General features: G+C 36.6%; 8 protein-coding genes across 9 annotated transcripts in view; 5 read left to right on the top strand and 3 right to left on the bottom strand.

Annotated features, from left to right (window-relative positions):
- rnf175 (ring finger protein 175) overlaps window positions 1-5,567 on the bottom strand; it is a 10,482-nt gene extending 4,915 nt beyond the window's left edge. The window contains exons 1-4 of the mRNA XM_067442088.1: window positions 5,450-5,567; window positions 3,338-3,375; window positions 2,841-2,982; window positions 839-993 (exon numbers count right to left, since the gene is read on the bottom strand). Of these exons, the coding sequence (XP_067298189.1) occupies window positions 839-993; window positions 2,841-2,982; window positions 3,338-3,375; window positions 5,450-5,470 (356 nt within the window). The 5' untranslated portion in view covers window positions 5,471-5,567. The remainder of the gene's footprint in view (window positions 1-838; window positions 994-2,840; window positions 2,983-3,337; window positions 3,376-5,449) is intronic.
- A 2,038-nt stretch (window positions 5,568-7,605) lies between these two features.
- fgb (fibrinogen beta chain) lies at window positions 7,606-12,934 on the top strand. The gene is made up of 9 exons (XM_067442087.1): window positions 7,606-7,740; window positions 7,855-7,869; window positions 8,177-8,191; window positions 8,410-8,613; window positions 8,990-9,173; window positions 9,595-9,936; window positions 11,499-11,621; window positions 12,038-12,323; window positions 12,425-12,934. The coding sequence occupies exons 1-9, from the start codon at window positions 7,666-7,668 to the stop codon at window positions 12,651-12,653; spliced, it is 1,473 nt and encodes a 490-aa protein (XP_067298188.1). The 5' UTR covers window positions 7,606-7,665; the 3' UTR covers window positions 12,654-12,934.
- Window positions 12,935-14,827: 1,893 nt separating this feature from the next.
- LOC137073502 (fibrinogen alpha chain) lies at window positions 14,828-18,359 on the bottom strand. 2 transcript variants are annotated; one of them, XM_067442082.1, is made up of 4 exons: window positions 17,573-18,359; window positions 16,947-17,130; window positions 15,910-16,055; window positions 14,828-15,540 (listed from the first exon to the last, which is right to left on the bottom strand). In XM_067442082.1, exons 2-4 carry the CDS (start codon window positions 17,002-17,004, stop codon window positions 15,244-15,246), a joined length of 501 nt encoding a protein of 166 aa, XP_067298183.1. In that variant the 5' UTR covers window positions 17,005-17,130; window positions 17,573-18,359; the 3' UTR covers window positions 14,828-15,243. The 2 variants fall into 2 exon arrangements, with proteins under 2 accessions (XP_067298183.1, XP_067298184.1); XM_067442083.1 differs by having other exon boundaries at window positions 17,008-17,130.
- A 134-nt stretch (window positions 18,360-18,493) lies between these two features.
- On the bottom strand, window positions 18,494-22,003 carry fga (fibrinogen alpha chain). The gene is given in 7 exon segments (XM_067442081.1): window positions 18,494-19,329; window positions 19,635-19,755; window positions 19,757-20,533; window positions 20,816-20,961; window positions 21,076-21,259; window positions 21,575-21,685; window positions 21,845-22,003. Coding segments are annotated over 7 exon segments (2,094 nt in total). The 5' UTR covers window positions 21,899-22,003; the 3' UTR covers window positions 18,494-18,628.
- A 4,224-nt stretch (window positions 22,004-26,227) lies between these two features.
- On the top strand, window positions 26,228-49,735 carry LOC137073497 (uncharacterized). The gene is made up of 20 exons (XM_067442078.1): window positions 26,228-26,574; window positions 28,084-28,184; window positions 28,364-28,430; window positions 28,649-28,779; window positions 29,861-29,949; window positions 30,063-30,162; window positions 31,001-31,044; window positions 31,718-31,795; window positions 32,424-32,620; window positions 34,894-34,958; window positions 35,094-35,200; window positions 39,432-39,534; window positions 39,644-39,743; window positions 39,872-39,911; window positions 39,997-40,048; window positions 40,657-40,777; window positions 44,470-44,553; window positions 46,276-46,399; window positions 46,965-47,055; window positions 47,757-49,735. The coding sequence occupies exons 1-20, from the start codon at window positions 26,325-26,327 to the stop codon at window positions 47,829-47,831; spliced, it is 2,019 nt and encodes a 672-aa protein (XP_067298179.1). The 5' UTR covers window positions 26,228-26,324; the 3' UTR covers window positions 47,832-49,735.
- Window positions 47,757-52,670, top strand: LOC137073499 (lecithin retinol acyltransferase-like). The gene is made up of 3 exons (XM_067442080.1): window positions 47,757-47,860; window positions 50,238-50,875; window positions 52,192-52,670. The coding sequence occupies exons 2-3, from the start codon at window positions 50,348-50,350 to the stop codon at window positions 52,342-52,344; spliced, it is 681 nt and encodes a 226-aa protein (XP_067298181.1). The 5' UTR covers window positions 47,757-47,860; window positions 50,238-50,347; the 3' UTR covers window positions 52,345-52,670.
- A 1,010-nt stretch (window positions 52,671-53,680) lies between these two features.
- On the top strand, window positions 53,681-57,526 carry lratb.2 (lecithin retinol acyltransferase b, tandem duplicate 2). Its single transcript, XM_067442079.1, has 2 exons — window positions 53,681-54,776; window positions 56,949-57,526. Exons 1-2 carry the CDS (start codon window positions 54,111-54,113, stop codon window positions 57,102-57,104), a joined length of 822 nt encoding a protein of 273 aa, XP_067298180.1. The 5' UTR covers window positions 53,681-54,110; the 3' UTR covers window positions 57,105-57,526.
- A 160-nt stretch (window positions 57,527-57,686) lies between these two features.
- rbm46 (RNA binding motif protein 46) lies at window positions 57,687-68,192 on the top strand. Its single transcript, XM_067442819.1, has 6 exons — window positions 57,687-57,813; window positions 58,410-58,574; window positions 59,164-59,501; window positions 59,662-59,791; window positions 66,478-67,284; window positions 67,620-68,192. Exons 2-6 carry the CDS (start codon window positions 58,430-58,432, stop codon window positions 67,811-67,813), a joined length of 1,614 nt encoding a protein of 537 aa, XP_067298920.1. The 5' UTR covers window positions 57,687-57,813; window positions 58,410-58,429; the 3' UTR covers window positions 67,814-68,192.
- Window positions 68,193-71,191: the final 2,999 nt, after the last annotated feature.

Below are 71,191 nucleotides of genomic sequence, written 5' to 3'. Positions count from 1 at the left end.
GTTTGGTTAACCACATTATTTAAAATATCTTCTTTTGTGTTCAGCACAAAAAAGAAATGAATACAGGTTTGGAACAACATGAGATTTCCTCAACAGAAGAATAAAATTCATTCAAACTCATCCCTTTAAATGTTAATACATGTATTATTATCTAGTTACATGTTCATCTGATCTGTTCATACTTAAGTATTTAATTTGACATTTTACATGTTTTTTTATATAAGATCTGTTTATCTTATGGTATTTGTAGTTGACTGTTCTGCAATTTTGCATGTTGAGGTTTTTTTTCTGCATCAGCATCGGGGCCCCGGAAAAAAAATTCTCCTTAGGGGCAGCCCTGGATTGATACAGTATATATGGTTCATTAATTTTATATTAAATTAATGAACTATGCTTCTATCCGTGATTCTAGAAGTTATGTTCTGTGTCCCAGAACTGTATCTTTATTTAAAATAATAGTTGAGGGGGAAAAAAATTCCCTAGATTTTTTTGTATGTTCTTTTAGTATTTAATTTAGAGTTAATAAATATTGAATTGTATTATTTAATGAACAAGTCATCCTGCTGCCCTTTATCTTATTTAAAGGAAACAATCATCCAGAAATGAAAATTCTAAATTCTACCCAAACAAGAAAATGAGTGTTAGAGTAACCCACTTTTTTGCTTAATTTTTTTTTTGATTACAAAACATTTTCACTGAATAGAAAAGAACAGCATGAATATTCCTAAAATCTGGGATTTGTGACTAACAGAAAGAAGCAATAAAACGGTCTGGTACAACATTTGAGAGTAAATTATGACAACTGTCATTTTTTAATTTTTTCAAACTCAAGCATTACCGTGGTGTTCTGCAGGACAGAGGTTTCCGTGTGGCTCTGAATATGACATAGCTGGTGATGACGGAGAACATGCCCCATGTGGACAGGAAACGCCACCAGTAAAGCTTAATGGTGAAGTACAGAGGAACCACCCACATCTGCAATAGCGTGACCATCTACGAGATAAACAATATTCATTAACCACTTTATTACACAGCTTTATTTGTGAACATGGACCCTAATAATCCAATTATAATCAGACTACTAGCATAGTTGCAATAAAAAAAAATTGTAAAGGGTTACCTTTTTCTAATCCAATCGAGAAAACATGTAAACACTTGATTGAAACTGAAACTGGAAAGAACTACAGTATGCGCAATGATGTAGAAATGGCACATGGATCAAGCTGTTGAATGAAGTGTCATAAATGACTGTCATGTCATTCTAAAATGTTCCTTTAAGTCATCGTCAGTGAAGTGGAGCAGGACAATGTCCCAACAAGTCCTTGTTTCGGGCTCTCATCCACAGACACCATGTTTTAGGCGTGGGAAGGGGCGTTTTTACTCCTTGATAAATTTAAGCAGCACGGCACAACAGCCGACTGCTTGTCGACTGCTAATTATGACCTGAAATAGATAAATACTAAGGCTGCATCTGAAATCGCATACTTCCCTACTATTAAGTAGGCAAAAAACAGTAAATGACAAGATGTCCGAATTCACAGTATTGATAAAAGAGCAGGGAAAAAGTACCCGGATGACATACTTCTTCCGGCGAGATTCTGAAATGTGCATACGATCGACACTTTCCCATGAGGCCACAGGAGATGATTTATGAATGGCAGTGAAGCGACATAATTAATGATGGTAGATCACATGATAATGACAACATGGCGAATGTAGTACGTCCAGATTATATTCATACTACACACACACACACGTACTATGAAGAACATACTTTTTTCGCAGTTGTTTCAGCCAAACAATTTTTTGTATGTGAATGCTGTTTTACAAGAATATTATGACACGAGCAAAGCACAATGCTTTATTTACAAAAAGAACAGCCTTGCAATTAAATGTAACCTCACAGCCATGGAAACATTCATGCTGAACGAGAGCAAACCACCCAAACATAAACCTAGCGTTCTCACAAAGCGTGCTTCGTCATTCAAATGCTCTAACGGTTACTCCATTGTTGTTCTATGTATAATGTTACACTAGTCTGACGTACAAAACTGTTTTGCTTGCTACTGCTAAGGTTTAGTCGCATACAATAGTCCATAAACCGAATCATGTCCTCATAAACTGCGAGTAAACCCACACAAATGTTGACAGGCCACTAAATACAGTACATACCACAGAGACGGACGTCCTGATGCTGCTGTTTCTTTTGTTCAATTTATTTCAGGCTCCGGATCTGATTCTGGATCATATCTGTATTACTTGAATCTGATTGATAGCCATGGTTTATTAAAGTGACGTTTTCTTCTCCACGCTTGAGGACGTCCCCTCTTTGTGTGCACTCGTCATTCTTTAGCTCCGCCCACACGATACGCCTTCAGCCGCCGTTTTGTTTTTCGGAAAGACTCGGTATAGCCTATATTTCTTTTATAAATATAATAAAACTAAAGACTTTTCTGAGATATGAAGGATGCAATACTACTCTATAGGTACTCAAGATTGACTGAAACTGAGTGTTTCACCCTCCTTTAATGTTTATACAATTTTTAAAAAATCCTGTTGTATTTATTTTGTGCATCTGTTCTGTATATTATTGTTTGTTTGTTTTTTGGATATTGGCGTTTAAAACAGCTACCACGTTGGGTCCTAAGCAAACACTATTTCACAGGGGGGCAGGATTTCTCATGATATTCAGCCAGGTGGTTAGGGCTGTGCCGATGAACATGACAACCACACCACCGCGGCCTAAATTAGAGTTCATGTAAACACTACATTCAGACTCAGAATTAATTAAATTAATTTCTATTGAAATGAAAGGTGCTCATGCAAACGCAGCTACTCACGTTGTAGGATCTGCCATGTCTTTGTTTCCACTGAACCAGGACAATCTGAGCAACAACTAGCGTTGCGATGAGAATCAGAACCATCTCTGCATGCATGGCCTCATGACCTCGATGCTTCACATGCAACCTCTCGTGCTGCATCCTGGAGTTACACACACATAAGAGTACAGACAAATCAGAATTAATCAGAGAATGTGTATGCCATGAAACCAGCTAACATAGACACATGATATAGAAGAAAATAGGCTAAAAAGTTGTGAATGTTAAAGAGATTTTGTGCGTTTTGCAGCATCATACCCAAGGTCAGACCAACTGAGGCCACCTGCACGACACTTATATAACAATGACACACATGCTCCAGAAACTATTTTTACAGAGAAGGTGACAATCATAAGGCACTAAAAAAGAGGTTGTGACAGTTTAGAAGATCGTCACACCTTTTACAACAACTTTCACTTTTAATGTCCATGATTATTCTAAGCAAGAAATCTGCTTACTTCCATGATTCTCTGTGAGACATTTTCAAAAGATCGTCCTGTGAAGAAAAACTGGAATTAAAAAAATTCAATAATTACATATTTAGGTGGCATGCTTTAAAAAAACAACACTAAAATGCATCTTTCTTCTATTTTTTTACAATTATGCTTGTAGTTTGTATGACCCTTCAAGATCGTACAAGACCCCTCATCTAGATTTATTTTGTCCTGATGTATTGATTTTGGTCATTATTAACCATGAACAAGTTTTTAGGTCATTTTCTAGAGACCCACATAATAGAGTGCAACAGTCGCTACCGATTTCCAAAATCCCATTCTATTGGTATTAAACCGTAAAAGACTACTTAGTAAACTAAAAGGTTTTTATTCAATATTATGCTTTTCTTGAAGGCATCAACCTTCATTATTTTCAACTTTTTGTATAATCATGTTTAGCAGCAGAATTGCTGGTGAAAAAAACTACATTACCCATGATCCTGAAGACAAATTAGAGAATCAAAACAAGCAAATGCCAATTTAGCACCCACCCACTCCCATGAAGCACTGTCAATGTGAATGAAACTCACTAAAAAAGTAGGCAGACACAGGTGCACTTTTGATTTAACATTTAACAGCAGAATGCAGCAAATGGCCAATCATAATCAAGTATTTAAGAGCAGGGGCAGACATAACCAATTAGCGAGGTGAGCGGACGCTTAGGGGCCCCATCTGATAGTGGCAAAACATATTTGGCAAACGCTCCAGTGCTTATTTGTGTTCTGTAGATTCTGTGACCTGCCGAATTATGTGACCGTAGAAGGTGCTGTATAGAGCTAATCCTAATCTCAATTTTAATCCTATCGTCACTACTTTATGTGTACGGTCACGTAATTCAGTAGGTCACAGAATTTGTGCCCCGGGCTGCTGGTAAATGACAAAGAATTCATTATAAATAACAAAAAATTATAAATTACAAAATGATTAAATGTTTAGTTTAAATAGTGAACGAATGTACACAGGAGTGCACCACCAAGGTCTCATTTTTTTGTAATTTCTTCTTTTCAGATACAAATAAAATAAGGTAATTATGGCTTTGGAACATCAGGTTGACTGGCTATCTATGTCAGTTGTAAAGGGGTAAATAATCTACAAACTATGATTGAGAGAGACAGCAAAATAAGGGTTACAAAAGTAAAAGAGCACATAGTTGGTGTGTTGGGGCCCCATACTTGGAATTTGCTTAATTGAAAGACTACATGGAATATTTATTTAAAATATCCCTATTTAAATGAATCACAAAATTAAACCTTAAGAAATGGTACAATTGTACCAATTCCCTTATATATTCATCCACATTTGAACCTATAACTACCAATCCATCTAGACAGAGCATAGTCTGATGCTGGCATCGTATGATGCATGTCATTGAGCCCGAGAAACATGGCCATGCTTGCCCACACATTTCCATGGCAAGTCAGCTGACTAGAAGAGAGCTTTTTAAGCTCTTACAGTTAGCTGGACTTGTTTTTTTGTTTTGTTTTTTACAAACTACTGATCAAACAACAGTGTCTTTCAAACCTCAAAGTCTTCATAACAGCCTCAACAATTAAAAAAGGGTCAGCATGCATGCATTTATATTCTTAAACCAGACGTGCCCACTTACAGGTGGCGATTGTCAAGTCCTTCTGACCAAATAGTTCACTTTTAATAAAACAGGCAGTGATAGGCAATGGATTTCTCATTACAGTAAGTATCAACGTGAATGATATTATGTTATAAATCCCATGTTTACAGTATAATCTACAAATACATGCATAACAGTTACACAAACAGATGTCCCTGCCACGTTTAAAGGCATTTTACTCACATACACCTGGTTTGCAGAACAAACTAAACCAACCTATCACAATTTCCTATTACAATCAACGGATCTATCTGCTCTATCTACACCGCACGCGAGCGTGTTGATTGAACAGCGGTGTAAACAGATTCGTTCATCACGGCACCGTACGTTACTACCTAGCCGCCGCATCGCTGACAGTGAACACGACAGTTAGCCTATATTCCAACATATTAAAGCGAAACATCAGCGGTTTTAGTTGTCCGAGGACCATATGAAATACTGAATCCAACCTGGGGTTGCAGGTCAGCCATTATTAATAGCGCTCTAGATTCCAGTCATCTATTAATGGCTCCTTGTCTACCGGCAGACATCATTCTCGTGTTCCATTGTAAATGAATCGTTCCGGTGAGTCGAATCTCTTCAATGAATCTTTTGAAACTGTTCATGAATTGGACTACAAAAGATTTGGTCCGAGTGGTATTCAAGTCATCATCATTCTTTAACTTGCTGACTCATTTGTTTGATGTAACTTACAACTCTTAACGAGCACTGTCTGAGTGAGATACTAAAAGCTTGAGAATCTTCAGTGGATATTTTCGAATTCAGACGATGTCCGCTACCAAGTATTTCTGATTTGACAGAAAGAAAGACAGAGCGAAAGCTAGTGAAAACAGAAATGTTACATCTTTTAGGCGGGTATACACAGCGATTTCAGCTAGGTTGTGCAAATACATTTTATTAGGCCTGTTTAATTTGTTATGATATTAGACAAAAATATATTTTAATGAGCTGAATATATGCCTGACATGTGTTTTGGTTTTGTTTATTTTTATTTTTTAAAATAAACAAAAAAGCGTGCCTTCAAATGCCATTTGTTATTTTAAAGTGGGATTTCTGTACCACGAGATGACGTAATTACGTCTTGACGTGAAAGAAGCACTGAATCATTTTTAACTGGATCTTTGAAGTGAACCGTTCAAAAGAACTGACGGATTTCCTGTATGTGTTCATAAATGTTTGCTGGCACAGGTCTGCGCAGGAGCAACACACGCGCACTACGGGATTGGCTCTATTCACTAGCTGATAAAATATCAGTTGTTTTAAAGTAGACTTATTTATATTTCCTAAAATATCGAATATCTTCTGAAACTGCAAAAAAGTGTTTTTTAATTATTATTATTATTATTTTATATATATATATATATATATATATATATATATATATATATATATATATATATATATATATATATATATATATATATATATATATATATATATATATATAATTTTTTTTTAATTTGGCTTTTTTTTCTGTCCCAAACAGATGCCTTATTTTCCTACCATAATGGCAAATCATTTAGCTTGTGTTAAGCAAAAACTCACTCACTCACTCACTCACTCACTTCATTTTGATTTTATTTTCCAGAAAACAAGACAACATAATAGGCTATCTTATGTCATTTTACTTATGTAGTAAAAGCATCTTGATTTAAGATTTGGCTATAAATGAAAACAAGACAAAAGTAAGAAAAGCATTTTTGCAGTGTAGGCATATGTTTTTTTTTTTATAATTAGTTTTGAGTCTATATATTTTAGCTAACCTGCAGTCAGAATGTATAATGTTTCATTTGCAATTCACTTTAATTCATTCTCATTGACACTTAAATAGCTTAATCAAAAATGATCTGTACATTTATGGTGCGAGTGATTGAGAGCCATAAAGTGTAAAAAAATAAAAATAAAAAAAACACTATACACTGAGTACAAAGTGTCTGTTTGTCATGTCTGAGTCAAAGTTAGAGATGTGGGTGGTTGAAGATATGGAACAACAAATCACACTGGCCAAACAAACAGTTGTGTAACACAGAGTAAGAATTGAGTAATAAAGATTAAACAGGACATACAGAAACATACATCAACCGATTGAGCGTGTCTCAATCAAATATCCTTTTCTGTTTAATGTTAATCACAGGTCAAGACCTTGATTGTGATTTGTGCACACTTAGTCATTTCACTAAAAAGGCTGTTTTGTTTTGTTTTTGCAGTCTAAACACTTTTATTTATTTACGTATTTACTTATTTTTGAATTCACATGTAATAAATATGTACACATGCTTTATGTTCTGGTAAATATGGTGTTAAGTAGGTAATTAATTTCAAATGTGGCCAGAAGTGAGATTTCTATTCCAAAATCTGCCATTGTAAATACGTTATTACATTCAATGTTATCAGCCACAACTGTTTGTTGCTATAGTTTGTTATATTGAAATATTAATTTGCATTTTTTATTTTGTTTACATAATTTCTTCATTTCCCAAAAATGATGCAGTCCCTGAACTGATCACGAAAAGCAGCACATCGAGAATTAAAGATTAACCAGCACTGCCGTCCCTCCTGTTCCAGTGCAGGGTGGCGTATGGTATAAATTCTGGGAGAGCAGCGCTGAATTATCTACAGCTGAACCTCACACTGTTGCTGGAACTGAAGTGTGAGCTCCACAAAAATGAAGCTTCTCTTATTACTTTCCCTGTGTGTTGTTGGAACTCTCGCACAGGGTGACTATGATGATTATGGCTTGGTAAATATTATTAGCATTCTAATAGTTTATAGAATTTTTCATATCAATTTTTTGCTTTAAAGTAATAATTATTGTCTTGTTTTTATGTGCCGTTTTTCCACTTTTTTACTTCAGGATGGGAAAAAAGAGGTATGTCCTTTTTAAAATTTAGACAAATAAAGAAAATATGATTAATAAATTAATACACACAGTCACTTTAGACATATATATAATTGTCACTTATGGTTGATTAAGATTGTATTACATTTAAAAAGCTTGTTATATACTGGGTATATGTGTATATAGAAAACATATTACATTTTGAATTAAATATCACTAGTATTACTGTTATTAATTATTAATATATAAACATATTAAATATTCAATTTTAAATGAAAGTAATTATTGTCTTCTTTTTATGTGCCGCTTTGCTTTCTATCCCCCTTTTTTTCTTCAGGAGGCAAAACCGGAGGTAAGTTCTTTTTAAAATTCACAATAACAAAACAAATATGATTAATAAATGAATACACACACAGTGACTTTGGACATACATAATTGTCAGTTAGGGTTGATTAAGATTGTATTACATTTATCGTAGGACATGCAAACTCAAATCTTATGGAATGTGCAAATAATTACATTTTTAAAAAAATGCAGTGACATTTTAAGATGGATTGCTTCTTACTTTAGCCCAAAGAAGTCTTAGATGCCAGGGGTCATCGTCCTGTCAGTAGAGGCCGTGAGACGTACTCCGCAGGCCCAGCAGCTCCACCTCCCATCAGTGGGGGAAGCCGCTACCGTGGAAGACCGACCCCAGCGCCGTTGGGGAAAGCTAAGCAGGAGAAGGAAGAGCAGCCAGAATCGGGTGGATGTACCCACATGTCTGAGCAAATGGTCAGAGTGCTAATATGCTTTGAATCTATGTGTGCAGTGTGTGTTTAGATTGGCGACATAACCCATTCAGGCACTCATTTCTGATATATAAGATGACAAAATTGTAAGTGAGGCCTAGGAGAATGATCCTAATAACAGTATAGCACTCTTTGATGTAAGATTGCCACTCTTCTAATTCCTACATTTACCTAAATTTACCATATAACTAAATGTTCAATATTGCGGAGACCAAATGTACAGCACTGATAATCTCCCACTGAAAACCCATTTGTTAAACCATTAATCTGAATACTGTTTATGGTAATTATGGCCTTAATTCAAGTAAATATCTCGCATACAAACCACAGTTCAAATTAGTTTCTCTCTCTCTTTTCAGGGAGTTTTGTGTCCCACAGGTTGTGAGCTGAAGAAGAACCTCCAGAAGCAAGAATATAACGTGAAGCCAACTGTAGATCAGCTGAAAAAAGCTGTGGATGAGTTGACCCAGAACAGCAACTTCATCCATGGCTACGTGGTGGATATGAGCACAGAAATCGCACAAAGACAAAGAGTCACCGAGAGTAATTATATTTCGTTATGAGAGCTTAGAAACTCTGGCAATCAAGATTCACTTCCCCGCAGAGTTTTGTTCCAACCCTATAATCAAACACGGCAGAACAAGATTATCAAGGTCATTATGAGAGATTACACGAGATGAGTTTGATGAAGGTTGGAGCTAAACTCTGCAGGAGAGTAGACCCCAAGGGCCAAAGTTGAGAACCTCTGTAAATCTATGTGATCCGACAAGGATGATTCTTGATTAGTGTTCCTATAGCTTAACTGTTTGATTATCTGGGAACACACATTTTGATTAAATATATACATTGTGCAAGTCAATAAGAATAATGACATCTGCCAAATGAGTAAAAAATATAAACTCATTATCGTTTTTATAAGACACTGTGAATTATTAAACATCCCCCTATTTGTGTTCTCTCACAGACAATGGTTTGCTGGTTAACCAGTACACAGACAGCCTAGAGACCCAGCATGCTTATGTTAAGGATGCTGTGGACGTCACCTTCCCCCAGAACATCAAAATCCTTCAGGGTGTGCTGGATAAGATCCGTGAGAAGATTCAGCGTTTGGAGAAAGCCATCACAACTCAGAGGACCAAGTGCCAAGCGCCTTGTAAAGTCAGTTGCCCGATTCCTGTGGTTTCCGGCAAGGAGTGCGAGGACATCATCCGCAAAGGAGGAGTGGACTCTCAGATGTACCTCATACGGCCTGATCCCCTCAGTACACCATACAAAGTCTTCTGCGATCAGACGAGTCAAAATGGAGGTATGTCGAATTCACTCAAACAATTCCATAACTTAACTCAGGATCTCTAAATCATGTTGCCTATTGAGGAAAGTCATGAGCAACACCCAACCCAATTTATTGAGAAAACTTGTCTGTGGCAACATTTCAGCAAAATCATATTGTTTCTTTGAAAGTTTTGCAACGCTTTTAAAGCAAAATGTTCAGTGAGTGGCACTGAAGGTGAGTTTAGTTTTATTTTAAACAAACTAATGTGAATTTGGCAAAGATTTAAATGTCTGGTGAGTGGGACTAAAAGGTTATCTGGCTATCACCAGACCAAGCTCAATTTTAGATTGAACATTGGTCTGGGGAGTCTGCTCTGTATTTTCTACTGCACAAGAGGCGTGATCAACGAGCATTATTCAAATGACTCTGTACGCAATTGTATAGTCCTTCAACCAATCAGACCAAAAGAGGCGTGATCAACGGGCAACGACCCATCGTTTCTCTATGTGTCATCGTGTTAAAACCGCTAATAGCACCCCAGGTGGATAAGCCGGTTTGTGATTGGTTCCCGCAAAAGTGTAACAGAAGCAGTAGAAATTAATGTACAGGTTTTCAGACTTGCAGGGCGAAATTAAAGTCTAGCTAAAAGGTTAATGCTCTAATGTATTTGAAAATAATTTTGCACCTATAAACCTCACCAAAATAATAGTAACAAAACCAAGGTAATAGAAACACATTTGCTAAAGTAACCATGCAATTTAGATCAATTCTACCAGTTTTAAAAACTTTTCTAGTGATTCATGCTTCATTGGATTCTATGGAAGCCTGTTTCCGCCACAGAAAAATAAATAAATAAGGTAATTGCGAATTTTTATCTTTTTTTAATTACGACTTATTTTTATTGTCAGTTCATATCTCGCAATTCTGGGAAAAGTTTCTCAGAGTTGCGTGATATAAACTTGCAATTGCAAGTTATAAAGTCAGAATTGCAAGATTTCATCTCAGATTTGCGAGAACATGCAGAACATGCAATTGCATGTCTTTTTTCAAACTCGCAATAGCGAGTTTAAATTTCAGAGTTGTGAGAAAGAAAAAAGTCTAAACAACGGCAGAAATGCGAGTTTATATCTCGCAATTCAGACTTTTCACAGTTTTTCGAGTTTATGCAATTCTAAGAAAAAACTATTCCAATTGTGAGAAAAAAGTCACAATTATCTTTTAAATAGTTTTATTCCATGACGGAAACAAGCTTCTATAGGATTTGTACAAGTGCAATAAAGTATCAGGCGAGTTACTGGGTGAAAAAAAGGCCAAACAAATGGAACTGGTTATGTGATGCACAATGACTAAATGTACATTTGCAAATCATGCAATATGGTAAAAAATGTTGAGGTCATTACATAGTATTGTCAAAGGAACTGCACTTAAATAAGTATTTTTTTATCCAATAATCTGCTCCTATAAACATAATTTGTTGTTAGTGTCTTACTACCACTAATGGTCATTTCTGCCAGAAACTGCAGTTAAATACCATCTATAGGTACTAGATCATCCTAAACCAACCATCATCATAAAACTTCTCTACTATTCCAAAGGTTGGGTGCTCATCCAGAACCGACTGGATGGCAGTGTTGATTTTGGCAGGCGCTGGGACGACTACCGAAGAGGCTTTGGAAACATTGCGTTTGATGTGGGCAAAGGACATTGCCAGACTCCTGGTGAGTTACGGCTAACAAATGATATGCAGAACCATGATATGAACGTAGAATTGTGGGAACTGGTTTATGTGTAGTTTTACTGATGAACAAGAAGTAACCAGCCAAGATCATACCAAATTCAGAATAGCATTGCATGAGGTTAGTCCCTGCAGAAAAGATCAAGATATGTTGTGTTTTGTGGTACTTGTTTCCCCTACCAGGCTTCTTATAGCTAAACCAGCAAGCTTGCATGGTCAACCAGTCTCCCAAAAACAAAACAAAAAATAAGCTGGTGAACAGCATATCTTTAAAAAATCAACCAGTATAAACCAGCATGTACCAGCATAGCAGTATTAAATGCTGGTCTTTCCGAGGTTCTCAATATAGTCTTTGACTCTCATTTCATTCTCTAATTAACGTCTTTTGGACTGTTTTAGGTGAATACTGGTTGGGTAACGAGCGTATTAGTCAGATTACTAAACTGGGACCCACTGAGCTTCTGGTTGAAATGGAAGATTGGTCCGGTTCAAAGGTCTACGCTCAGTACGAGCAGTTCACTGTGCAGGGCGAAGCCACCAACTACATCCTAGCAGTTGGTCGTTACTCAGGAACGGCTGGAAACACATTCTTGGATGGTGCAACAGAACTGTTTGGAGAAAACCGTACCATGACCATCCATAATGGCATGATGTTCAGCACCTATGACAGAGATAATGACAAATGGTTTGTATAGTATAAATAGTTCGCTTTAATGATGGCCAGACATGAAAAACTTCAGTATCTAATGTTCTTTCTCTCTCCCAATTGTGTCAATCGTAAAACAGGATACCTGGAGATCCTTCTAAGCAGTGTTCAAGAGAAGATGGAGGCGGATGGTGGTACAACCGATGCCACTCTTGCAATCCTAATGGCCGATACTACTGGGGCGGAGCATATACAAAATACATGGCCAAACATGGGACAGATGATGGCATTGTGTGGATGAACTGGAAGGGCTCGTGGTATTCGCTTAAATCTATCAACATGAAGATCAGACCTTTCTTCAAACAGTGATAAAAGTGAATTGAAATGAGCTAAAGTAGATGTGTGTCCATTCTTGAGTACATCCCCATTCAAAGCTATTTTTTTGAGAAAACACAGGAGGATAATAATCCCCAAACCTAAATGTTTACAAGAGCTATTATTTGTATTTGCATAAAAGATTTTCACATAAATGTAAATGTTCTGGACTTTTTTTGGAAGTGTTTATATATGGGGCAAAATGCAAAACAATGTAAAACAAGATGGATGCACAATCCACCTAATTCTCATTAAAGCTGACCTATAAAAATAAACGATGTGTCTTCAGTATTTATGTCTTTATTTTATTTTAGAGCAACAGTAGTATCACTTTAGTATGAGATGTATGAAACTGCAATAGCAATAGATGCTGGAATACATTAAAAATTACTGAATATAAACACCTACAGTTGTTTCTTTGGCACTTTATGAGAAAATTATTTAATTAATAATACCTCTTAATACTTTTGACATTGTGGAGAAAAAAATCTGTGATAAAACCTGTGGGCGAAAATGCCTTGCTGATGCTAGAGGTCAGAGGAGAATGGGCCGACTGATTCAAGCTGATAGAAGAGCAGCTTTGACTGAAATAACCACTCATTACAACCGAGGTATGCAGCAAAGCATTTGTGAAGCCACAACACAGATGCAACAGCAGCAGACCCTACCGGGTACCACTCATCTCCACTACAAATAGGAAAAAGAGGCTACAATTTGCACAAGCTCACCAAAATTGGACAGTTAAAGACTGGAAAAATGTTGCCTGGTCCGATGAGTCTCGATTTCTGTTGAGACATTCAGATGGTAGAGTCAGAGTTTGGCGTAAACAGAATGAGAACATGGATCCATCATGCCTTGTTACCACTGTGCAGGCTGGTGGTGGAGGTGTAATGGTGTGGGTTTTTTTTTTTTTTTTTTTGGCACACTTTAAGCCAAATGGGCATTGTTTAAATGCCACGGCCTACTTGAGCATTGTTTTTGACCATGTCCATTTCTTTATGACCACCGTGTACCCATCCTCTGATGGCTACTTCCAGCAGGATAATGCACCATGTCACAAAGCACGAATCATTTCAAACTGGTTTCTTGAAGATGACAGTGAGTTCACTGTACTAAAATGGCCCCCACACTCACCAGATCTTTGGGATGTGGTGGAACGGGAGCTTCGTGCCCTGGATGTGCATCCCACAAATCTCCATCAACTGCAAGATGCTATCCTAACAATATGGGCCAACATTTCTAAAGAATGCTTTCAGCACCTTGTTGAATCAATGCCACGTAGAATTAATGTAGTTCTGAAGGCGAAATGGGGTCAAACACAGTATTAGTATGGTGTTCCTAATAATCCTTTAGGTGATAAAAGTATATATATATATATATATATATATATATATATATATATATATATATATATATATATATATATATATATATATATATATATATATATATATATATATATATATATATATATATATATATATATATATATATCTCACAGGATCATGAATCATATTTCTAATTTCTATTCTGTGATAGAAATGACAATCTAGACATTTGTAAATTAATAATAAATAAATAAATAAAATAATTGTATAGTAGAAATAATAGTAGAAATAAAATTAACATGGAATAAAATAAAATCTTTAGCTGCTTTAGACTTTTGTAGCTAGCATTTACACTCTTACCTTAAAAAGATACAAAAGTTGTCACTGGAGAGTACCCTTTTAAAAGGTACTAATAAAACCTTTGAAGTAATATTTTTAATATTAATATGTATTTATGGTACTAATAAGCACCTTTTATGGGGTAAATAAGGTACAAATGTTTTGAAAAGGTGCAATTTCAGAGACATATTTTGTAAGAGTTTATGTATAGACAATTTAATAAAAAGGTCATGCTTTCTTTGACGCAATTACAGCTTGGTTGGAAATGACGCCCCCCAAATTATATTTACCTTGAATTTTTTCTTTTTTTTCTTTACACATCTCATGTTACCTCCCCAGTATGCTTATTATCCATTTTGTTGTCTCCTTGGTAAGTCTAACAAGTGTACTTTATTAGGGGCAAAATTGTTTGGGAGAAATGCATGCCATTTTAATGTGAACTTCATATTCTTAACTAAAAGGGGAAAAAAAATTTACTTGAAAAATCAGCCTACACACATATTCCATATGAAATATATTGTTTTATTGGAGCAGAAGTCATGGTACTTATAACATAGCACAAAACATTTCACACTCGTGACATTTTACTGAGGAATTTAATATATTCCGCCATTTGTGAAATTACATTTTGTCCAGTATCTCATTAACTTTGGCTTCTTAGTTGCAACTAAGGCAGAGCTGTTTTTAACATTTTGGACATAAGTTAGATAAATAAAATGAAATAAAAACAAGAAACTGTTAAGGTGACATTGACCAAATACAGTGATCTTTAAATAAATATGCAGCAAATATTTAATAAGAAATAAGTGTAGTGTTTTTCAATAGTCTACTGCCAAACCATACATCGTGTATCCATTACCAAACCATACATCGTGTCAGATAAAAACAATCCCTAATATTATTAGACATAAATATGATCAAAAATCTTCAAGGGCTTCATCTAAAACCACCTGATGTTGCTCAATGTCTTCGAACTTTGTAAGGAGCTCAGTTCGAACAATGGGAATTTTACGGTAAGTGAGGGACACTGTGGGCCGATCAGCAGACTGAAGTTTTAGTTTTTTGACTTTGAAGAATGATTTCCGCCTCTTCGAGGTTATGCTGAACTGCGCCATTTTGTTCTCCATAGCTTTGAAGGCTTCATTATCAACGGCATGGTCAAAGGTTTGCTTGCATGATCCTTTGCACGCACGGATTTTGATGTCAATGTCCACCTACACTCCAAAGAATTAAACAAAAACAAGTCTGAATCAGGGCAAAAGTTACATTTCAACTTTCAAGCAAATAGTAAAATCCCTGACTCAAACGTTTTTTGCAGAACATTTCATCATATATATTGATTATGTGAAGCTGAATTTACTCAACTGACCTTAAGTAAATTAAAGTCAAAAATAAACATTGGTGCATAAACCGAGGTGAGGGGCTTTAATATATAATCTCAATTATTATTATTTGTTCTTACCTCTCAGAGGTATTCATTCACGCTATGTTATTTGTATGTTCAAATTGTATGAATTTGACTGGACCTTGGCTTACAAGGGTTTGAAAACCACTTAAATAAAATACTTTAATAAATGCCTTACCTCAGTTCGACGGATTTCATTGATCTGATCCCAGATTATGCGATGGTGCTCCTCTAAGTCTTTTGTTAGTTCTGCAGACCTCTTGTGAAGGAATGTTAGATTTCTTTGAAGGTCTTCAGCAAACTCAACATATCTGAGCTCCTGCACTGCACAGAAAGAATACTGTTAAACTACCTCAGCCTTTTGTAAATGACTAAAAATTATAATACAACTCATTTTTCTATTTGTGTGATATTGCAGGGGCTTTCTGAGTAATAAGGCAGAAATTAATATTCTTGAAATTAATATTGTACAAAACTGTACGCCACATTGGTAGAACCCTCTGAAGAACCAATATAGGAACCCGTCCAAAAAAGTATAGTTCTCTGAGGAACATACAAGATGGAAACTATGAGTTCCAGTCAATGATGCCTTCAGTCACCTCTTCATAAAGAAAAAGAGGAACTTGAGGCACTTGAAATATATATTAAATCTGTCTTAGGCAGAGGCGGACAGTAGTGAAGTATTTTTACTTTCTCTCAAGTACATTTTTTCAAAGTTTTTCTTTGGAAAACTTTTACTTCACTACATTCCAAAACATAATATATAATGTCATACTGTTTACTGCACTACATTTCATAAATAAAAGTTGTTTTTTACCTTTAACTCTTACCCGTAATTACATTAAACATATAGTACTTTCTTACTATATAGCATTTCTTACTTTTGTACTCAAGTAAAATTTGTATTACTTTTACTTGAGTAGCAGTATGTTCTACATTTTTTATGTAATTAGGTATTAAATGATATTCAATATGAAACAGTGCAGTAGAGTACATATACTGGAAAAATAAAATTACTTGGAAAGTAAAAATACTCTGGTACAATCCGCCTATAGGCAAAAGGATGTCTATATAGGTTCTCTTGAGTTCAATGTGCCAATCTAAGCAACCCTAAATGGTGCTTCATGTATCTTTCTATTTTATCTTTTTACAGAACACTTGATTTGAGAATTAGATATAAAATCATATGAAAAAAAATCATAACATTTAACATACTATGTGTTTGGATGATAGTTTTTCTGTGTGACCCATAAAACTGGACACTCTTTTGCATTACTGATAAAGTGGTGTCCTGATTTTGTTGAATCCTTTCACAAATATTCCTCAGTCGTTTACAAATGCCTTTATCTGCCACATTAATAAGACCCTCCAGTTGACACCCAGATGGGCATTTATCCTCCTGCAAATAAAAAAACCCCATTAAAAAATCATTGTAAAGTTCCAGTACTGACTAATTTCAAAAATTAGATTTGGAATAACAATTTATTTTTATCTTTTCTTAGTTAATGAATGCAGTTCTTTCTTGTTGGTTTGAAAGTGCAATATATCATCTAGTTATTTCATTTATGATTTATTAATAATTTACTTACTAAAACACTTTTTTGAATAAAAGCACTATTAAAGTTCTAAACTGGGGTTTTCACAGCAATGCCATAGAAGAACTATTTTTGGTTCCCCAAAGATTCTTTCAGTGAACACTTCTTAAAAGAACAATTTTCTAAAAAATATAAAGAACCTTTTCCCACTATAACCTTTGGTGGAATGGAAATATTCCAAGGCTTTTGAACTATCAATGCCAATGAAGAACCTTTAAAAAAAAAAGATTCTCCGAAATCACTCACCGTCTCCTCATCAGAGCACAAAGGGTATGTTGGCCGTGCTGGACACTGTCCATATCTGTAGTAATCATACTGATTATGTTGTTCGCAACTGGATTTCAAGGCCGCACACACTGCAACAAACCAAACAGACTTGCATTACACAGTAATGTTTATTATTCAGATGGGTGATGGCTAATTTTGAAAATTGTATTCACATTAAAAAGGTAATATCATATATAATGGTAATGTTGTTAGCTCATTGTTTGTTGTGAAACCGCCATATAAAGTTAACACTTTACAATAAGGTCTCGTTTGTTGAACATTAACTGTCAATGAGCAATACATTTGTTACAGTATTTATTTATTCATAATCTTTGTTAACATTAGTTGATACTGTTTAATGTTTTGTAAAGTGTTACCAAATAAACTATGTGAGCTGTATCTGTAGGCACAGATGACTAGCCTTTTTTAAATATACTGAATATATTAAAGGTATGTAAATGCCTTTTAATCATTAACTTGTGGTCAAGATGATAAAATGATCTTTAGGATGATTTTTTTAAAAATGTTTGCAAAAATAGTACCTTTAAGGGTACAAGTACAACAGCTTGTGACAGGGATAACTTTGTATCTTATATTTACCCCTAAAAGGTGCATATTAGTACCATAGTAACACTCTTAATTTACTACAATTAACCTTTTAGAGGTAAATAAGGTACAAAGATGTGCTTTTAAGGGTACTGCCCAAGTGACAAATGTACAATTTTTGCTAATTTTTTTGCTGAGACTAAAATAAGCTTTATTTATTGAAAAGTTAAAGAAACCAAGATTATGTAAGCAGATTGTCCCCTTTTGTGGTTGTGACTTAGTCATAGGGTGTCTATTACCATACAATTATTCTAAAAGCAGATATATAGAAATACAATAAACACACTCCAAACCTTAAAGTGAACACATTTTTTTATTGGAAACATGAGGTATGCTGGTTGTGTAAAAATGTACATTGCAACATTTCAGCTTTACAAGCAGAATATTGATACAGATCATTCAAAACAATGGCTATCTGTCTTTTCACCCTCAAATATCAGGTCTGATCTTCATTCTCACTTCTTTGAGAGAGTAATCAGCTGGTTTGAAAAGCAGCCACACGACACCATTCTCAATCTCGTAAGGGACTTTGGTGCCGGGGTCGTACTGGCCTCCTTTATAGTAAATCCCATTGAGATTGGCTGACTGGCAGTTATTGTACCACCACCCTCCACCGTACATCTCTGCACAGTTCTCCTCCCATTTATCGTTGTCCCTATCAAAGGTGCTAAACTTCATTCCGGCATGTGAAAGGAAGGATCTGAGGTTAGGTTGCCCGCGCTCTAACGCATCACCTGCGTCTCCCGCGTAACCCGACACGGTCAGCGGGAACCCCTCGGCCTCTGAGCCAACTTTGACACTGTACTCTGCATAAACCTCGTTCCCTTGCCAGTCCTGTAGCTCCACTCTCAGAAGACTCTCTTTTTGAGTGAGAAGGTGTAGAAAGATGTTGCCGATCCAGATCTCACCCTTACCCTTTTGGTCTACCTTGCCAAATCCATTTCGATACTCCTTCCAAGTGCGATTGAAGTTAACAGACCCATCCTCCCGCTGCTGAACCAGAACCCAGCCCCCCATCCCAGTGCCCTGGTCACAGTAAACCTCTACTACCTCTTCTGACCCGGGTGGCTTTATTTTGAACAGGCCGCTCTGACCGCCGCTCGCATGCTTCTGCAGGATTTCAACGCAATCTGAAAGAAGATTACACACTTGCTGATTAGAGCAAAGCTGCATTGCAACTTCTTTCCATTAATTTTGGAACTAATATAGAATTTACATAGCTCTGCAACATTGTTTCTGGGTGAGCATCTGAGAGCAATTAAATGTGACATGTTGTTTGTAATTTCTTGAATATTAGTTTAGTCCATTACACCACATGCTTCCAAGAAGATCTAAACAAACTCTTGCTAATATTATCAGTATTATCAAGAGAATTACATTTGCTAATGGTTCACTTGTGTATGCTGCTTGAGTTAAGAGTTTCACTCGCGTGTACCTCCTCCAACAAAGCCAGCCTTGCGCTCGTCTACCGATTTCACACTTCGTGCGTGGATGTCAGGCATATCCTCTTCCACATCACCACGCATAAACGCCCCAAGGTCATCCCCAAAAACTGGGTTCGCTAGAGAAGGTGGTCTTTGAGAAACTTTTGCTTCCATCTGACAGAACTGTTTTTGTGGAGGATGAGGATGAGGATGATGATGAGGATGAGGATGAGGATAACCTTTGGGTGTCGGTGCCAAGCCCCTTGAAGAAGTCTCCACCGAAGCCACCTAGATCGTCAGTGCCGTGAGTGAGAGAAGTAATGGACTTTTCACCCCCACCAGTCACCGTTATTTTCTTGCCATCACGGCTCAGATCTTTCCCTTCTTTGGCTGCTGACAAATATTCAGAATCAGAAATTCCTAGTTTTCCTAAATCTTCACAGCCGGGCCCACTAGACGTCACCTCAATCTTCTCCACGGGTCCGTCTTTGGTGTGTGTCACCACTTTGCGCACTGACTTGGTGCACTGCTTGATGGTGGAGGTGGAAGAAGAGGTAGAGGAAGTTGAGTCCATACCTGATGTGGGGAACTTGCTAACAGTTGCGGCAGATTCGGCAGTGGAACCCAGCGCTTCCAGAGTAAGCTGCATCTGACCCACGTCTCCGAAGAGGAGCTGCTTCTGCTCGGCTTTACCCGTTCCGCTTTTGTATATGGAGGGTAACACCACGTCCTTCAACGGCCTGCTCTTCATGATTCCCAGGGAACTGACTGTCTCCACACTCTGTACGCGGATAGCGTTCAGATGGTCCATTTGCTTGTCCAGAGTCACGTAGCTGTCCCTGTCCACCATGAACTCACTGTAGCTGGCGCAAGAGCCCTTGCATGTGCGTAGTTTGATGTCAATGTCGACCTGTGCCAAGAGATCATATTGGGAGAATATGCTTTAATAGGAAGTTATGTCAAGAAATCAGTGTAGTGATAGATAGAAATATCGCTTTCTACGGAAGGCTGTTTACTACAGTTTTTCTTTCAAAGTAAAACAAGTAAATTAAAAGGTAATAGTAACTTTATTTTCATGACTTTGACTTTTGCTATTAAGACTTTAATATTTTAAACTTCCTGTTTTTAACTCTTAAAATATATAAACCACTGAATTTTAATAAATGAAAGAGATTTTAAATATTTTGTTCACCTCAAGTCGCTGCATTACAATAACTTGATCTTTGACCTGCGACTTCAGAGCGTCCAGTAACCGGAGTTGACGGTCAATTTTAATCTTGATATCAGTAATTCTCTGTCTCAGCTGTTCAGCCAGTGAGGCATACCTGTTATCATTACCTGAGTGAAAGTAGAAAACATTATCTGAAGTGTCTTCAAAAAATACTGACGAAAATGAAGCATTAATGATGAAAATTTCCAAAAATCAAAGACTGAATCAAAGGGAATCCTTACCGGAGGAAGAGGTCAGTCGCTCTCTTAGGTAACTGTAAGTGTTTTTGGACACTTGATCAGTGGAGCGATAAAGTTTCCGGCCCTCGTCCAGGAGACTACGAATCTTCTCAATCTTCTTATTGATATCGTGGTCAGCTTTATCCATGAGGCCTTGAACTCGGCAGCCAGATGGGCATTTGCTTCCCTGAAGAAATGGGCATTTGCTATCTTTAGTCAAACTTGTTGTTTGGCCTTATTGCACTTTTCTGTGCTTGGTGAAACTGTCAATCAATATTTATGACAATCCTTACAAAAATGAACCATTTTACTACATATAAACTACAAAACCATGGTTATTATAGTTAAAACATGGTAATCACAAATGAGCCATGGTTTTACTACTCTAACCATAATCAATTAGCCAAAAAAACATGGTCACTACACTTTTACTATAATAAAACCATGGTTAATTTTCATAAGAGAAATAATAAATAAATATAAAATAAATAATAGTACATACCCAGTCATCATCTGTACACATAGGCCATTCTTTTGTCTGACAGGTGTCTTGTGCCTTGTAGCCGTGTTCGATAGGACGAGCACCTCTAGGGTTCACGACTGTGTCCTCTGACTAGAGTCAGAGAGAGAAAACAACTACTTTAAGTGTGCAAATACACTGTGATCAATGCAAAAATAAATAGTGGAATTTATTTGAACCCATATGGGTTCAGATAAAGATTGGATAAAGGAATATATTACATGCCCAGAGCATGAAAGAAAAGTAACTTACCAAGGCAGAGGACACGACCACGAACAGGCAGAAGAGCGAATGTGTGAGCTTCATCTCTGGCCTCTCTGTGCAGAATACAGACTCTCACTGCACACACAGCCCATTTGAACCCTTCTGATTGATCAACAGATTGACTCATTATTGACCATCGTCACTGAGTCCCCAGCCCCCGCAGTCTGCCTTTCCAGAGAGAGAGAGAGAGAGAGAGAGAGAGAGAGAGAGAGAGAAGGAGAGAGAGAGAGAGAGAGAGAGAGAGAGAGAGAGAGAGAGAGAGATAGAGAGAGAGAGAGAGAGAGAGAGAGAGAGAGAGAGAGAGAGAGAGAGAGAGAATTACACAATTTCAGCAAATTACACAATTTCGATCATTATCAACTGCCTTACGGGAATGATAACATTTCAACTGACACTGCAATGGGACATACAACATTACTCATGGTCATGGAGCATTCATGGAATATATTTATTGTTTTGTTCATTGTTGTATCATTTTTTTAAAAAAATCTATTTGGGGAATGATTTAATTATATGTGAAATAAATGCTGTTCAGATGATTTACCCTATTTGCAAACATGAACTCTAGGGTCAGTAAGATGTTTTGGAAACAAGTTAACAGTAAAAACTGTAATATTGTGATATATATATATATATAACTTGTTTCCAAAACATCTAACTGACCCTAGAGTTCATGTTTGCAAATAGGGTGAATCATCATTTGAGTCTGTGATTTGCGCATTCAACGAATGTACGGTCAGCAATGAGGATGCACTGTGAAGATCATTTCCAGGACTGTCCTTTTCAGTTACACAACTAATGTTTGTTTTAAGTTGGTTTGATGTGTGCTTAACCTTCATTGCACAAATACAAATCACATCTCTTGTGTTGATGAAAGACAGCACAGATTTAATGTTCTTCTTCATCACTGCTTTGTGAACATTTCAAAAACAACATTACAATAACAATAGCCTAGATGAAGGAGAGGCGGGAAATGATGATTTTGGAAGGATAACAATTTTGACTAGCATACTATCACCCAAACCACCAGAAACAGACTCTATAACAATTTTCAAATTCATTTTTTTAGGAGAGAAACATTTAGAAATTAAACAATACGAATATTCAGTAGACTTTATCCTTTTTTTGCTTTTTAAAGGGGGGGACCCCTTAGAACCTTTTGGAGGACCCCTGGGGTCCCCGGACCCCAGATTAAAAATACCTGGACTAGAAATCTAGACGCACCCTAGCGGCAGCAAATCTAATCTGCCGCGAGTGTCTAGCAACTCTCAACACCCTTCTGAGCTGTAAACGCCAAACTCTTGTCGGGCCAATCACATCGTGTATACGATGTGCACTGAAGTCATTCTTAAAAAGGGAAGATGTGTTCGGAGTTTTATCAACCGGACAGCGAATGTTTAATCTATCAACGAGCTCCGTTTCACCTTCGTTGCTCTGGTTGGTTGTAGCCATAGACAGTAAAAGAAATGGACAGAGCTATCCCATTGATTTCAATGGCGGAAAAATTAGGCCAATCAGAGGCACTCACTTCCTGTGACTGTGACCTATGGCTGAGCGAACTACGCAGGCTCAGACTGAGCTTGACGACGTAGATGTGACGTGAGCAACCTGTCTGACAGCTGTAGGTCTTCTAGTAGTTGTGGAAAGTGAAATCTGAATCACGTTGTTTAAATATTTTCTCCCGTTGCTTTTGGCTCACTATGGGCTTCTCCCCATTCTTCCCCCTTGACTTTATCAGACTTTATGTCTCCACGTCCCCCCGACTGTCTCATAGAGAGTAAAAGATTGTTTCTGAGCGTCTCCTCCTGTCTCTACGGTAATTTCTCAACTGTCCGACAGAGTCGCGTTGGTTATGACGCAATCGTTAGCCTATTTTTACAAAAAAAGCTTCTGCGGGGCGATAGTATAAGATACAAGGTAATGGAGCCTTTTATGCATTGTCGTGTTTCTTTAGAAATAAACAATGGACGAATGGAGTCTTTAAAGGCCTCAGATGTAAAGTTATTCTCTGTCAAAGTGACTCAAAAATGAATGGGAGTCAATGGGATGCTAACAGCAGGTGATGGCTTAGTTAGCAATGGCCGCCCCTATGGGTGGAGCGCTTTCCGAGTGCTAGATTACCCCCTTGGTTGTAGCAATATTCTATCGCGTGCAGAGGGAGTTTGAAAGACAACCGTTTATCCCGCCCCTCGGATTGAGCTGTCAATGGTGAGTTTCCAGACCAAACATCTTGATGTGGGTCTGGCTTGTCAGGCTAAGTTCCAGACCCATAGGCTATTAAAACGTAAAGATTTTGCATCTGACATTATATTACAAATCACATATTTAATTGTTAAATTTGGTGTCCACAAGATACCACCAAAATACACACCCAAAAAACAAGCTCAATTTATTAAAATGACCCCTGTTAAAAAATTTATGATCTAGATGGCTTTTTTTCTTTTTTTATTCTGTTGTCTGAGGTCAACTAATGATGTTCGTGTGATTTTTACATTCAAAAACATCATAACTAATAAGTTGTAAGCTATTTTCTACATTGGTTCTGAGGCTCTCTCCAGAACCCTGGGTTTTGGTGGGAGTGCCGCACTGGAGACTTGGAAGTAAACGCCCAACGCTAGGATTGGATAAGATTTGCATATTTAATGAGCTTCAGCTCCGCTGTCATATCTAGCCTCTGTAAGTTCAGTTCACATGAGGGAGAGATTATTTTGAAAGCGGCAACTGCAACTTATCTTTATCAAACCAACATAATGATTTATTTCTCATCCACCCGTGATTGTATTTCATGGCCCGCACCCGCACGATTGGTTGATATAAGCACGAACCACGCTCTCTCACACACACACACACATGCCCAAATCAAGAAAGAATTTCTGCCGACGGGCGTATGTTTTGGTAACCCTTCTAGAAAACACACAGCCACCGGACTACTATTACATATAAAAAAGGCGTTTACTCACATAAGTTTGTTGCAGCATTCCTGTTCGGATCCAATATAGAAGGCACAACATTGTGTCTGCAAATCCAGCACTTGAGACTTGTTAACAAACGATTCCGCAGTGAAATGAAGCGAACACATGTATAATTGCCTTCCCCACGTGAGCTGAAGTATCACACATTCCTCATATTATGATCCGAAAGAAGCTTATGACTGTCTTCCACAATATCTTGCTATCTTCTTCCGCATGTTTATTGCTGCTGGCTAGTGTGATCCAATGAGTTGGTGCGGTGGGCGGGGCTACTGAATTAGAAATGTTTATTATTTTGTAGCCTAGAGGCGACGTTTCACCATTAGATTTTCTGGGCCTGGTGTCTATAAAAGCTTTCCTTTGACTAAAAAGGAAGTTTTCAGCTCTGAAACTAAGATAATCTTATATCACCATGACCTTTTATATATCAAAAGCTCAAGGGAAAGTTGATTTCTCAATTCATCACCTCTTTAATACTGTCTGGGGATGACCCACAGCTATTTTTTGTTTTGTTTTGTGATGGTTCTTTGTCCCGAACAGTTAAACTGCCCAAAGATCTTCAGAAAAATCCTTCAGGTTCAGTTTTCCAGCATTTAAAAAAAAATATATATATATTTAAACCCTTTCCAGCAGGGACTGTATGGTTTGGAGATCCATCTTTAGATACTTGAGGACAATGGGACTCAATTACAACTATTAAAAAAAAGTTCAAACATTCCCTGATGCTCCAGAAGGAAACACGATGCATTAAGAGCTGGGGGTGAAAACTTTTTGAATTTGAAGATCAAGGTCAATTGTTTGTCTTCTTGGAAACATGTGAGTATCTTCCGTTGCTTCTGAAAGACAGTACTAAATGAAAAAATAATACTAATAATAATATATAATTATATAGGTCTACACTTAAAAAAAAAAAAAAAAGATTATTATTTTTAAATGGGACTCCTGTTTTCACCCTCAGCTCTTAATGTGTCTTGTTTCCTTCTGGAGCATCAGTTAATTGCTCAAGCAGTTTGTATTTGAGTCCTGAAGGATTTTTCTGAAGAACATTTGTCAGTTTAACTGCTCAAGACAAACAAGAACTCAAAGAACAACCATCAATTAACAACACAGTATTAATAATCAAAATAATAAACTTTTGAATAGGATATTTTTTAATAAATTTAGCTATTATTTTGTCTAATGGACTAATATTGTAAACATGTTTAAAGTAAAATATCTTATTCAGGACTGCACTTAATATTTTCACAGATTCTGCAAGCGGTTCACATACCGTAGCATACTTTTTCTTGCAAATGTAAAGTGCATGAATTGCTGGGATGGGTATGTCCTGGAATAGTAGGAACCACGACAACATGATTTTGTCCTACACGGATGTGATTGTGTGTAGTACGAGAATGAACTTTTGACAGTCCAGTCTTGTAGTAGGTGTACAGCCGTCTGTCCGCAGAAAAAATAAAAATAAAATAAATAATAATTAAAAACAAACGCGTTTGTTAAGCATGACGAATCTCACGCGCATATCCGGGAGTTTACATCGGTTGACAGTGAGAGTTTGTTCAACCTCACCACTGCATTACTGCGGGAATAATGTTTTATATCCACACAATATCACTTTATCTGCAACTTCTGTCAGATGTTTTACGAGAGAATCACGTTACAGAAGCAGTAGCAGACATTACGCCTCATCAGCACACAGAACTGTACGTGTTGGATGCGCGTCTGGGTTTTGGGGTGATACTGCAACGTCAGGTATTTCAATTAAATTATTATACTTTATATAACTTGACATTGAGTATACGTTATTTATCCCTCTCTGAAGTTATTTATTCTTCTCTGATTAGTTTTTAAAAAGAACGTACACACAGAACATGCGAACTAATAACCTTTCCCTGTGTATACTTTCCTTAACTGGCCAATAGATGTCACCAAAGCCCTGAAAACAAATCATAAGGCTTGTTCTCTAGCACATTTTAATGGATTTATGTTCATAAAACACGTTTGCTAACGTTTAATAACCCCAAATGTCCAGATATTTTTGTCTTCTTTAAACGTCTGTGTGTTAACATTTTAAAGCTAAAAAAGCTACCTTTTTTGTAATTTTCTTGTACATTACAAGTATGTTTGTTAAATTATGCTACTACAATAATTGCCACATGGTTTGATATTTATATTGATATTTGGTAGTTCACCCAAAAATGTAAATTAAGTCATCAATTGGTCATCCTTATGTAGTTCCAAACACATTAGTTCAGTCATCTTCTGAAAAAAAATTAATTAGATCTTTTTGTTGAAATCAGTTTTCTGTTCCTCCATTGACAGCTACGCAAATGACACTTTGACGCTTCAAAAAGAGATGGTAAAACCATGAATTGAGCAGTTTAGTCCAATTTTTCTGCAGAGACATTATCACTTTACATGATAAACAGATTTAATTTGGGCTTTTATTCACATATAAACATTCATCACCTCGCACATAAGGGGCCTATTGCACAAAACTAGGATAAGGGATTAAGCCGGGATGTCTTGGACTCTATAACAGTCCAGTATCTTGTCATCTGTATGCAAAATTTAGTACACTGCTGTCATGTAAACGTACCCTGAAGGCACACTCACACAAAAGAAAGATAACGAAAAATAACATTAGCGGATAAATTGAGCCAGGATCACCAAGATATCCCGGCTTATTCCCTTATCCTAGTTTTGTGCAATAGGCCCCAGTTGTGGTAAACGGAAGCTCAAGCATGTTTGCTTGACATGCAAGAACCAATGAGGTTCTTTCTCGTGTTACGCATCACGTTTGAGCTTCCGGAAGAACCAATGAGGCTTGTTCTTGCAGCACGTCAAGCAGGTCCAGTTGAGCTTCTGTTTATGTTTGTTGATCAATGTTTATATGTGAATAAAATCCTAAATTAAATCTATTCATCATATAAACTGATTGGCGCTCTTCAGAAAATGTGTATTAAAGCTCTCAATTCATCTGGATTAGTTTTACAATGTCTTTATGAACTTTTTGAGACGTCAAATTTGCAGTGGCATAGCTTTCAATGGAGGGACAGAAAGGTCTCAGATTTCATACAAAAGATCTTTATTTGTGTGGTAAACAAAAATCTTACAGGTTTGGAACAACATGAGGGTGAGTAATTAATTAATGACAGAATTTAAATGTTAAGATGACCCCAAAAAGTGTGGTGTAAATGTCCAAGTACTGTTTGGTCCAGTTTTGTCTTGATTAATTGTGTCTAAATCTTTTCCATGCAGTTCCTCAGCTCATATACAGTGGGAAATTGGACTTCCTTGTGTTTGATTATCTGTCTGAAATCACCATGTCACTGCTATCATCAGCCAAAGCTAAAGCACCTGTAAGTTATTCCTTCCTCATACACTTTACCTTATATTTATACCTCATGTGACCCATAAAACTGCTTTTGGTAGTGTAAGATAATACAGTCAGCGTGATTCTGTGATATTTAATCATATTTCTGCATTCATTTAATAATTATGATATATATACTGGACTAACAATGCTCTTTTCTTTAAGAATATGGGGTACGCTCCCGATTTTGTCCTTTCCCTTACTCCATTTATAAAAGACATCAGCAAAAGAGGTAAAATTGTGATAAGAATGGTACTCTTTTTTTCCAGACACCTTTATTAGATTAATAATGTTCACATAGGTTGTATTATGTTATATTTCTTTTATAATGTTATTTAATATGCATGTATATAATGGTATGTTATATAATAACATGATATAGTTTTATTCATAATGTTGTATGGAAATACATTTTATACTGAATCTTTTGTTGTTGTTTCTGCCCTGTAGGCATCCGTGTGGTGAGTAATGCTGGAGGTGTCAATCCTCTTGCCTGTGGAACAGCTTTACAGCAAGCAGTTCAAAAGGCGGGACTTGACCTAAAGGTAGCTGTGGTTACCGGCGATGACCTGATGTCACAGGTAATTTAACTTTATTTATGCTTATGTAATGCATGGGCATTTACTCGCCTTATGGGAGCAGACATGTTGACACATATCCAGACATATACTACCCCTTTTATCTCAATAACCCCCCTTTAACTGGACACTTTCACTTAATAAAACCATGGCTGACTTCAAATACCCACAAATCCACAAAAGTTTAGCTTTTTCCTGATGCTGCAGCCACATCACTAGGTGTCAGTATACTCCAACATGAAAACCATATCCTATAGCCTTATGATATAACATAACAAACAATACATTTTTGAGTGCATCTTAGATTCTGTACTAAGTGTGTATTAGCATCTAGCATTCAGAACATATGGACAAATTATTATATATAATGACTAGACTTATACAAAATTTGAATACTACAGGCATTTAAATGTTTGTGGTCAGTAAAAATGTAATAATTTTATTCAGCAAGGATACATTAGATAAAAAGTGCCAGTAAAAATATTTATAATGTTAAAAAAGATTTTAATTTCAGACTTTTCCACATTTCTATTTATCAAAGTATCACAGTTTTCACAAAAATGAAGCCGTACAACTGTTTTCATCATTGATCATAATAATAAATGTTTTCTGAGCATCAAATCATCATATTAGAATGATTTCTGAAGGATCATGTGACACTGAAAACTGGAGCATTCATCTTTGCATCACAGGAATAAATTACATTTTAAAGAACATTAAAATAGAAAATAGTTATTTGAAATTGTTAACATATTTCACAATATCACTGTATCACTATTTGATTAAATAAATGCAGCCTTTGTAAGCATTAAAGACTTCTTACCCTAACCTTCAAACTTTAGTGTATAGTTTAACACTACGTATGTGTGTAGGTGTGTATTGCCCTTGTCAAGCACCACCTGTAAAACGTTACCATTCTTCTTGCCCCATTTCATTGCAATAATGTTGTGGATTTGTTCATATTCCTAAACTAAGTATTACTATACAGTCATAGCACTAATAATACTATATCCTCTACCATTACTAGTAATTTCTAGACTGTTGAAATCTTCCCTGTGATTTTTTACTTTGTTGTGGATCCTAGAAAGACTCTTTGACTGAACTTAGGATGACTGATTCAGAGGGAAAGAAACCACTTCCAAAAACCGTCCACAGCATGAATGCGTATTTGGGGTAGGAACTACAAGTTAATTACAGCGTGTCATTGATTCTGTCTGTTATTCATTCTTGGAGCCGTCTAGTGGTTTGAGCATATGAGATTCAGCTTTCTCGTGTCTGTCACACAGCGCACTCCCCATTAAACGGTGCCTGGACCTCGGGGCTGATATTGTAGTGACGGGACGCTGTGTGGACAGTGCTGTGGTTCTTGGACCGCTCATGCATTCGGTACGGTTTGTCATGCAAGAGCGTTCCTCAGATTTCTTGCACAACAGATATTGTGGTTCATTTCTCCTCAGTAAAGACGTGTTGGTAATTTGAACCTCCTTCATAGGCACAGAACAAACACAGAAACAGGAGTCACACCAGCAGTGTATCTTTTCAGAAAGAGCTAAGATTAATTTACCTTCTGCAGGGAGAGGTCCAGACATTCAACTACAAAAAAATTATATTGACATTAAAATTCAAAACCTTTCCTCTGTTTTCTTATTAAGCAGTTATTGTTGTGGTGGTTTTAACAGTATTTCTGTACATATATTTGTCATTTAAAAAATATATATATATATTTAAAAAAGGTGCATATTTGGCATCCACAGAAACTCTTCTCAGTCTAGCATTTTTCAAGACAAACATAAAGATATATTGACTTTAACAATTTTTTTTTAAATGTATTAATTATTATTATTATTATTTTTAAAAAAGTCCCTTATAAATATGTGTACACAATTTATGTAGCACACTGTCTTTACAAATTTGTATTACTGTAATTTGATGAGGTGTCTGATTTTTATTTTTTGTTTTTCATGCATTAAATTGTAAAATTGTAATTTATTGCAAAATACATATAATATATAAATATACAATATATAAATACATTTTATATATATTGATATTGATATTGATATTGATGTTGATACACATATATCAAAAACGAGATTTATTATTTATTTATTTATTTTTTAACAAAATAATTTATATAACCTTATTTAGTGTGGGGAATTGTTTTTAATATTTTATAACTATATAGTAATATAACAAAATATTATACATTTGTCTTTTTTGACAGTTTGCATGGGACTCCAATAACTATGACCTGTTGGCTGCTGGAAGGTATTATTAAATCTGTGAGCTCTTTAAACACATACACACACACACACACACACACACACACACACACACACACATACACAATTGTGGGGACAGTCCATAGGTGTAATGGTTTTTATACTGTACAAACTGTATTTTCTATCCCCCTACACTGCCCCTGCCCCTAAACCTACCCATCACAGGAAACATTCTGCATTTTTACTTTCTCAAAAAAACTCAACATGTATGATTTATAAGCCTTTTTAAAACTGGGGACATGGGTATTCATATTTCAACCTCTCCTTGTAATACCCATATCATACACATATTTCACGAAAACAAGCACACACACACACACACACACACACACACACACACACACACACACACACACACACACACACACACACACACACACACACACACACACACACAAACATTGGTGCATTATATCAAAAGTTTGTCTGTTTACAAGACAAATCTGCTTAGAGGCAGGACATAAATGTGTACATTGCTGTCATAGGGAAATATCAGGGCAGACAGCCACATGAATCATTGTTTTTGTTGCGTGTTGTGTAGGACCATTCAGTGTAAGAATATGTGTGGTTAACCACATTTACATCATTAGTCAAGCTCTGTTCCTGTTTTGGTTGCCATGAAATTTCATGAGAACATTCTAAATGTTCTTCTGTTGTAGCCTTGCTGGTCATCTGATTGAGTGCGGTGCACAGGCCACAGGGGGAATTTTCACAGACTGGCATACAGTTCCTGACTGGTAACAGCTCAAAATCTCATTCATGACACATTTTACTATTTTCATGACAGCACTTTTTCTCCAGAAATTCTATATAAATCTTAGTGTTAAACAGTGCAAAAATGTATTAGTATTGTCACTTTTTAAATGTTTGAAATATTCTTTTATTAAATCAATACATGTATAGCACTGATCAAGCATAAAATTATGGCCACTGCAGGTGAAGTGAATAAGACTGATTATCTCTTCATCTAGGCACATGTTAGTGGCCTCAAAGTTGATGTGTTAGGAGGTGTAAAATTGGCAAGCATAAGGATTTAGAGCGAGTTTGACAAGGGCCAAATTGTGATGGCTACATGACTCCAAAACTGCAGTTCTTGTGGGAGTTCCCGGTCTGCAGCGATCAGTGTCTATCAAAAGTGCTCCAAGGAAGGAACAGTTACTTAAATATAATATCTTTGCTTAAATAATTTGTTAATTGTTTTGATTTAGGTGTGAAATATGATGCACACATATTCTTGACTCCTTGATGCTACATGCTTGAGAACTTGTAACTTTGACTTCAGTGATTTCAAATACTAAAACGTACCTCCTTCTTTGTTTACACTGACAATGGGAAGTATTATGTGCGTTCTCATTTGATTTGCAGGGATAACATGGGCTTCCCAGTGGTGGAATGTTCTTCTGATGGTTCATTTACACTGTCCAAACCTCCAAAAACTGGTGGACTGGTTTCATTTGGTACAGTGGCAGAGCAATTAGTGTATGAGATTGGAGACCCACAGCATTACCTACTACCAGATGTAACATGTGACTTCTCCAATGTCACCATTACTGAGATCCCAGGTAATTTTTTTAAATAGGCTTTTACTAGATCTTACGTGCATGGTTGTTTCTGATATTCAGGCAGTGGTATTACGTTAATTATACCTTTATGTATTGTTGTGGGTCTATTTGAGCCGTTTTGATTTTTGAGTTGTTGGGAATATCAGGTAACCTATCAGGTATCAGGTAATGTTTTTTTCTTAAAATTTTGTCATGAACATATATGCACAATTTGAACACGCCTATACACACAAAATGACTGGGACCAACTTTATATTAGGTGGCCTTAAATACTTTGTACTAACATTTTAATGAATCATTTGATACAATGCACTTATTGTGTACATACATGTTTTTTACATTGCACTTACATTTTTAAAATTATCTGCATGTAATTACATCTGTAAATCATTTCTGTAGTTACATTTACACTGTTGACACTTCCCTTACACCACATCTGTCCCTAATTTTACCTGTATCCCACCTCAATATCAGCAAACGTGTTTTGCAATACAATATGAACACAATAAGAACATTGTACTTATACTAAGTTCATAGTTCATTAAGGCCGCCTAATACAAAGTAGGGCCAATTATGGACACATTAGTGGTGTTCCCAGGTCAATATGACCCACATATTTTAATGTTCTATGTCTATGGCAACTTTACAGAGCCAAAATAATAACATTCCTTGGTAATATTTTGTTATTTTAGTTTTCTACTACCCTAATTAAGCTAAAAAATGAGCTTTCCCCCCACTTTAAATACAGAAAAATATTTTGTCAGCTACATATGTTAAAAATTAGCAATCATTTCTTGTTTTTCAATCTATCTAAAATACAATTAAACCTATGTGGTTTTTCTTGAAATGTTGTGACTTTTTCTCATTTAAGGTCATGAACATGCATGCAAAGTTTTAAAACAATTATGTGTTTTGAGATGTGCATATAGAAATGTTATGTTCATGGTTACATTTCAACCATATAGGCAGCTATTCAACAACAAGCTCTTCAACTCTTCAACTAGTGTCTTGCTGAGTTCAACAACTTGCAGTTTTCAAAGTTTGTCAAAATAAAAAGTTGTTTTACCTGTTAACTGTCTGTCCCACTTTTTGAGCATATACATAGAAATGACTTTTCAGACTTAAATTGTTACTTAAATCTTGAATACTTAAGGGCAGACTTAAGTTTAGTATATTTTTAAAGGGAACACTTCCCAGATTATTGTAGAAGTATACAGCTGCAAAAGTAAAGTTTAAAAAAGTTATAGAAGTTTAAGTTTAGTTAACATTTTAAGTTTTAGTTTTTTTTTAAATATATATATTTTTTGTGCCAAATTTTTGGTTGATAACTCAAAAAAGAGTAATACAAATAGTGGTTAAAAACATTTTTAGAAATTAATGAATTCAGATATTTATTCTTTGTAATATGTGAAAAGTATTGATATTAAAAGTTAATTAATTGTACCTGGTTGTATGTTTTTTTTTTCATAACATGATTTTTGAGGAATTGCATTAAATCCAATTGGGGTCAATTTTACCTGGACCACAGGCTGTAACCAGAAATCAAACATGAGGGATAAACAAGTCAAAGCTGTTTGGTGACAGTACCTATCTCCAGTAGAAAGTCCTCACTGTGATTAGATGGTTGTTGTTTATCATCTCTAAATATCTGACTCAGAGACGCAGACCATTGATTTTAAACAAGTTGTCTAGACTAGCTACCTAAGAGCCGGTTCCAGCTATATCTAATATAACCTTTAAAACCTCTGTCATTTAAGTGTTATTTTCTTTGTCACAAAACTCTAAACTTCCATCTCATTGTCCATGTAATCATTAAGCTAATATCGCAGTATGTACACTAGCTTGATTTAATCTTTTGTGGAAACATTAAAAAATGCTGAGATCAATAAGTTACAGTTTTTTTAAAGGACTGATGAGACCAATGTGGCCAAGTGCTGCTATAAATAAAAAATGCACAATCTTGATTAATTAATTAAAACATTTATTTTATTTTTTACTCTAAACCAAAACTACCATATACTTTAAAGTTTCATTGTTACAGTGTAATTATATATTTATGTACTGAGTAATATTAAATTACAATATGCACTATATGGTTAGGGTAGGATACGGGTTTGGTTGAAGGTTTGTTGCATGTAATTGTGCATAATTTGCTCTTATAACTATGGTAAGTACATGTAACTTATATAACAAGTACACTGTAAAATAAAAACTGTTACCAAAAATTACTTTACTAATGCCATTTCACTATGACTTGCCCTTCTGATTTCTAGATGTGGATGGTGGAGCAGTGAAAGTACGTGGTGCCAAGGGATCACCTCCATCAGGTGACTACAAGGTGGGTTAACCTTTCCACCATAGATGGTTTAAGTCTGTCATTTTAATTAAAATTAAAATGGTCTTTTTTATGCAATTATCAAGAATTAATCAATTAGCTCATTTTTAAATTGGTTATGTATTTTGTCATCTCAAGGTTTGTGCCACATATATGGATGGGTTCAGGGCGACGGCGGTTTGTCCTGTTGGTGGTCCGAGAGCTGTGGAAAAAGCCAGAAGAACAGCAGAGAGCATTATCAAAAGGTTAAGGCTTTATTCTTGGTGATTTTATAGGTCTAATACTTGATGTTTACTTTAAAAATTAAAAAACAAAACACATTTTACCATTGAAATCTGCAATACAAGTTGGTACAAGGAAGATTAAAGGGGGGGGTGAAACACTCAGTTTCAGTCAATCTCATGTCAATCTTGAGTACCTATAGAGTAGTATTGCATCCTTCATATCTCCGAAAAGTCTTTAGTTTTATTATATAAATGTAAAAGAAATATAGGCTGTACCGAGTCTTTCCGGAAAAAAACGAGCGCCTGGAGGAGTATCGTGTGGGCGGAGCTAAAGAATGATGATCGCGCACAAAGCAGTGACGTCCTCAAGCGTGGAGAAGAAAACGCTACCCTAAATCAGATTCAAGTAATACATATATGATCCAGAATCAGATCCGGAGGCTGAAATAAATTGAACAGGAGAAGCAACAACAGCAGGACGTCCGTCTCTGTGGTATGTACTGTATTTAGCAAGGGGGTAATCTAGCGCTCGGAAAGCGTTCCACCCCTAGGGGCTGCCATTGCTAACCAAGCCATCACCTGCTGTTAGAATCCCATTGACTCCCATTCATTTTTGAGTCACTTTGACAGTGAATAACTTTACATCTGAGGCGTTTAAAGACTCCATTTGTCCATTATTTATTTCTAGAGAAACACGACAATGTATAAAAGGCTCCATTACCTTGTATCTTACACTATCGCCCCGTAGAAGCTGTTTTTGTAAAAATAGGCTAACGGTTGCGTCATAACCAACGCGACCCTGTCGCACAGTTGAGAAATTACCGTATAGACCTGAGGAGACGCTCGCAGGCAATCTTTTACTGTCTATCAGACAGTCGGGGGGACGTGGAGACATAAAGTCTGATAAAGTCAAGGGAGAAGAATGGAGAGAAGCCCATAGTGAGCCAAAAGCAACGGGAGAAAATATTTAAACAACGCGATTCAGATTTCACTTTCCACATCTACTAGAAGACTCACAGCTGTCAGTCAGGAGGCTCACGTCACATCTACGTCGTCAAGCTCAGTCTGAGCCTGCGCAGTTCTCTCAGCCATCAGGAAGTGAGTGCCCCTAGGTTGACTTCATTCTTTCGCCGTAGACGTCAATGGGGTCGCTCTGTCCATTTCTTTTACTGTCTATGGTATTTAGTGGCCTGTGTGTGTTTACTCGCAGTTTATGAGGACATGATTCGGTTTATGGACTATTGTATGCGACTAAACCTTAGCAGTAGCAAGCAAAACAGTTTTGCACGTCAGAGTAGTGTAACGTTATAAATAGAACAACAATGGAGTAACCGTTAGTGCATTTGAATGACGAAGCACGCTTTGTGAGAACGCTAGGTTTATGTTTGGGTGGTTTTACAATAAACAAACTGACACCTATAGTGGTCAGCTAAACAAATGTATTTAAACACACACCATCGATCGCATGCTCCATTGATAAATGACCTAACGTTATACACGGTCGTGTCGTTTACTGATGTTTTACGCGACGGTAGCCAACAGTATAGACATCTGAAGCAGTTTTACTCACCGTCTGCTTCCAAAGCAGGACCGAACCTTTAACGTTGGGACCGCTCCATCAAAAACACACTTCTTTGGTATGATTTGGTGAAGTCCTGTGACAGCAGTGACCGTGGAGATCCACTTTTGCGACGCGACTGAAGCGTGATGTTGTGAAGCTTCCCGTCATTTGTGCGTTCAAATCGGTTCAAATGCAGCGCTGCCTTTCCGGAATGCTGTGCTGAAGCGTTGAAGTCGTTTGACGTCACCCATAGGAATAAAGTGGAGCGCGCCGCCACAGAAGTGTTGCACGGACGACTGGATCTGCAACTGAGAGCAGTGTTTATGGGGTGTGCATTTCCTCTCTCTTGCTCTAGTCACGCGCACGCGCACCCTACCGGTAGAAGAGCCCGTACGGTCCATACAAGGACCTTCCGTTCTGTCGACGTCAAGCGGACCCATACTCGAAAAAAACTCTCTGAAACGTGTGAGAAACCGGTATTTTTAAAACAGAAATACACCATCAAACGTACAACTTAGTTTTTGAAACTTTGTCTATGTTTAGGATGGGAATCCAAGTCTTTAACAGTGTAAAAAGCTCAGTATGCATGAAACAGCATTTCACGCCCCCTTTAAGGACAATTCACAGCACTGACAAATGGCAACCAATGCATGCAATCACCCGTCATTTCTCAGGATTCCACGACCTGACAAATGCAGAATAAACCTGTTCAGTCGGTGAAAAACGAGTGTCGACCAACGGCAACAGACGCCAGCAGGGATTGCACACTGATCCGACAAACCCAGACGAAGTGCCTGTTGCCGTTGGTCAGCATCTAGAGTAAATATTCTAGATAATTACATATATATAACCTTAAAATAATATAAATATATAAAAATATATAGATATATAGATAAATAATATATATACCAGTGTAATTATAAAAGTAACTACAGAAATTAATTACAGATGTAATTACATGCAGATAATTTTAAAAATGTAAGTACAATGTAAAAACATGTACTTGCACTGTATCAAATGATTAATTTAAAAATTAATACATATAGTAGTTAAGGCTACCTAATATAAAGTGAGTCCGAATGAATTCTTAACTGCTGAAACGAGTCGTCAGCAATTCAAGTCTCATCCTGTTATATACCTAAGTAACAATGTAAAAAATGTGCATAATCCCAATCTATGGTCTTCAATGGCTGCCCGAGAGCAGCATCTGCTTTGAACACTGTAGTTGTGGCTGAGGCATGGAAGAGTTTGGTTCGTGTTGTCGACATGTCAAGAAGACAGTTTTCTGCACTATGAATCCATTTACCATGCATTTCAAAATGATGAGGACTCACGCTGGAATTGATATGCCATCTTTAGTATCACTATGTATCAAGCGCTAAGGAGAAACTCTGGAGCTAAAAATAAGATATGGTAATAGGTGTTGTAAACCAAACACCAACCGGCTGGGCCTTCTGGCCAATCAGAACAGAGCAGGCTCAGGGAGAGGAGGGATTCAGAGAGATTTCATCTTTAAACAAACCGTTTTCAGACAGAAATTAATTGATGTGGAATGTATATTATGATAAATGTTTTCAGACCTTGGATTTATTAACCCCTTAACTGTCACCCCCCTTTTTGAGAATAGTCATGAAAATGCACTATCCAAACTTAAAGGGCTATAATTCATGAATGCTTTGGAATATAGACTTACGTTTGGTCTTGATTTAAAGATGACAATTAGCAGATTATTGCTGAAGTGAAATTTTCAAAATATTACATTGTAGAAAAGTTATGGACGTTTAAATTTGTTGAAAATGAAAAATACAGTACTAAATATTAGTTATTTTATATAAAATAAATATTTTACAAAAAATGTTTTACTCTAAAATTACTATGAAATCAAAGCCATATGTCTAACCAAATTGGGTTCCAAATTTGAAGTTGATATCACAAAAATTGAAGTCCCCATGAGATTTTGTTTAGGCACTATACCTAAATTAGCCACAGGGTGTCAGTCAATTTCCATTGATTGTTTATTTGATGTATTTTCCTGTACATTTCTGTCCAAATATCACTTCCATCATAAAACAGTCACCAAATATGGAACATTGAAACTCAGACCTTTCAAATGATATGTGTTTTGTCAAGAAATTATGTGTTTTGTCAAAATAAGAAAAGATTTTCATTACAAAGTAGTTAAAGGTTACAACTGCTGTTATGATGTAGATTTTTTTTTTTTTTTTTTTTGAGGGGCACTCTCGTCATAAATGACTATTTTTCTGTCATCATGTAATTTGTATCATAAAACAATGGACACATATCTCTTCAGGAGTGTTAGACCTTTCCAAAAATATATAGTTCGTCATGATTACATTAGGATTTAAGTGAAATATAGTGAAGTAAACGTAGGTGTCCTGTATACGGGATTGTGACAGTTGTTGAAGACCTCCAAAACAAACAAAAAAACTAAAGCATAATAGGGGCACTTTATCTAAAATGTATGCATTAAACAGCTTGTAAACCTACTTTATCACTAGAAACAAATCGAATTAACCCATTAAACATGAAAGTATTATGCATTTAAGGCATTTCTCCATATGTAGAACTGTTTTGAAATAAAATAGAGTCAAGAACCCTATTGTGTTATAGGATCCCACTGAACCTTTTTTTCTAAGACTGTAGTACTTCATCATGAAACATCATCTATAGGACCCAGCGAATTTTCAGACAGTTGGGTTTGGAGGATTACGCTGAAGTCAACATTCAAGTTCTTGGCGCTGAGGACACATATGGACCACATGCGGTCAATAAAGTAGGCAGTCTGTTTTTGTCTTCTGTTGAAAATTGTGTTTAACATCACAGTCTGTTTACAATTAGAAAAAATAACCTACCATTTTTGAAGGCTGTTCTTTATTGTACAGGGTCCTCGTGAGGCTGTGGTTTGGATGGCCGTCCATCACAAGCAGAAGAAAGCGCTAGAGTTTTTCTCCAGAGAGGTGGCACCAGCGGGAACAGGCATGGGTGAGTTAAAACCTCAACTCAGCCTCTGTTTCCAAACCACTATGGTTAAGCTCACTGTTCATTTAAAGCTGAAGAACATTTGAACAGCTTCGGTCAGTATCTTACGTATTTCTCTCTCCCGTCTACAGCTCCAGGACTCACAGCTATTGTAGGAGGGCGACCAAAAATGTGAGTGTTAGTTAGTAATTCCTAAAAGTACAAAAAACTGTTCATAACAAAATGTTGTTTATGTATGCCTTATTTCTCTTTCTAGATCACCAGTTCTGAAACCTTTCTTTTTTCTGCATCCCAAAGCAGATCTGGAGGTATTAACATTCTTCCGTGATACACTGTCGAAAGTGATCAGTTGACTTAAAAAAAGTGAGGAACCCTTTTGCCTTAAAATTAAGTAAATAATTAAAAAATAAAGGTATGTGCAATTGTCAAGTTTACATAACTTGATTTTTTTAGGTAAACTTAAAAGTTTAACGTAATAATTTTAAGGCAGCAGGTTTCCTCACCTTTTTTAAGTTAAGTCAACAGATCACTTTTTACAGTGTATCGTGTTTTTGTTTTTGTTTTAAATATACAACAAATATTTTATTCTATTTATTTTTATTATTTTTAAGAATAATTCAAATACCATGTTTCATTAATATGTTAATACTTACATAGTATAGGGTGAATACAGCAAACTGGCTCACATTTCTTATTGAGATGGAGGGAAAAAAGTGTCCAGTTCAACCTGAATTCACGCTACATTTAAGTATCTGATACCATCACTGTATGCTTTTTTTAGAAGGGAAATGAGGCAAACAAATTAAAACCAATTACAGGGTCATTCAAAATGGATTGGACAGATATGGAAATGGGTCATTTAAAGTATACATATGGATGATTGTGTAAATGAATGGCTCTTAATTGGTGATTTCAGGTGCACATTCATGTGAATGGGGAGCTTGTGGAGACACAGAGAGAGCTGGTATCAGACCCTTCATTTGCAGAAAGACATGATCCCTCCATCCACTCAAAGGAATACGCGGGAAAACTCACAGGTAGCTTTCTGATTGTATGTGGACTACAAAATGTAAAGTGATCATGGAATAGTTCACACAGATATGAAACTTACACTACCTGAAACTTACTTTAAGAGTCAGCACTTTCTTTTTCTTTTCTTTTCGTTTAAAGAAATGAATATTTTATTCAATAATGTGTATTGATACAATATATTGTATGTATTGAGACAATAATAATAATATTTTATTCAAAAGTGACCGTAAAAACATTTATAATGTTAAATTTTTTTATTTAAAATAAATGCTGTTCTTTTGAATTTCTGACTGACTATTCCTTACGATTATTTTTTTTAAATTAAAAAAATTACAGCACAACACGTGAATTACAGTACATTAAAATTATTTCTTAAGGATCACATGACACTGAAGACTAATAATAGTTCACAATATTGCTGTTTTTATTGTTTTTGATCAAATAAATGCAGCCTTGGTGAGACTTCTATCAAAAATATAAAAAAATAATACAGACCACAAACGTTTAAAAATTAGTCTACAACAGTAGTTCTCAAACCTATTATGCGATCCCCCAACCAGTGCACATTTAGCATGTCTCCCACATCTAACACCGGATTCAAATCATCAGCTCATTAGTAGAGACTGCAAAACTTGAAATCAAGTTTCAGTTCTGCCTGGTCACATTAATCAAGCTGACTGTCAGCTGATCACATCTACCTATAGGAATTCGACATCTATCACAGCATACATAAGGTCAGTACTATCAGCTATCGCGTTCTCCAGAGCTCATTTTCCCCAGCTCCTCTCATCCAGTCAGGATTTGGTATTCTGACTCCCCTTGAATCAGACTAAATTCCCGAACTATTTTGTACATTTACTATCTGCAATACATCATGTTGGTTCTGTTCTATTTGCCTTAGGGGGGGGTTATTGCTGCTCTCCCTGCTCTTATCCATGCTAAGCTGTGTAAGCAAAATGTGCAGTAGTGAGGGGTACCTTGGACAGGTTTGAGAACCACTGGCTCTAGAGTTCATCTGTTGAAAGTTGAAAAAGGAGTTATTAATCAAGATTTAAGCTGCTCTTTTTTCCATACATCGAAATAAGGTTGTAACCACAACTGTCAAGCTCCACTCCACACCACTTCTAAAGGTCATACAATATACTTTAAATAAAAACGGCATAATGTTTCATTTAAGGACAATAGATATTCAAACAGTCCCCTTGTAAACACATTCATTTACTTTGCAGTTTCTATACTAAATTTAGAATATAGATTTTTAATTATATAGTAATTTGTTTAAAGCAATTCTGAACATGTTATTGATAATATGACACTGCATTCCTTGCATAGACAAATTATTCTCAGAGAAAATGCTTTGTACACTTTCCAGCAAAAGGTTTTTTTTTCTTATAAATTCTTCCCAAATCATTACATTGTGACTAATCTTATTAATGACAGACTGTCTTGTGTATCTAAACAGTTTTCTTCACAAGGAGATAAGCATGCAGTGTTTGATATGACCTACTTCAAGGTGAAAGTGGGTGGAATGTTTGAGCAACAAACTCAACTGAAAGAAATGGGTCTAAGCCTGGTTTTAAGGGCCAATGTGATTGTTCCACCAAGAGAAGGTTTTATAAGATCCTTTGCACCGGAATCCAGTGCTGCTTGTTTTCCCAGAGTTCTTTGCTTTAGGTTCTCTGAAAGGCACAACCTTTGTAGTTTTCTGGCAGTGTTTTCTTGAGTCTCTTTCTCTATCTGCCACTTCTTAGTTGCACTAAACAAGCAGCTAAACCCTTTAAATAATCAGAAACACCCCTTTCATTGGATCTAGTGTTTGAGCATACGCAAGCGCAGACCGTTACGCACACACTCGCATTTATTCACAAATACACACGGGCCATGCACACAAACACAGAAGGTCTTAAATACAAATGAACACAATATAAAGCAACATGGCCTCAGTGCTTATTTTTCTTTTCACTTTGTGTTGCTCTCCTTCCCACTCAAATGGTCAGACAGACGAACCTGGAGCCACGGTGATTAGAGCATCACAGAGGGCTGATTGTAAGAGAGGCTTCTAACGTTACCACAGCCCAAGGGCATTTTTTTCCTGGACAGAAAAACGAATTAATGGGGATGTAGCCAATGATAACTGGCAATGAGCTGTGTTGAACCAAATATCACTATTACTAGCTAGTTCATACAAAAATGAAATCTATATTTCTTTTTTTTGTGGAATATAGATGTTTTGAAGAATGTTCATGCTGCTCTTTTCTATTATAATAAAAAGGTGCATAATTCCAAAAAGTACCACAAAAAAAAAACATAATTAATTCAGTCATACACTGTGTTCTCAAAGCATCAAATAGCTTTGAATGAGAAACAGTTGGAATTTTTGTTGTTATTCTTGGAAAATCTTAAGCATTTTGGGAATTCTGCATTTAAACCTCTACGTTTGTGTTTTGAAACTAGTGAGAAAATGATGACACAAAAAAATCTTGTCTTTGGACATAGATGCTTAACTTTGGGCTTTTTAGACTTGGGAAATTAAGCAACTACTCACAACATCTTAAAGGAAGTGTAAAGATTGTGGCCAAAACTTGTACTGCAGGTGTATCTCCTCTCCCCCTACCCCTGACTTGAGGGCTGGCCAGACTACTGTTGTCAGTGATATAAGTATTTGAAATTAAAATGATTTCTTAATGTCTAGTGAAATATCAGGGCCATTTTATGATTAATTGAAATACATTTCTTACATACAGTTCCTTTAAGAATCACATTGCAACATCCTGGCAACCACCCAAAACACACTAGCATCACACTGGCCTCTTATATTTTCTTCAGTAAAACATAAACTACTTCTTAAAAGTTTGGGGTCAGGTCAATGGTAATAGCCTCATGGGCAGCATGCCGAGAGAGTCATACAGAGCCATTGCGCTTTGGGCGACCCAAGTTCGAGTCCCAGCTCGCAAACCTTTCCCGATCCCATCCCCCTCTCTGTCTCTTGCACTTTGCTTTCTGCCTACATACTGTTCTATTGTAATAAAAGGCAAAACAAGTTTTTAAAGTGTGTGGTCAGTAAAATTTGTTCATGTTTATGAAAGAAGTCCCTTATCCTTACCAGGACTGCATTTATTTGATCAGAAATACAGTAAAACCTGAATTATTATATGAAACATTACAATTGAATTTTTTTTTTCCTGTCATGCCAAAACCAATATTTTTAGCAGTCATTGCTACAGTCTTTAGTGTCACGTGATCCTTCAGAAATCATTTTAATATGCTGATTTGTTGCTCAAGAAATATCTTTTGAAATTTTCAATGTTGAAAATAGTTAGTAATAAGTGATATTTTTGTGTAATCTGTGATCAATCTTGTCAGAATTCTGTGATGAACAGAAAGTTCACTAGAACCGCATTTATTTGAAATAAAAAACGTTTGTAAATAATTAGAAATGTAATTTTTTGATCATTTTAAGGCATCATTGTTTATTTGAAAAGAAAAACTCTTACTGACCTCAAAGTTTTTAACAATAGTGTAAATTATTAATTTTTATTTGCTTCCTAATTCCTATTTAAATAATCAATCAGATCAAGGAATCTGGGAGCTGACTGGGAGCAAAATGATTTTTGAATGGGCTCAGATGCTCGTTGTTAGTTCAACCTGCCAACTGCTGAATTTAATTACGCTGAGAACAAAATTGTCTCTCTTTCAGATCTGCCCTCTGGCCCGCATACCTTCAGACTGGAGGAGTTAGCATACACGCGTAGTGGAGACAAAGGGGACTCCGCAAACATTGGTAAGTGTCCCTCCATGTGCTTTCACATGCATTGAATAATATTTCCACGATGAGACAATTTGCTTACTGCGTGTCAGTTACACTAAAAAAGCCATTCTGGCAATAAATGCTGGGAAAATGCTGGGTCAGACCATGTTCTCTGACCACAAACAACAAATCACAGCTCACTGTCTGCAGCCCAAAAGGCAACACTCTCTTGTCATGTGGCAATTTGCCCTAGTCTTAACTTCATCTTCGATGTGACGGATGGTTATGTGTCATTCATAGTAGACTGTGAGTCTGTGGGTTTTTTTTTTGGGGGGGGGGGGGGGCATACAGTGGGGCAAAAAAGTATTTAGTTAGCCACCAATTGTGTAAGTTCTCCTGCTTAAAAAGATGAGAGAGGCCTGTAAGTTTCATCATAGGTACACTTTAACTATAAGAGACAGAATGAGAAAAAAAATCCAGAAAATCACACTGTTGCTGGTAGTTTGGCCCATTCCTCCATGCAGATCTCCTCTAGAGCAGTGATGTTTTGGGGATGTCGCTGGGCAACACGTATTTTCAACTCCCTCCAAATATTTTCTATGGGGTTGAGATCTGGAGACTGGCTAGGCCACTCCAGGACCTTGAAATGCTTCTCACAAAGCCACTCTGTTGCCCGGGCGGTGTGTTTGGAATCATTGTCATGCTGAAAGACCCAGCCATGTTTCATCCTCAATGCCCTTGCTGATGGAAGGAGGTTTTTACTCAAAATCTTTACACGGATCAGTCATCCTGGTCCCTTTGCAGAAAAACAGCCCCAAAGCATAATGTTTCCACCCCCAAGCTTCACAGCAGGTATGGTGCATTTCATCAATTCCTTCTCCTCTAAACATGGTCCCGGACATGTACTGGCTTTAGCAGGGGGACACGTCTGGCACTGCAGGATTTGAGTCCCTGTAGGCGTAGTGTGTTACTGATAGTAGCCTTTGTTACTTTGGTCCCAGCTCTCTGCAGGTCATTCACTAGGTCCCGCCTGTGTGGTTCTGGGATTTTTGATTTTTGCTTGTGATCATTTTGACCCCACGGGTGAGATCTTGCATAGAGCCCCAGATCGAGGGAGATTATCAGTGGTTTTGTATGTCTTCCATTTTCTAATAATTGCTCCCACAGTTGATTTCTTCACACCAAGCTGCTTACCTATTGCAGATTCAGTCTTCCCAGCCTGGTGCAGGTCTACAATTTTGTTTCTGGTGTCCTTTGACAGCTATTTGGTCTTGGCCATAGTGGAGTTTGGAGTCTGACTGTTTGAGGTTGTAAACAGGCATCTTTTATACTGATAACAAGTTTAAAGGTATTTCTTGTAAAATGAGTTTAAAGGGTTTCCTGTAAAATGACACCAACATTTTGAACTTAGACCACTGTATGTGTGTATGGGAAGCTTTTCAATTTGGGTAGGCCAATCCAGGTGGAAATCCCCAAAAATGGTCTTGGAGTTTAAGTAGATAAATCAATAAATAAAATAAAAAATGCATATGCTAATTTAGAGAAATTAGGGTAATCTGGGATTTTTTGCATGTGTGAATTCTGCTGTAAACTTAAGTAAATACACTGTCATGTTTTTGAGCAAAGAACCAGACTTTTTTTAATGGTACATGAATATATTATTCAGCATGATTAAATATTTAAATATTAAGGTTACATCTCACTAATTTCTATTCCAAATATAAATAACTCTGTGTGTATAACTTCTGTGTTTAGGTGTTATTGCACGGGACCCGCTATATTTCCCCTACCTGAAAAAGTTTTTAACCGCTGATGTTGTGGAGCAGTTTTTCCAACATTTGATCAGAAAGGATAAGACTGATGTGCCCTCCGTCATACGGTAAGAAGAAATAAATAAATGTGCTAGCAGACCATTTCCATTGGTTAAAGATTCAAATGTAATGGTTTGTTGAGGGAAAAAGCACAATATAATGCTTCGTTAGTTGTCTATTTTTAAGGAAAGCATTACCAGTTTATGTCTGAAGCTCTAAAGAAGTTAAAGTCACACAAAATAAACATTGTAACACCTTTATACCAAGCTACTCAACATCTGCAGCCTGTACAGCTTTTTAAAGACCTGTTTTTGTGTGTGTGTGTGTGTGTGTGTGTGTGTGTGTTTGTGTGTTTGTGTGTGTGTGTGTGTAAGAGAGAGCGAGAGAGAGAGAGAGAGAGAGAGAGAGAGAGAGAGAGAGAGAGAGAGAGAGTGCATGCAAGCAAGCCTCTCGTTTTATTGGTTGGGGAACACTCCTTTGGTGCCGCTAATTAGGACCACCTCATGCTGAGGACTGACATGTCTAGGTGCCTGTCTGTATGAGTGTGTGGTGTGAGCTAATGCACAGATGTGTGAAAACCAGGAGGTGATCTCAATTAAAATAATGTATTTCACATGTTTGCGGTGGCTTTAGGTACGAACTGCCTGGCATTCACGGTCTGAACTTCATTCTTCCAAACTCACTCGGAGGGGGAGGGGTGGCGTCACTGCGCAGCGACCCTCAGGTAACACACACATTCATTCATTCATTCATTCATTCATTCATACATACATACAAACTCACAAAATGGACACAGGCACAGTGACGTCAGCCTTTAGGTCTTTTTGAAGTTTCACAATAAGGTTAGCTTAAAAAACGATAATGAAATTCTGGGGCAGGAAAGTATTTTTAGAGAGGAAACAATTCACACTTGGTATGAGATTACTTGATCTAGCTATTTACGACCTTAAAATGTTTCTCCCCCTTGTGCCATTCCAAATATAAGTCATGATACAAAGTTTGGGGTCAGTCAGAAATTAATACCTTTTTATTCACATTTGATTAATCTAAAGGATCAAAAGGGACAGTAAAGATATTTTGCTGTTCTTTTGAACTTTATTCATCAAAAAAAAATCCACAATGAATCCACAAAATATAAAGCAACTGTTTTCATCTGTGATAATAAGAAATGTTTCTTGAGCATCAAATCAGATCATGTGACACCAAAGACCGGAGTAATGATACTTTTTCATCACAAGATTTTGATTTTATTTTAAATCTATTTAAATAGAATGACACTTTTTACTTAAATTAATTTTTGATTAAATAAATGCTCCAGACTTTATAACAGTTATATTATAATCAGAATTTGGAAAAAGTACCTTACAACTGTCACATAGTGTAACATCATGTTTTTAGTATTACTAAAAATGTGTTATTCTGCAGGGAAAAGCCTACGGTCAAATGCTGCTTGACTACAAACTGAGAGGCCTACCTGATTTGAAAACACTGGTCGGTTAAAAAAGGACGAAGACTGAAAGATCTCAGGGGTGTGTTCAGATTTCACATTTAAAACAACTACTTCAAATGGATAATGTCAAAGAATAGTAGTTTTATAATGTTTGAAAATGTCCAGATGGATTATATTATGACGTTTGTATTATGTAAACAGTGTCTTCCGTTTTAGTTTGTCTACTAACGGTTTCCAAACTGCTTAGATGATTCAGTGGAATCAAAATGTGAACACATAACTGTGCCTTTAATCGTTTTTATTTGATGTTGTAATTATTACACATAATAGTGATTAGTAGTACAAATGACCATTAAATAAAAATATTTCTATTTTATCAGAGAAAACAAAACAAAGAGTAAACTGAAGTGTAATGTCAGTTTTTGGTGGGTCGTTGTTGAACGTGTAAGCACTTTGATATGTAGAGAATACATTAGAGAACGGCGTGCTTCACTTAGTTGTGTTGAGTTGGCCACGTCTTACAGGCGACAGCAAAACAATAAACCCTTGAAGTCCCGATATACAACGTCCTCTCATTACCTCTGACCCCTGTCGACACAGGAAGTCAGAGAGCAAAAGGCTTTCCCTCTTCTGGGGACTGAACTTGTGTTTTTACTGTTAAAGATATAAGCATGTTTTCTAAGGAAGAAGAAGAATTTGCTAAATAACAAAAAAACAAAAACCCTTTGTATCAATGTACTTATCAATGAGGTAATAATGTGATTGATTGTAGAAAATGGCCCGAACTCAAATACCTCATGCATTATTATTCACGGTGACGTTAACACATTCTTTTATTAGGTTTTATGGGAAATCGTTCAAACTGTGATGTTTTGACCCGCATTAGCATGCGCTAACAGCATGACCTCAGCAGCGAAGAGTGATCAAAAGGAAGTGGAAGGCGAGACATGAAGAGTTCATTTGTCAACGGCCGATAGACAGATCCAGCAGTTCCTCATTGTGCGCACGCAGAGCTTCTTGGCTTCATCTCAATGCAACGGGGTGTCATTCAAACGCATACACGGTCACATAAACTGAAATCACTCTCCCTCAAAACTCGTACATTTATCACAGGCGCATTCAGCTGTCACATGCAGACTTTGGGATGCTGGGGGGACAAAACAGGGAAGGAAGATAAATGGCTTGTCATTTATCACCCGCTATCTTTCAGCGCTCCGCTGCTGTTCAAACAAGCAACAGCCTCGAGAGAGCACCAAGTAATCACTAATCCTTCAACATTCAGCTTTTGCCCTCACTGGGACACCTTTGTTACCAATGACACTGATTTCTCCTCCTGTCCATCATCGCTCGCCCACTAAACTAAACCTCGGGGGGAGGGTGCATTTTGGGGCAGCTTTAATCCTTTCCTTTATCTTCGAGTTAAGACTGTTTTGCATCATTTTGCTGCAGCTCTACCACTTAATGTCCTCTTAAGCTCAATGTGGGTTTTATAAACTGCATCAAGGATTGTATGGAGCTGGACTATTTACAAGACAATTAGTTGTTTTCATTCCATTGACATACTCTTAGTTAAGACCATTAGGTGCTATTGGTATTCATTAGTAGTCCTGCTGAACACCCTTTTCTGTTTTGGAGATGTGATGGCTACATTTCTGGGGACTTTTAATAAAGTGCTGACATGTGCTCTGTCTGCACAGCCCACAAACTGGTCTATTGGTAAAAGGAGCTCTTGTTTGGTGCGGTCTGGGTGAATGTATTGAGGACTTTAATTATTGCCACATGGCATGAACCGGCTCTCAACTTCAAACCACCGTTGGCCAAACTTTCTGCTCTCACTTTTTCCACATTCATCTACCCTGCTCGTACCTACATCAGAGAAAATCCAGACGCTGCTGGAGCTCAGAGACATTCAGTTCCACTAGTTCATATGTTCATTTTCGAGCAATATCATGTGTGTGTGTGTGTGTGTGTGTGTGTGTGTGTGTGTGTGTGTGTGTGTGTGTGTGTGTGTGTGTGTGTGTGTGTGTGTGTGTGTGTGTGTGTGTGTGTGTGTGTGTGTGTGTATGTGTGTGTGTGTGTGTGTGTTAAAGTTCTGATTAGTGTGTGTGTATATACACATACACTTACTTGCACACACACACTAATCAGAACTTTAGTGTAAAAATTAAAAAGCTGTTATAAGCATTTCTGGATGCATTCTGGTGACTGCGTTTTACTACTAAAAAAAGGCCTATTTATTGTTTTACATGTCTATCTTTTACCGTGGCTGTATGACAAGGGTCAGTAAGTTACAGTTGATCATAAGAGTTATTATTATATTATTTTTCTTTTATTTTTACGTTTTCTTTCTTTAATTATGATTGCAAAAAAAAAAAAAAAAATACAGAGATGACATGGTTATGATATACAGTGTACAAAAGGCATTAAATATGTACAATGTCGTTTACATTTTCCAGCGCATCAATAACGACCAATAGACTTTCCTATGACGCCGTGACGTCACGGCGGACCGCTGCTCCTTAGAATAAAACGAAGCGGGGAAGGAAAGCCTGAGCAGCGCTGCAAAATGTTAGATTCTCTTGCTTTACTGTTGGAGAAAACCTTCCTTCTTGCACATTTCAACTTTTTCAGTACAACTTCACCTAAACAAGAACAATGCACGCAGCGTCGCGAGGACAGCACTTATTTCCAGCGCGGAGATCTTTTGGAAGTTCCTCGCACTTTGTTCACACATTTTGGCATTTATCTCGGTGACAACAAAGTCGCACACCTTATGCCTGACATACTGCCGGTTCTGACGAGCAACACAGCTCAAATCCAGAAAGTAGTGACAAACAAGAGATTGCTTCTCGGCGTGATCTACAAGCATGCATTGATACGGGTCGACACGGTGGAGGACTTTGCGTACGGATCCCCTGTTTTGCTCAACACGATGGATACTATCCTGAGAAAACAGCCGCTGGCCGCTGAGGAGGTCGCCAGAAGAGCTGAAAAACTTATCGGTCATATTCCATATAGTCTTCTTTGGAATAACTGTGAACATTTTGTAACATACTGCCGCTACGGGACAGCGGTCAGTCTGCAGACAGACAAGGTAAACGCGTTTGGCTTCCATCAGCATTTTGAATCGACGAGTGCATAGCTACTTTATATCATTGGCCTCTAGATTAAAAGTTAATTATTAAATGTTGCCAATTTCTTGACTATATTCTTTTCATGACACGCACATTTATGTATAAGCCCGTTTAAAATAGGTTTAGCATTCAATATAAAAAATGAAATGCAAAACATTTTTACAGGGTCGATTAGAAAAAGTTTAGATAACGTTACCTATTTTATACAACCTCATTTATACCCAAACTTCAATGTTAAACGGATTAGAGTGGTATTTAATGTTGTAGCCTACTCTACACTAAGGAAAAGTAGCCTACAAAAGCTGTTACGCCTATCAAAAGTTTCACCTTTTCATACCTCAAATATATATTATTGGTTCCAAAAGTGTAGCCTACATTAATGTACATATTAGAAACTTTTTAAAGGCCCTACCGTCCCAATGACAGCTTGTTTGTAGATTAGATGACCACGTGTAATTATTAAAAAACATTGTTTTTTTTAAACTAAAAAAATATATAGAGTAGCCTACATAATATAACATTTTATTATTGATTAATATAGACTTTTTTTTTTCAAATTTTTTTCCCCACATTCTTTAAGTTTTCATAATGCGAACTAATTAAAACATGACTTTTAAAACATGTTTTATTAAAAAAAAAAAAAAAAACCTGACTTGTAATGAGGATCTAAAAGAGTCACATGACAACAAAATGGCTTCCTGTATTTAGTTTTCGTCACTAACACTTTAGATTTTATTTAAAAATTACAATAATAGGCTATTTTAAAACCAAAAAGCTTCACAGTTTTTTCTCTTTTTTTTGTAATATAATACATAAAAAATTGTACAATCCCCTAAAGCCTATACCAAATTTTAACTTTAATTAAGCCCCATAAAAATATTAAAATTACTTTAATTGAAAATTACATTTAGGAGGAGGTGTGGCTATTCCGCTAATTTTCTTTGACTGAAAAAAAGTGTTAAAAGTTACCATTGAAATCTTTGCTTCAGATTGGCGCAGGGCTGGATGTTCCACCCTTTTTACTTCAGTTACAACGTATTTTCACGTCATTTGGCTGGCCGAGAGCTTCTCGGAAAATCTGTGTCATTTTAGCAACAAAAAAAACTTTCATTCAGTGGCAGTTGGTTTGGAGATGTAGGCTACGTTATGCTACTTCGAGCTACGCACCCACAAATACACAGAAGCATCGTTTCAGATGCCAATGGACGCTTTTGTTTGTTTATTTTAGTGCTCACTTAGAATCTCATCCACCCCATCTCTTTCTTTCATTCAACAGTTCTGTGAAAATTTAAAATCAGTGATCCGGGACCAGAGGAGTGTTCTTCTGACCACTGTCGTCGGAATGTTTTCCATGTTTTTTCTTGGAATAGCGCCGTCCACTGCACTTCCAACTTTTATCATTCCTTTCATCTTGTGGATGGCTGGATAAGAGACGCACAAGTCTAAACCCATATGAACTATTTAACGTATCAAAAAAGTTTGTATTTTTTGCTGTATCATAGAATGTCGCTGCAGAAATGTTGACATTGACAGTTGTATTTTTTCGCTATTGATAACTTAAACATTTTCTACTTTCAAATATTAACATTTTATTTTGTAAATTTATATGACCTTTTTTGAAAACATAATGTACAATGTTAACAAGTTAATAAATGTCAAATCAAATGGTAAAATGGCCTTATACTCTTGCCTGATATAGCACAAATACATGCTGAATATAGGCCATCCATTTTCTTTTCATAAGCCTTTAACAAACATGGGAGATTTTTATATCACAAAATGTTATTCAGTGGAAAAGATTATTATTATTATTATTATTATTATTATTATTATTATTATTATTATTATTATTATATATTTTCACACTAAGATTTTGTTGTTTTTGTTTTTGTTGCTGTTGTTATTATTCACTAAAAAGGTTCCCAAACTTTTTTTTCCCACAGGTGAAAAATCATTGTTTACCCAAAAATGGAAATTCTGTCATCAATTATTCACCCTCAGGTTGTTCCAAACCTGTATGAATTCCCTTCTTTTGAGGAATACAAAAGAAGATATTTTGAAGAATGTCTCCAAACAATTTAAGCACACCATGGACTTCCATAGTATTTGGTTTCCATAAGTCAACGGTGCCTCAACTGTTCAGTGAAATTCATACAGGTTTAGAACAACTTTAGGGTGAGTAAATGGAGTAAACAGAATTTTCATTTTTGGGTGAAAAAACAAATTGAATGATTATAGGTAGGCTATTTGATCTGTTCCACGAATGATTTCTACATACCTTTTTATAATGTACACTGTAAAACATGATAGCCAAGTTATTCATACTTTAATCCAGCGTAATTTACAGGTTGTAAAACCTCACTTCTAACATGCTGTGGAGGCTCTGCTTACTAACTCTGCTTAATGCTGGACAGTTTATTTACTGTACGTTTTTCTCATTTCCTGGTAATCAAATATGGTTTTAATGATGATTAAGATATTAATAATAACGTACGACGGAGCTTCGCGACCACTTTGAGTTGAGAAACACTTAAGGGGAGCACAAAATGGTTCTTCTGTGGCACAGTTTTGAAACCCCCTTTTGGAACCTTTACAAGCATGTAAAGAAGGAACATATGACACTTTAATAACAATAATTAATAAATAAAAAAATCTATATTTGCATTTGTTTATGTTGTCAGATCTTTACGAAAGATTATAAACACCAATTGTTTCAGTTTTTGAAATTGTTGAGTTTACAATTACACTTTTATTTTTACAATTTAACTCGGTGTTAACAAATAGCTTTGGCAAATTGGTCATTTACATTTGTCTGGTGAGGCATAAGCAGGTTTTGTTTGTTAGTTAACAACAATGAACATTATTATATTAATCTTTACATTTACTAATACATTTTTTAAGATCAAAAGTCGCATGTGTTAATGCGCTGTGAACTAACACGAACATTTTCAATTATAGAATGCATGCATGTTGGAAAAAATTGCTCATTGTTAGTTCATGTTAGTGCATTAAAATGAGACCTCATTGTAACGTCATTGTCATTATTCGTTTTAATGAACACATGTTCATTATACAACCAGCAATACCTTTCTTTGTTCCAGAAATAAAACACATTTGGCAATTTTATCCACAAAGGGTGAGAAAGTCTACAGAGTCATTGGGTAACTATGCTTTGTTTGTTTCATTGGGCATGTGATGTACTTATTCTGGAGATTTTTTTCTTTAAAAAAACGGCCTACAAGCCTTGGGTTTGTAATCCTCACGATTCACGCCCCCTGCCCAATCTGCCTCGACTGGGATAAAGCCTGCAGGTGCCAGGCCATCCAGAAGCTCACCACTTGTCCAGTGAGGATGTTTCCCCTACAGCTCCTCAGCCTGTTTAATATTGCTGTGGCCACAATCTTTGAAGAAGAAAAAAAGAAGAAGCAAGTGGTCCCACATGATGTCTCTATCTATAAAAGAGGAGATCTGCTAGAGGTCCCTCGAACACTCTTTACACATTTCGGAATTTATCTGGGGAACAACCGTGTGGCTCACCTCATTCCTGATATCTTGCCGGTCTTGACCACTGATCAGAAGGTCCTTGAGAAAATGGTAACTAACAACCGGCTGATTTTGGGTGTGATAGCAAAAAAAGCAAGTGTCCGTCTGGACTCAGTGGAGGACTTTGCATATGGAGCAGAGATTCTGGTCAACCATATGGACAAGGTGTGCAGTCGGCCACCGTTCCCAAGTGAAGAGGTGGCTACACGAGCTGAGAAGCTCATGGGCTCCGTGAGTTACAGTCTGCTGTGGTACAACTGCGAGCATTACGTCATGTACTGCAGATATGGCACCAGCATGAGCTTTCAGACCTACCAGGTGAGAGTATTCAGAAGAAATCAGCAGTTTGTGGCTTTCTGTGTTCAAAATAAAATAGGTTATTTTCATGTTCTCTTGAAATAATTTATCTGAAGCTCCGGGGTATTTGTAAATCTTCAATATTATCAGCAACTTTGTTAGCACTTCGTTTTACAGTCCTCTTACCCACTGCACTTATTAAAGTTATTACATGGGTAAAAGGTTCTGACTCTGATGCTACCCCATAACCTTAAAGGGTTAGTTTACCCAAAAATGAAATGTATGTCATTAATGACTTACTCTAATGTTTTTCCACACCCCTAAGACCTCCGTTCATCTTCGGAACACAGTTTAAGATATTTTATATTTAGTCTGAGAGCGTATCTAAGTGTATGGGCACTATACTGTCCATGTCCAGAAAGTGAATAAAAACATCATCAAAGTAGTCCATATGTGACATCAGTTTGTTAATTAGATTAATATTGATTTGTAATGATTCATGATTCGGATTGCCAATGTCACGTGATTCCAGCAGTTTGGCATTTTGACACGTGATCCGCTGATTCATAACCGTTTGAATCTTTATTTGAGGATTGCAAACAAACCAGGAAGAGAACAAAAGCTGAACAAAGTTTTTGTGATTTTTGAACCAAAATGTATTTTCTATGCTTCAGGAGATTCTGATGTCACATATGGACTACTTTGATGATTTTTTTATTCTCTTTCTGGACATGGATAGTATAGTGTGTATACACTTGCATTCGCTCTCGGACTAAATATAAAATATCTTAAACTGTGTTCTGAAGATGAACGGAGGTCTTACGGGTGTGGAACGACATTAGGGTGAGTCATTAATGACATACATTTCATTTTTGGGTGAACTATCCCTTTAACCCATTACCTTATATTAAACAGTACTTTCTTATAAGTGCATGCACTGTAAAATAAAATGGAACCTATTCAGTACCAAATTAGACTTTCTTGGGTTGTAAAAATAAAACCACACCAATGTCAATTTATGTAATCTACAAGCACTAAAAAAAGTAAGAGAGTCTTAAAATTCTTAGAGCATTAGTTCTTTGTTCCATTTCTCGCTCTGTTGCTACTTTTAACCAATTAATGTGTGAGAAGACTTTGCAAAAACATTGCATTGACTAAAAACTCTTGAAATTAGGATCAAAATGCTAATTTGCATTGGCATGCTATAGCTGATGAACCATAGATTAAGAATGGATTGCAACAGCTCTAATTCCGTTTCAAATGGGATTAGGCACAAAAATCTGTGAAATGTTATGTGGTTGAGAAATATAAATCATTTTTATGTAAGACATTGTTGGTGGTGCTGTGCTGTAGCCTATAGGATTGTCTGGACAACTGTCTGGAAATGTCAAATATGAGTAATAGCAGTGGGTGTGTGAGACGCACACGCACACGCACACGCACACGCACACGCACACGCACACACACACACACACACACACACACACACACACACACACACACACACACACACACACACACACATAAGAGGATGGGCAGACAGCAAACATGAGTTTAGACTATTAAAATTAGAGGTGATTTATTATATTTATTTATAAATGATTTAGTTGCTCCAGTTGGTGTTGAGCAAGAATGTTAATCTGCAGATTCCTGGGAACTGGCAGTAATCTCTTTGAAACTCTGGACACACACACACACACACACACACACACACACACACACACACACACACACACACACACACACACACACACACACACACACACACACACAACCTCTCTTTTTTTTTTCATTATAAGAAAAATTATGATATTCCAACAGCATATGCATGACAAAACTAACCACTCTCCATGTTGGAAATATGATTTTACCACAAGAATCTAAAATATAGCCTCATCAAAAGACAACTATTCTGGTTTTTGTTTTGTTAGGCTCTCCAAAGTATCTGTTTTCCATTAAATGAAAATTAATCATGGAAATCATGAAATCTGTGGTGGTAGGCTACGTAAAAAATAATAATTTAAAAAAGCATTTATAACACCATTTGGGAAAATTCCACCCATGCAACACCAAAGAAAAGCATCACTGTCACCTACTGTTAATAGTTCCTCAAAAAATGACTGTTCTCATTTTTCATCTGTTTAATTTAATGCAAAATTCTAAACTGTGGAATTCTTGTTTTCTCCTCAACAGTTCTGCAAAGCTGTGCGCAAGATTGTGTGCAGCAAGACAAGTTCTCTTCTGAGTCTTCTGGTGTGCTTGTTCATTATGTTTTATCTGGAATCTGTGTCCATCTTTATAATTTTACCTACGTTTTTCATCCCCTCCACTATTTGGATGGCATCATGAAGACAGCAGGATACCTTTTGGATTTTTTAGAGTTTATTATTTAGTTCAACATAGTGCTTAATTACCTTAAAGCACATATTGAGCATTGTAATAAACACAGAATACAATGATCAGGGCAAAGAAGACCTTTTTGATTAAACCCATGTGATCTTTCCAGTACTGCCATGTTAATAGCCTATATCAGATAATTTATTTTCATACTGTATGTTGTGACTTACAATAGGCCTACTGTCATTTCAGTATTAGCCTATTAATTAAAGGACATTTATGTTTTTGTCTGTAATTGTTTGTCTGTAAATGTGAATTATTCATGTAGCCTACTATTCATGTATATTTATGCTATATTGAGCCTACTCAAATGTACTTTAAAGAATACCATGCACATATTAAAACCATTGTAGTCTACTCACTATAAATAAATAGCGTGAATAAATAAATAAATGCCATAACTTTTTTTTTTAGCATACACTATTATTGGACCAAATATTTCCCTCAGAATTGTGATATCGATGCACTTTAAACATTTATTTTTTACGTAAATGTGGAACATACGATGCCGTTGCAAAAACGCCCTGGCAGCTCATTGGTTGAAAACACGACCGTCAGGTCTATGACGTAGTCAACAACATCGAACCGTCGATCATCAAGTGTCACACAAAGTTGTTCACGTATTTTACTTTTCATAATTAATTTATTGAGAGGCCGAAAGGTAAGAGAAGCGGTTTAATTGCATCAACATCAGTTTAAAGAAACCATTATGTCGTTTTTCACGAGAGCTGACAGCAGATATGTGTCGCAATGACTCACATCATAATGTAATTTACTCACAGCTTGATATATGAAATATACTCGACTAAAAAAATGTTTTGGTCGACAATAACGTTACAAGTTCCCGCTCGTTTAAATGGTCTGACTGTTCTGTATTTAACGTTACCTCAAAATCTTGACTTAGATTTTTTAAATCAAAACTCTCGAATGGTTTATAGAGTAATGAATTATTAAATCAGTTTTATTGTTGTTTTCTTAAATCAATGACCGTTAAATTCTTATAAAAACGTATATTTTGTTACTCGACAGGTCGCTAGTTATGATGCTAATTGTGTTTGCTAGCTGCGTTCCTACGCGAACTTTAAATCTCATACTCGATAATTGCTATTTTATCAATACATTTAGACATTTGTGTGTAACACCTTAACGTTTTTCTACCTATTACGTATCTACATATATACACGTTCGTTATTTGAACTATCATAAATAAAAGCTCAAGTGTGTAAAGTTATCTCACGCAACCGTTTTCTTTGGTAGCGCTGTTTTCTGAAGCGATCATGGATGAAGGCAGCGGCAGTCAGCCATCTGAAAACAGTAACATGGACAGCTCTAAAGAAGCTGCTCTTTTATCCCTGATGGACAGGACAGGCTACAGCATGGTTCAGGAAAATGGACAGAGAAAGTTTGGTGGTCCACCTCCAGGTAATATGGAAACTGTAACCAAGATATCATCTAGGTTCCATAAATACTTTATTTATGGGCCACATGGGAAATATTGTTAACAAGTAGTGAAATGGCTAATTGTGTATTATTTAACGCACCTGATGTAGATAAATCAACCTTTCTTAAATCTATTGGGACAAAATGTTCCTCCTCCACAAACGAAGGACAAACTCACATTGAGCTTCGTTAAAATCCATCCATAACAATATAGATACAATCAAGCTCCAGCCATTGCTTTTTCTTGCTTAATATATAACATCATATAAAAAATAAAAATGACGGCAAATGCCATTTCACATTGTCTTTTAAGGGTTAACAATTAGATTCATAATAATATATGATTTGTAAGTATTTTAAGTTGCTCCACTCCTCAAAATGTATTTAATCATCTTTCATTCTTTTTTTATTAGCCTGTATCATAATTGCCTTAAAATGTGCAATTACATTGCTGTAATACATTACTGTTATACAATTAAGACTGGAATGCTATCATACAAAACCATTAAAACTTTATTTTAGTTTCATCAGATAGTGTTGTCCATAATAATGAACTAAAGTTATGTCTCAGGTTGGGAGGGCCCCCCTCCTCCACGAGGTTGTGAGGTGTTTGTGGGTAAAATCCCAAGAGACATGTATGAAGACGAGCTGGTACCTGTTTTTGAGCGGGCCGGCCGCATCTACGAGTTCCGTCTCATGATGGAGTTCAGTGGGGAGAACCGTGGCTACGCCTTCGTCATGTACACAACGCGCGAGGGAGCTCAACGTGCAATCCAGCTCCTTGACAACTTCGAAATTCGCCCTGGAAAGTTCATAGGAGTATGTGTAAGTCTGGACAACTGTCGCCTTTTTATCGGCTCCATCCCGAAAGACAAGAAAAAGGAGGAGATCCAAGAAGAAATGATGAAGGTCAGTATATCACACGACTGCACACATTAGAAACTACACATGACATGTTCACTAGCACCATCATGTGAAAAAAAAACTTGAAAGGAATTGGCTTTATTTAATAACATTACGGAAAGCATAATAATGTCTAGTCTTTTTTATATTGCAATTTTAAATCCAGGTGACTGAAGGGGTGGTGGATGTGATTGTATATCCCAGTGCAATGGACAGGATGAAGAATCGGGGCTTTGCCTTTGTTGAGTATGAATCCCACAAGGCAGCAGCCATGGCTCGCAGGAAACTCATACCAGGTGCAGAAGCACAGTGGAAATACTCAAAAAGATTAATTTTGGTTCTTGATATGGCAAAGCATCATTATTGCTATTGCCCATATATTAGTAGGGTTTTCACAGCTCTGTGATCTTTAATCAAAATATAAAAACTTGCTCTGTCTTTGAAATATCTACTTAAGTAAAAAAATAGCCAAAAATGCCTCTTCCCCTCCAGCCACCTGGGTACATGCTGGTATTTAATAACAATTAATTCAATCCCCCTTTATTTTCCCTATTAAAGGGTTAGTTCACCCAAAATGTTTCAGTCCATCATTAAAGGGGTACTTCAGCGCTGGGAAGATGAATCTGTATTTAAACTTGGTCATTAATGTAGTAGAAATGTGAAATTATTTTTAAATTTGGTGCTTTCTAGACTGAAAAAACAAAACAAAAAAAGAAAATGTATTTTTGTCTCATGGGGATGAAAGACAACAATTCCCAGAATGTTTCGCTGCCCTACGAGGCCACTCTCAAAGCCACCGCTACTGAATCACTGGATCACTTTTCCACCGTGTTCATTTTCATAAAATCAGTTCAGTTAGAGAACAGACACTACATTTAAAAACTGAACGTGTCTGTTTAATATAATGTATATAAGCCACTGATTACATTCATCGTGAAGAATGAGCTGATGAGCTCTCGTGATGAGAACTGAGGTATGCGTCCGTGCTCGGGGCAGTCGTTCACAGCGCGTGTTTAGTCTGGCGTGTTTTCAGTTCATGCCTTTGGAAGCGTAACTTTTAATAGGAATTAATTTGAGAAGTTGAAACAGTAACTTTGCTCCATACAGCTCCGTTTACACTAATGCCTGCAGCCGCCAGAGCTAAGTACTGTGAGTGCAGGGCTTGACATTAAGGATTGTCATGTGCTTGTCCTTCGGACAAGTAAATTGTACATTCATTTTTTAAAACACGTGTGTGCGTGTTGTAACTATAATTTATTCTGATGCAATATTCTCACCAGTGTTCAATCAGCTTTGACATATTTAAATCTGCATTTTTGTGATTTTTTATTTTTTAATTGAATAATTTCAAATTTGTGATATTTTTACCTTTTATAAAGGGCATTTCCCCCCTAATCTTATTAAATATAGGCTATGCTTCAGGTTTAATTTTATATTGTTAAATTTGATCAATACATTAAATTAAATTAAGACACTATATGGGCTGTTAACAATAAAATTAAATAATTTACACTGAAAAATTACAACCTCATTAAATAATGTTTTGAGATTTGTAGTTTTGAAACTATGTTTAAACATGAAACCAAACCTCCAGTAGGTGGCAGCAGGTGGCCTACTTAATGAGTCAGCCATTGAGTCGTTCATTCAAACGATTCATTCGAACACTGAATCGGTCAGTAACACTTGTTGCTGTTAGACGCGTTACGGTTCTGCTGTGTGTGAACGATTTTCGCTGCTGAAATCGAACAAAAGCACTCAATATTGCATCTAAAATGTAAGTGACTTTAAGTGAATGTAAATGTAAGTGAATGTTAATTAATTGTTTATGAAACTCATGAAAGCAGTCATTTTCAGTCGTGATGGTATTCAGGAAACAGCTTAACCGCTCTAGTGTTGTAATTTCTCCTTAACAGGCTTCACGAGTGTCAACAGTGCGACCTTGTTATCGTCAGTTCATCATATATTATTATCCACCAATATCGATCGCCACTTACACTAAATTAATGCACAATCATTCATGCATTTTGGTGATTTGCTAGTTATTTTTGTTTTCAGGCTCTTGTCCGTCGGGCAAGTAAAATTCTTTCTCACTTCCAAAAAAAATCCACTTGTCAAAAAATCCACTTGTCCCGGACAAGCGTTAAATGTCGAGCTCTGTAGTGCGATCCCACTCCCCATGGACCGGTTGAAAATGCAGAAATAGCTCCCTCTGCTGGTTGTAGTCTTTAGCCTCTGGCCAAAAATCCCTCAGATATTTGCGTCATCGGAGGAATTTTTCCAGAGATAAAATGCATAAATCTCTTCTCTCAGGGGGATATTAGGGGGGAGCACGATCATTCGAATATACTCCAGGGTTTGTACTGATAGAAAGCATATGCTAATTGCTGAAGTAACCCTTTAATTACTCCCCTTCATGTTGTTCTAAACCCGTAAGATCATTGTTCATCTTTGGAACACAAATTAAGATATTTTTTGATGAAATCTGAAAGCTTTCTGAACCACCCATGAACACAAACATTATTGCAACTTTCAACAAGGCCAAGAAAATTAGTAAAGACATTGTTAAAATAGTTCACATGACTACACTGTTCGACGAGAATACTTTTTGTGCGCAAAAATGAACAAAATAAGGACTTTGTTCAACAACTTCTCCTCTACTGTGTCAGTCTCCTTCATGATTCACATAAGCGCCACAACACACGCATGATCATGGGATCATGCTCGGCCAATAGTGAGCTGGCGTTTAGACGTAAAACCCAGAACCACTGTACTCTGAATAGCTCAACAAAGTGAATAGTGTTGCAGATAATAGAAGAGATTGTTGAGTAAAGTTGTTATTTTTGTTTGTTTTTGCGCAAAATAAAGCCTTCTTGTTGCTTCATAACATTAAGGTTGAACCACTGTATTCACTGATCCGATACTCATATTTGTTGTTTTTCTTTATAATGAAGTCTGTATTTAGTTGATTGTGTTTAATTCACAAAAGAGTGATTTTCAATTCACCACACCAAGGTTTAGAAATTCTACATAGAATAAAAAAAAAACGGTATTGGTATCGGATCGGTTTAGTATCGGTATTGACCGATACTTAGAATTTGTAATATTGGATCTAGGGCTGGGATAAACGATTATTTTTTAAACGATTAATCTAGCGATTATTTTTTCGATGCATCGATTAATCTAACGATTAATTTTTCCTGTCCGATTCGGTTACGATTCGATTCGATTACCGATTATCTCCCCATTAATTGCCTAATAGCAATTTATACATGTTGATTTAATTATCTGAATGAAAAAAACTAATTCCTTAACATTGCAATATATGTTTATTGCTCTTAAAATTCCAAAGTAAAAGACTATACAAGAACAATGCATTCAATAAAATCATAACAAAATACACACACACACACACACACCCTATTTTGAAGTTACTGCACTCTGCCTTTGTATTGTCTGCAAAAAATGTGGAGTCATGCCAAGGCAAAAGGCAGTAACTTCCATATTATCAATATTTGGTTGCTGATCACCATTTACAAAATCAATATAGTAACACCTGTATAAAATGTAATGATCATGGCATTTATTTTGGATGATTTACAATTAATTATAGCCATCTTCTTATTACCATCATGTGCTTTGGCTGCATTCTGATGCCATTATTAAGGACACAATACGTCTTGTAAAGAGTATCTTCATTGCTGTGCAGCAAAACTTACAGGTTGATAGGTGACACTGAATTATATGAACAAGATAAGATTATTTCTAATGAGTAAACATTTGCATATATAATGCAAAGATATAAAAAATAGAACAAATAACAAATCATGTAAAAATGCATGTGATTGTAATAAGATAAATAGCAAATAGTGCCGCTGGTTAATCAAGGGTTAAGTTTGGCTATCACACTCTAATGACAGCACTGACTGGATCGGATTGCCCATTCATAGGCTAAACAGAGAAATTATTTATTGCAATATGTTTTTAATGTTTTTATCTAGCAAAAAAATGATACAATAGGCTACATAGCAATTACTTTTACATCTTTGAATGAAAATCGCCAATAGCCTAAAAGGACAACTTTTAGATTGATGTGAACGACAAGTAGGAATAATTCTCAGAATGCTTGTGGATTAAACATCCCCGATGACATTCATTGCCATGGATTTTATCGGGTTTACAAGAAAAGCAAGGATATATGGATATAATTGCGAACTGTTACTACTGATTGTATGCGTGAGCGCACGCTGTCACGGCATTCGAGTGCACACACTCGTGCAGTGGGCAGCCCCAAACTGCCTGACAGCGCGCTGAGTGAATATTCTGCATTATGAAAACATGTAGGCTATGACAGTACACAGGCTACACCGTAACTTAAACGCGGCAGACTTTAATAGACAGTAAAACAAAGGCGGGACACCATAACTGGATGTCGGTACCGTAACTTAATTTAAACATCTGTCTTCCTGTGTGCAGAAATTTGTTTATGTAGCCGTGACAACAAAACGCGTGCATGCGCACCTGTGTATAAGAGCGCTTGCTCCGTGCGCGCCGCGCGCCAACCCGCAAGCCTTGCACTTCTGAAAGTCTGAGGAGCCACTCGTGTTGCTACCATAGATATACATAATAAATAATAGACTTAATTACATAATATACTTTATTATGTATATCTATGGTTGCTACTACTCTCCGGCGCCACCATCTTTATTTTGGGTCCGACGAATCGACTCGCATATTTTGCGTCGACGTATTTTTTGCGTCGACGTCATCGATGACATCGACGCGTTGTCCCAGCCCTAATTGGATCGGATCGGTTCTGAAAAAAATGGTATCGGTGCATCCCTAATTCACAAGGACTATTTTAACAATTTCTTTACTACCTTTCTGGGCCTTGAGTTGCATTGATGTTGCTCTCCATGGAGGGGCCTGAGAGCTCTCAGATTTCATCAAAAACATCTTAATTTGTGTTCCAACAATGAACAGAGGTCTTAAGCCCCGTTTCCACCACAGGAACTTTACCCAGGAACTAGGAACTTTGGGTGGTACTTCATGTGTTTAGACCGCAGGAACCAGGGTATAAATGAAGTTCCGGGTAAATATTTCCCCCTCCAAACGGCCCTGCTCGCGGGGTAGTACTTTTTCAAAGTTCAGGAACTTTCGAGGGCGGGACTTGGGCGCTGAACATGCTGATTGGTTGAGCTCACGCAGCATTTAGGTTCAACTCGGCATTTTTAAAGGAAAGTTAATTTTTCTGAGGGGTTAACTTTTTATTTCGTAAGTTATAAGATAATGAAGATAATGTTGGAGTAATGACACAGCGTATATTGCCCCAGGCAGTTTTTTACTTTAACTGCGCCTGACAGAAGAATTATTATTTTTTCTGAGATGATTATTTAAACAAATAAATAGCTTATAATAACTAAATCCACTAAATCTTTCAATCGGTACACACAAAAATGATTACTGTCCGCTAGGGCTGTCATTTTTAAAAAAAATCTAATTCGAACGGATATCAAATATCAAGCAATGCATTCGAATATATTCAATTATCTACAACGCCGTCATCTCCAGCGCCTGGAATGTGTTTACGGATGCCATAGCAACTCTCAACGGCCACCAGGACTTTACGGTTTTATAAAAGCTATTAATTTGTTGTAAAGTGTAATAATCATCTCAGAAAAAAATTAATTATAATGTCAGGCGCAGTTGAAGAAGTTGATTGTTTGCTTACATAGGCTTAGGGACAGTGTCATTATGCCAACATTATCTTCATAACTTCTTATGAAATAAAAAGATTATCCCTCAGAAAAATGTATTTTCCTCTCTTGTCAACATGCTTGGTGCATGAGCACGACGTGTGCTCTTCAGTGGGGCGCGCGCTGTTGTCATATAAGGACGCACACTCAAAAGTAATCCGGTCAGGTCATTTACATGGTGAAATGTTTCGTTTGATCGATTCATGAAAAGATTTATCCACCCATCTCAAAACGATTACAATTTCATTCAGTTTGGGCATTTTTATTACGATTGATGTGTTTATATGGAGCATTTTCCTTCAGATTGGACTTTTAAACTGATTACAGTGCTCCATGTAAACGCACCGACAGTAAAAAAAAAAAAAAAGCGCTACATGGCACTTTAAAAACCGGATAGTTTATTTATAGTTCGATTACGGATATTTCACGTCATCTTCGAATGCATATTCGAATATCGAATAAAAAGTGACAGCCCTTGTCCGTCACTGGCTTGGAGGAACAGTCGCGTGCAGTCCTACATCACCGGACTAATTTGCCTAATCTTCTCGGAACTTTATCGCGGTCGAAACGCAGACAGCTGCAGGTCTGGGGGGGAGAAAAGTTCCTGTAAAAAAGTTCCTGGTACAAATTGTTCCGGGTAATTTTGGTGGAAACGGGGCTTTAGAGGTTTGGTACCACATGAAGCTGAATAATTGATGACAGAATTTTCATTTTTGGGTAACTAACTAACCCTGTAAATACATTTAGTTGATTAAGCATACACCAGATTATGGAAGTATAAAAAGTGATTTTTGCTAGGAAATCCAAGGAAAATAAATTGAGAAAAAAAACCATCATATTTTTATACATATGTTTATTTCAGACAGATAGGAATAAAGTGGCTGGAGGAGCATGCTAAAAATAGAAACTTCATTTATTATAACGTGAGCAAATTATATTGTATGGGTCTGGACATACTATTTGTGCCAACTGTAGACAGTGTTTTTTTTTTTTTGTTATTTAAAAAAACAATGATTTGTAGTAATCAAGCAGGCAGGCTGCAAATGAAAATATAAAATATGCAACTATCACACTATTTTAAAGGTGTAACCAATTTGGCGTTTGGTGTTTCAGTTTTACATGCATATTTCACAAAGGTCTGAGCATGACATTTTAACATTACACTTGTTAGAACTATTCACAAATATGCAACTTGCCTGATGTGTGTCAATGTCAACTTGATGTTTCAGGAACATTTCAGTTGTGGGGTCACACCATCCAGGTCGACTGGGCAGAACCTGAAAAGGAATTAGATGAGGAAACCATGCAACGAGTGCGAGTCCTCTATGTTCGTAACCTCATGCTGAGCACCACGGAGGAGACGCTTCGCTCTGAGTTTTCATGCTTGAAGCCTGGCTCTGTGGAGCGTGTTAAGAAGCTGACGGATTATGCCTTCATCCACTTCTATAACCGGGAGGATGCCCTAACTGCTCTTGAGTCAATGAATGGGAAAGTTATTGATGGTTCGCCCATCGAGGTGACTCTTGCCAAGCCTGTCAGCAAAGATGGAAACAAAAGATCAGGACCACGGAGTAGCCACAATGGAGTGGCAGCTGGTGGAAACTACAATGATTCCAACTTCTTGTTCCAAAGCAGAGATGATGTGACAATCGGCTTGGGAACAGGAGCAATGGGTGATGGGTTAACCGGACGCCCCCTCAGCCTGCCGCCTCACTTGGGCAGCCCGTATACAGTGGACTTAGATCGCTGTGTTTATCCATTCCTACCAGGATCCACTCTGGTCCCAGTCAGCCTAAACAGCCTGAAGCCCAGCCAGCTGAGCTCAGCTGTATCCTTGCTGGATTACTACTGCCACAAGAATGATTGGTCTCTGCCAGAGTATCACCTCTACTCCCTAGCCGGACAGGAGGGGAAAATACTGCTCATCTACAAAGTAGTCATCAGCAGCACCAGAAGCAGCTTCATGCCTGATAAAGTCTGCACCATATTAGAGGATGCCAAGGAGCTTGCTGCTCAGAATGCGCTCTGGAACTTAGGTTAGTTTCTCTCAGATGTTCTCTGGTTTCTATAGTTTTTGTTTCAGTACACCATTTAAAGGAATACCAGGTTACATCTTGAAATTAGGAGTGCACTGATATTAAAATGAAATTCTTCCAACCCCCAATTTCCTGTAAATGAAATATCAACTGATATTTACCCAAATTGATTGTTACAGATAAATTAAAATGTCACTAATATTTGTGTCACACTAAAATGTCACCTAATAATCGATATGGTACCAGTATATATTGTGCAAACTAATGTCAGTATGTACCAGGTATATGTTAAAGTGTGTTTATGTGTGTTTGTTTTTTGTGTTTTCATATGACAGATTGTTCTATCAGTTCCCCTGGCTCTCCTGTGAATGTTTCTTCTCCTGCACCTTCTGGCTCTGGTTTCCTGTCTTTTGGATGCAGGTCTCTGCCTTACCCAGCATACCCCATGGCCCCCATCTCACCACCCCTACCCATCTCCTGCTCCTCTGCCCAAAGACTTTTCATCCCCAACCAGTCATCCTTCCTGTAGTCAAGACATCAAGAAGATAATTTACTTGCAGTTTCTTAAATGTTCATATTCTTAAATGTCGTTTTTATTGTTTCACAGATTTTTCGGTTTAGTGCTGTTTTAATAGAATGACTAGCAGTGGTGGATTTTTTACATACTATAACTTTTAAGCCATTGTTGTTGTTACTTTAGCGGAGTATTTTGTATATTCTGTTTATTTCCCTTTTTTATTCTTAAGAAGTTATTTACTTGCATTAGAAACAGTGTTTGAATAGAAGCAAAAGATATAAACTGTTAAAATGAGCAAAAAACAGATGCATCTTCTTAATATTGCAAATATTGTAGGTAATGTTGCACGTTCAGCTTTGTGTTGCATTCCTCCTGGCAGATTAAATTTCATAATTTCATTTTGATTATGTTCATTTATTATGGATTTCAAAAGAATGTTTTAATCATTCTAAAATGACCAACAATGCTCAAACATTATAACAGCCTAGTCAAACATGTCGTTCATTACATTTAGTTAGTGGTGCATCAAAGGTGCACTTTTTTGTGGCTAATTGGCAGTCGTCATCAATTTATATGATAAGTAGGTGGTTCCTAGGTATAGGGATACCTAGCAACATGGGTGCAGTCAGTGTCATGCAAAAGCCAAGCTTTTCATCATGGTCACATCATGTTTGGCTTTATGATGCAACCATCTCCATGTAATGTAAAAAAAAAAAAAAAAACAGCTTTTATTAGTCTTTTTTCATTTTAAACATTTTTAAAGATTTCTTTATGTTTAATACCTTTAAGCACGTTTAAACATTTGAAATATATTTAATGTAATTATTTATGATTAATGTAATGTAATATATAATGCAGTTAGATATTATGTGATTAATGTAATTAAACCAAGTAAATATAAATTAAAAAATACAGAATACAACTTATTAAACTCCAAGAGCAATTAAGTTTTATGCATACAAAACTAAATCGCCTCTGACACTAGAATATAGGCAAAATACATTTTATTTAGCATACAAAGAAAGAATATACAGTGTGTCAGGCTCTTGGCTTGACTCAGTGCTGTCCTCTTCTTGGTTGTGTTTCAGATATTCGATAGCCTCTGCTATGCTCTGTAACAATTTTAGATCACCTTAGTCAGGACTTTTTAAGAAGTAGCTTAAATTGGCAATGGAGATGCTGTCTGTTGTGCTGGGTTGGGCCTTTCTCTCTGTCTTGAATGGGCCGAGGCTCAGTAGGGCCACTCCAGTTATTTTTAATGAGATTTTTGATGCTTTGGAGACGAGATGTAAATCAGTATGGAGGACCAAAGGGAGAAACAACGAATACTTTCAATATAGGAGTTGTAGAAGGTTTGTAAGATCTTTTTAGGACACAAAATAAGTTGTTTCTTCACAAAGCCATTAGTTTACTTATTGATGTTTTTATTTACTATACAGGACAGTATTACATAGAGAGACATTTGGAAGCGCAGACTGGACCTGAACTTTCATTGTATAAATTGGGTCAGGTGTGTATTTGAAATATTTAATTATAAATGGATTTTTGGAGTCTTACTACCTCTCTCCAAATCCTTAGCCTCGGTTTTTATTGATGCTATGAGGACCAGTGGGACTGTCATTGATGGAGAACACAGATAGGCAGATGTTTGAAGAAGCTCAGGGGACGTCTTTGTCTCCAAATCAGGCATGTGGATGCAACTCTTCCCTTTTTTCAATTCAATTGGCACATTCCAAAAATGTTATTTCATTTTCATATTTTTTCCCTTTTTTATGAAAGGCAGAACAGGGTTTGCTGAACAAAAGTAGCACCTTAGTTCATCTTTACTTCTTCATTCTTGCCATCAGGTGTACTGGAACTGTGCAATAGCTGCTTTTGTAAAGTATTGTGAAACTACACATCATTTGTGGTTTGAATAGGCCAACAGTATAGTTAGGCACTAAAATTGACAGTCATACCCCAGGTCTGGTGAGTTCTGTTGACTGGAAATTAACCTGTCCACTCTGCGTACTTGTCAGGAGCTCCTTTTAGCATTTCTGACTGTGAAACACTTCACCTGTTTGGTGTTCTCATTAACGTCACATATACTTGGATTCAAAGGGAGTACTTCAGCTTTGAAAATCCTGAAGGGAGCAGTGAAGGGGGGGCATTTTGACATGACATCTTCAGAAATCCTGCAGTAACCTTGGAAACCACAGCCAAAAGCTGTGTTGCTAGAGAAACAAACCATTTTATCCCCTTTCAAAAGATGAGGTCAACCAGTTTGTAGTAAGAATAGCTTTGCCCACACTTAAAAGGCGATGTTTAGGATTAAATGACCATTTTGGTGTATCTCAAAGATTAACGGTATTTGCTATTTAAACAAATTATTTTGTATTCACTCTTCTCATAGATGTATTACACTTGTATTTACTTATACATTTGTAGTCAGTGTGGTGTCTGTTGAATACCTATTCAGTAAAACAAACTGTAGGATAAACTGATTCGCAATTTGTCCCATAGAATCAGACTTACTTGTTAAAATGTTGTTACACATTTTAGTGCATATCGTGGCACTCTGTACGGCACTACAAAGGTACCATCTGAAGATGGCTTTCACTAGAGGGCAGTGCAACACTTTGTGGCTGCAAAATTGTCCTAATTCCACTGATTTATGTTGTGGTGATTGCTTGAGTTCTGTGAACATTTTCCTTTATTTTCACAGCTCGGTTCAATAGACTTAATGCAGTTCACTTTTGTGTGTGTGTGTGTGTGTGTGTGTGTGTGTGTGTGTGTGTGTGTGTGTGTGTGTATATATATATATATATATATATATATATATATATATATATATATATATATATATATATATATATATATATATACATAATCATTACATTCCCTCTCCTTAAGTATGTGACACACACACACACACACACACACACACACACACACACATATGCCGTTCAAGAAGTAATGCTCACCAAGGCTGTATTTATTTGATAAAAAATACACAATTTCAGCATCATTACTTCAGAAATCATTCTAATATTTATGATTATTATCAATTTTGAAAACTATGTTTTTTCAATTCTTTGATGAGTAGAAAGTTCAAAAGAACAGCATTTATCTGAAATATAAAGCTTATGTAACATTATACTGTTCCATGATCATGTATAATTTTGACCTCAATTACATAGTGCACTTTGAACATGATTGAGAATAAATGTTAAGGTGGGTAGTTGTTTAGTGAATCTGCTTTAGATGTATAGCTCTGTGCTTCCTGTTTTTTCTTCATAAAGTAAATGGCAGAGGTCATATGGTGGTAATGGTATTTTATAAAAAGACTGTTGCCTCCTACAAACTGACCTGTCCAGTTCTTTAACTGTACTATGCTTTACATTCAAGCAA

Source organism: Pseudorasbora parva, chromosome 4 (assembly GCF_024679245.1).
Source record: "Pseudorasbora parva isolate DD20220531a chromosome 4, ASM2467924v1, whole genome shotgun sequence".
Lineage (NCBI taxonomy): Eukaryota > Metazoa > Chordata > Actinopteri > Cypriniformes > Gobionidae > Pseudorasbora > Pseudorasbora parva.
The sequence above is the reverse complement of the archived record's forward strand: the minus strand, read 5'-3'. Positions and strand labels throughout refer to the sequence as shown.

Coding starts and splice junctions, on each gene's coding strand:
- fgb (XM_067442087.1), top strand. CDS start 7,666: ATGAAGCTTCTCTTATTACTTTCCCTGTGTGTTGTTGGAACTCTCGCA. Junction 8,614..8,989: donor CCCACATGTCTGAGCAAATG/GTCAGAGTGCTA, acceptor CTCTCTTTTCAG/GGAGTTTTGTGTCCCACAGG. Junction 9,937..11,498: donor TCAGACGAGTCAAAATGGAG/GTATGTCGAATT, acceptor ACTATTCCAAAG/GTTGGGTGCTCATCCAGAAC.
- LOC137073502 (XM_067442082.1), bottom strand. CDS start 17,004: ATGCAAAAGAGTGTCCAGTTTTATGGGTCACACAGAAAAACTATCATC. Junction 16,056..16,946: donor AACTATCATCCAAACACATA/GTATGTTAAATG, acceptor CTTTCTGTGCAG/TGCAGGAGCTCAGATATGTT. Junction 15,541..15,909: donor ATGAAATCCGTCGAACTGAG/GTAAGGCATTTA, acceptor TTTGGAGTGTAG/GTGGACATTGACATCAAAAT.
- LOC137073497 (XM_067442078.1), top strand. CDS start 26,325: ATGACGAATCTCACGCGCATATCCGGGAGTTTACATCGGTTGACAGTG. Junction 29,950..30,062: donor AGCATGAATGCGTATTTGGG/GTAGGAACTACA, acceptor TCTGTCACACAG/CGCACTCCCCATTAAACGGT. Junction 30,163..31,000: donor TTGGACCGCTCATGCATTCG/GTACGGTTTGTC, acceptor CTTTTTTGACAG/TTTGCATGGGACTCCAATAA.
- LOC137073499 (XM_067442080.1), top strand. CDS start 50,348: ATGTTAGATTCTCTTGCTTTACTGTTGGAGAAAACCTTCCTTCTTGCA. Junction 50,876..52,191: donor TCAGTCTGCAGACAGACAAG/GTAAACGCGTTT, acceptor TTCATTCAACAG/TTCTGTGAAAATTTAAAATC.
- lratb.2 (XM_067442079.1), top strand. CDS start 54,111: ATGTACTTATTCTGGAGATTTTTTTCTTTAAAAAAACGGCCTACAAGC. Junction 54,777..56,948: donor TGAGCTTTCAGACCTACCAG/GTGAGAGTATTC, acceptor TCTCCTCAACAG/TTCTGCAAAGCTGTGCGCAA.
- rbm46 (XM_067442819.1), top strand. CDS start 58,430: ATGGATGAAGGCAGCGGCAGTCAGCCATCTGAAAACAGTAACATGGAC. Junction 59,792..66,477: donor TCGCAGGAAACTCATACCAG/GTGCAGAAGCAC, acceptor TTGATGTTTCAG/GAACATTTCAGTTGTGGGGT. Junction 67,285..67,619: donor GAATGCGCTCTGGAACTTAG/GTTAGTTTCTCT, acceptor TTCATATGACAG/ATTGTTCTATCAGTTCCCCT.